Source organism: Nyctereutes procyonoides, unplaced genomic scaffold, assembly GCF_905146905.1.
Source record: "Nyctereutes procyonoides isolate TBG_1078 unplaced genomic scaffold, NYPRO_anot_genome, whole genome shotgun sequence".
NCBI lineage: Eukaryota > Metazoa > Chordata > Mammalia > Carnivora > Canidae > Nyctereutes > Nyctereutes procyonoides.
Window position 1 is genome coordinate 18,319,057 of NW_026575125.1, and position 72,089 is coordinate 18,391,145.

The window sequence follows — 72,089 nt, forward strand, 5'->3', positions numbered from 1 at the left end:
AAAGGTACTGCATCTGGAAAAATTTCTTTTTTTGCCCCAATACTGGCCATTTGCCCAGTTTTTTGTTGGGCTAAGCTACCATGCTCTCAACAACCTTATATAATGAAACAGATGCCTCTAGTTTCTTTCTGACTAAATTTAGTCTGTTTTCCTGTGTTCTCCTTTTTTTATAGATGCGACATACTTGCAGTGAATTACCTTTAATATACACTTACTGAAAGCACACATCCTCACAGCTGCAAACATTAAAATAAAATATATTCCATTACAGTTTCAGTGACATCTTCTTAGCAGTAGATCTTGTAAGTTCCATTTTCCAAGTAATACTACTTTTGATCACTTTCTCAATTCTTCAAATGAAATATTCATTGGTAATGAAATGTCTTAGTAAGGCAGGTTTAGGAGAGAAGAGGGAAAACAGATGCTGAACCATGATCTAAGAATATGGTAAAAAGGAAAAAATAAAACAGAAATGGGAAAAGATAGTATGAGTTTTTAATTAACCTATAAAAATGTTACTGATTTTCATCCCTTTTTTCCCCATTTTTTTTCTTGAAAGACTTTAGCCTCTCCTCCTTTCCATGCCACATGGAATCACACCATAGCAGGTTCTGCAAGTCCAACTGTTAGCAACCCTGGCCAAATAGAAGAATCACCTGGGAGCATTTAAAAATACTGACATCCACATTACACTCCTGGAAGTTATGATTTAACTGTTTTGTGGAGGGGCCCTGGCACAGCACATTTTAATCTTTCTGTATTTTAGAAATCACATGATTTTAGAGTAGAAACAGAATTAGAAATCAATGATACAACTCCTCTTATTTTGTAGATGAGGTAAAAAAAAAGGTCCAGAGAAAAGCAGTTACTGGCCCAAGCTCCTGTAGTTATTTGTGCTTGTGTTAAGGTGAGAGCTAAGGGTCTGAGTCCTCGTATATTCTCTTAGAACGGAGGCACCTGGGTGGTTTAGTGGTTGAGTGTCTGCCTTTTGGCTCAGGTCATGGTCCCGGGTTCCTGGGATCCAGTCCCGCATCAGGCTCCCTGCAGGGAGCCTCCTTCTCCCTCTGCCTATGTTTCTGCCTCTCTCTCTGTGCTCTCATGAATAAATAAAATCTTAAAAAAAATTCTCCTAGAACAGCACAGCACATTGCCTCTGCTGCTGTGTTTCCAAGCCATTGATTCAACCTACCTTTACTCTGACATGTTTCCTACCACTCCTACTCTTCCCAGTGTCCTTTGACTTTCTTTGTGGTATCTGTTTTGAACAGTCTTACATTATATGAGGCAGTTGCACTGATTAACCAGTTGAGGGTATTGTTAATAACTACCTTTGGGTGGCCAGTCTATAGAATATCACAAATGAGGAAGTATAGATTTGGTCAGAGCAGTGATTCTCAACTCCAGTTGTCCATCAGAATCATCTGGGGGATTTTTAAAAATATTGATGCCTGGGTTTCATCTACACTGAATCAGTATCTCTGTAGATTGGCCCTGGGCACTGGCATTTTTAAAAGTTCCTCAGGAGATTCTAATATGCAGTCAAATTTGAGAACCTCTGGAGCAGAGGAATATGTCAAAGAAAGCCTCAGATTATTAAATACTAGACGGTCAAGGGACATAAATAGCTATGCTGATTACATACATCCCCCTTGTCATTTCCTCCAGCTAATTTAATATGAATCTGCCACATTGGCTTTACCAAGGCCTCACAACTTAGGCAGTTGCCATGGTTACCAGAAATGCAAGGCCATGGTTGGGAATACAGAAAATCAATATTTTCTTCACAGCAAAATGTGAGTTATGCTGAACTTACAGAGTCAGTGACTTTTTTTTTCAGTAGCTTTGAGACTGCTTTATATTTGGTTTTCTTCTGGAGGTATTGTTGAGGCTCAGGGACCAAGCCTAGGAAATTATTTTTCTCTTTTAGAAGGTATTTTTTTTTTTAAGAAAAATACTTTAGACAGTGACATCACCAAGACGGTGACACACGGTGTTCCTGACTTTTCTTCCCTTCTCAAGGAGGAGGAGAAACTCTTCCTGGACAAGACATCACTGAGAGAATCCTAGAATATGGAGGTGAGGCTAAAAACACCCACATGCAACACGAAGACCAAAACAGACTGCATTAGAAGGGTAAAATGAACAGCTATATGTTGACTGCATGTCTGCCAACCCAGGCCAGTGTAGCAGCATGCAGAGATGTCTTCCCTGAGCCTCAGGTTCCTCCAGAGGAAAAAGAGAGCCCAAGGGTGATATCCAACTTTACCCCCAGCACTGTGAGGCACTTTGTGGAAGTCCCTACCCTGGTTATGCCCCATGGAGACTGCGGGGGAATCTATGGGGCTTGACTACTGGGAATCTCATCATGATGGAGAAGCAGGAAGAGGCTTACAACAACCAGATTTGGCCGGAGAACAGGCAAAGATGAGTAAAAGTGGGAACAGAAAAACAAAGTAGATACGATAGTTTGAACTCTTACCAGGTACGTATGATGTGCTAAATCACTTATAAGCATTATGTCTTTCAATCCTAAAATGACCCTAGAGGTAAGTGTTACTTGTCATTGTTTAGTTGGGAAGACTAATCCTCAGAGAAATCGACTTGCTCAAAGTTATTTGACTACGGAGAGGTAAACTGGATATTCGAGTCCTGGTCTGGCTACCAGCCAATACTGTGCTTTAAATCACTTCAATAATCTTCCTTTCTGATTGAGTTGTTGGCTGTTGAACTGGGGTCCCCATTATAACTGTGGGACCTTTTTATGTGTTACATGTGTTTTGCAGATGGAAGAAGTATGTGGTAGATGTCTTTAATTGACCAGGTTCTCCATTGTCTGCTTCCTATAATCATGCCCTTTGACATGTGACTTTGCAGCTCCTCCCCCTGAAGAGTTGAATTATTTCTTCACCCTTTGATTTTGGATTTAGTGATATGACTTGCTTTGGCCAATACAATGAGGAGGAAGTGATGCTGTGCCAGTTCCAATCCTAGGCCTTAAAGTTCCTTTTGTGCCTCTGCTGCTGTCATAAAGAAGCTATGCCCTGGCTTGTTCAAAAGTCTAAAGAAGTGTATGACAAACCTTTGGAGCCAATTTACAGACCTACAGTGTCAAGTAGAACTACCCTAGACACTATATCCTTAATCAGTCAAAATCCAGCTGACCTGTTGACTTTCGGACACGTGAGAGTACCCAGGTGAGTTCAGCAACTGCCCTGCCAAACAACTCACATGTGATTTGTGAGTGAACCTAGCTGGGGTCAGCAGAATTGTAGATTAAATGTTAATCAGATTCTAATTGTATATATACCACTGAGACATTGTGATTGGTTTTATACCCAATAGTTCATATTACAGGGTAAGTCAGAAAAGCCAAAGAGACCTTCATAGTCATAAGGTTGGTGTGTGGCTACAGAAGTGTGATTCTGAAATAGTCTATGGCCTGAAGGTGCAGAAATGGCCAATGGGCTTTCTCTTCTTTGTAAAGTTATCCCACACTGATGGGTTTCTGCTTCCACTGACTACCATTCTGAACAACCATTCATAATGTTTAGGGACTAGAGACCAAGAACAGTGGTAATTCTCAAGGGTGGGTGGGTAGCAAAGAAAGGTGAGATGGAAAAGAGCAATAGAGGGAGAAAGTTTTTATAATACATATGCCTAATATATCAGGATTGCTGAAGGGGAAGTGCTATGCATATTTTGTAAAATAAAATCACCCAACATACTTTGGTACTTCTGCTATGAGTTTTGAATTCAGAAAAGACTTTCAGAGCAATTTTAAACTCTTTTGTCAATGGCCCTTCTTTATTATTTGTTCTCATTTTCCACAGAAAAAATAATTCCATGATCACCAAGAATTGTAGGGAAACAAAATAAACAATTTGTAGCAGACCTCTTGTTGACAACATATAAGTCACTTATTAACTTTCCAAAAAAATGCCTAAGCTTTTGAAAATTATTTTTGAGTGTCTACATATTTTTGCAGTTTAGGAATCCAGCTACTCAAAAAATGAGGGAGTGACTAATTCATACTGGAACTTAAATACACATCTTACTACCTAGTTATTGGAAAATTATACATCAAAAATGTTGATGCAAATATGTACTGCTTCTCACTGTAAGGTGAACAAACAACCATTCCCAAGCTAAATTAATAGTGATGAAACTAAATTGACAGTATTTATAATTAAAATGCAGGATTGGAGTAATTGAAAGCCACAATCAGATGAAGACGACACTGATGATAAACTCACTGATTACAAATTGCCCTTTCTGGAATTTGGTGGCATTCCAACTCATATATATACTTAGCATGTGCAGCAGTCAGATTTACTAGTAGTTTATGAATGAAAATCCAGTAATATGCTAGAAAAAGTATATAATAATACTAGAAATATTGTACTAAAAATAATACTAGAAAAAATAAAGTTGAGTCTAGATTATTTTGTTATATAAAAGCAAGGATGCTTTCAAAAGTTCTAGGGTAGTATTAAAGGGGCTCCCAGTGGTCATGCTGTATCACTGGAACATGAAAATAAAAATAATTACATTCAGTAGTACTTCTGAGCATAAGATCTATAATCAACAGAGAAATTAATAGTAATAAGTATTATCCTAAGACTTTCTGCTGTACTGCATTGGCCATCTATTTGGAAAATATCTAGAGACTTCAAGATTCACCAGAAAGGATATCACTTCAATTGCATTGGATAGGGCCATACCAAGTTCTTCCAACCACTGACCGAAAGACAAAGTTTCATACTCTCTGGTCCTAAATCTTTGTTTCCCCTGTGAGATGCCTGCTACATGCACCAAGACCTTGCTTAAGTTTCAGCAATAAAATAAAATTGTATTTATTGCCTAGTGTTTTCTATTAACTTCAAATTGATCCTTTATTATGTTGACCTTGTAGATAAAAGTAAGATCATAGACAGAATTTTTCTTGCCTTCTAATGGAAACCAATCCATAGGAAAACCATGTTTCCTTGAACCTCCACCAAAATTACCACACAGAAGCCAATAGCCTGTAACAAGTTCCTTCTGATACCTGTTTTCTGAGATGCCTCATGGTTTTCATCTTCTATCAGCACATCTTCATGATGTACTGTCTTTCTTGTTAAAGTGAGCTAGTAAGCCCAATTCTGTTCAACTACAGGTATGGTCTTAATAGTCTTTGACTGGAAGGCACTGACATAAAAAATAAGGTTTGACCTGGATCACCTCAAAAAAAATATTAAATGTTACAGTTTTAAAGCACAAATTACAAGTATGTTCTGGTGAGAGAGAGAGATGAAATAATAACCACTAAAGTAATTAAACCTAAAAAGATCACCCTGATCATTACAACTGACTGTTCATCTTCCCAGATTTGCTAATATAATTAATATCTTTCAGATTCTGAGGTAAAATGATTTTGCCATTCCAAGCTGTAGGTAAATGTCAAAAAAAGACTAACGTCAAAATGATATAACTTTCTCTACTTGGCATTCATTATCCAAATGACTCAGAATATTGGGTTTGTGCCCTTAATAATCAGGGCTTTAAAAGAGAAGGTTCTTCAGTTGAAAAAAAATTATGCATATATTTCAAATAGCACAGAAGTTATCTGTGGTTTGATACCTACAGATACAACGTAGAGTCAAATTTTAAAAAAAGATGGTGTTTCAAAGCAACAATAGGAGCATGTCAAAATGTTCCTTTTGGGGAAAAAAATTAAAATGGAAACAAGTCTCTCTTTAATAAGAGAATTGGCTTTAATTAGAGAAATAAAAATAAAACTAATCTTTGTGACCTAAAATATAAAATATCAGTTATTCAGATGGGATCTGCAAATAACCATCATGTCAAGAAAGTTGAATTTATAACCTGGTGAACTAAAAAAATAGCTTTGAATAGGTATCTAAATCAGGATAAAGCAAATGCCTCATGTAAGATTAGAATGTACTCTGATATCTGTCTTAACTGACAAATTTCTTCGTTGAGCTTTCCTTCTCTTGTGTTTCCAAAAAAATTCTTTTGTTGTCAAATTGTTTTACAATATGTCTATCTTATCCATCTGACCTCAAATATGCAACATAGTGTAGATTTCACAGTAGGCACTAAATAAATAAATAAATAAATAAATAAATAAAATTAAATAATTTAAATTTTTACTGGTGGAGTCTACGAAACAGTTAAAGAATGAACACCAAACCTCCTCAAACTCTTCCAAAATATTGAGAAGGGAACACTTCCAAACTCATTCTCTGAGCCCAACATCATCTTGATACCAAAGCCAGAGAAGAATATTATAAGAAAACTGTAGGCCAATATCCCTGATGAATATAGATGAAAAACTCTTCAGTAGAATATTAGCAAACCAAATTCAAGAACACTTTAAAAGAATTATACACCATGACCAAGTGGGATTTATCCCTGGGATGCAAGGATAGTTCAACATAATGCAAATCAATAAATGTAATACATCATATCAATACAATGATAGATAAAAATCAAATGATCATTTCAATGAACATAAAAAAAGCATTTGCAAAATACAACATCCTCTCGTGATGAAATATCCTTGAGAAGATTGGGTATAGGAGGGTACATAATTCAACATAATAAAAGCCATATACAAGAAACCCATAGCTAACATCATACTTAATGGAGAAACACTGAAAGTTTTTCCTCTAAGACCAAGAACAAAACAAAGATGCCCATTTTCACTACTATTCAGTATAGTACTGGAATTCCTAGCTGGAGAAATTAGGCAGGACAAAGAAATAAAAGGCATCCAATTCAGAAAGGAAGAAATAAAATTGCTGCTATTTATGGATGTGATTTTATATATAGAAAATCCCAAAGTAAATAAAAAACTTTTGTAACTAATCAACAATTTTAGTAAAGTTGCAAGATTCAAAACCAATATACAGAAATCAGTTGTATTTTTTTTTCCAGAGAGAGAGAGAGAGAGAGAGAGAGCGCACACACATGAGTGGGGGGAGGGGCAGAGGGAGAGAGAGAATCTTAAGCAGGCTTCATACCCAGCATGGAGCCCGATGTGGGGCTCAAACTCACAACCCTGATCACAACCCTGATCATAACCTAGGTGAAATCAAGAGCTGGACACTTAACCGAATGAGCCACCCAGGCACCCCCAGAAATCAGGTTCATTCCTATGCACTCACCACAAACAATCTGAAAGAGAAATTAACAGTCTCATTTACAATTGCACCAAAAGGCTAAAATAGCTAGGAATAAACTTAGCCAAGAAGGTGAAAGACCTGTATACTGAAAATGATAAGACATTGGTGAAAGAAACTGAAGAGACAAATAAATGAAAATATATTCCATGATCGTGGATTAAAAGAATTAATACTGTTGAAATGTCCATACAACAAAGCAATCTAAAGATTCAATGCAACTCTGATCAAAATTCCAATGGTGCTTTTCACAGAAATGGAACAATCCTAAAATTTGTATTGAAGCACAAAAGACTCCAGAAAGCCAAAGCAATCCTGAGAAAGAACAACAAAGGTGGAGGCATCATGCTCCCTGATTTCAAACTATATCACAAATCTGAAGTAATCAAAACAGTATGGTAATGGCATAAAAACAGACACATAGATCAATGGAAGAGAATCAAGACCTGAGAAACCTAAGGATAACTGGTCAAGTAATATTTGCTAAAGGAGTCAAGAATACAAAATAAAGAAAAGATAGTCTCTTCAATAAATGGTGCTGGGAAAGTTGGATATTCACATATTCACATAACAATGAAACTAGATCCTTATCTTACACAACTCACAAAAATAAACTTGACATGGATTAAAAAATCTAAGACCTGAAAACATGAAAGTCCAAAAAGAAAACATAGGAACAAAGACATGGGACTTGGCAATGTTTCTGTAGATGTGACACCTAAAGCACAGCAACAAAATAAAAAATAAACCAGGAGGACTATATCAAATTAAAAAGTTTCTGCACAACAAAAGAAACAATCAACAAAGTATAAAAGAAAACCTGTGGAATGGGAAAAATATTTGAAAATCATCTGATATCAAAAATATATAGAGAACTCTGACAACTCAATAGTAAAAAATGCAATTAAAATGGGCAAACAATGTGAACAGATTTTTTCCCAAACCCATACAAATGGCCAATGCATACATGAAAAGATGCTCAACATCACTAGTCATCAGGGAAATGCAAATCAAAACCACAATGAGATATGGTCATTATCTGTTGGAATGACTATTATCAAAAAGAGGTAACAAATGCTAGTGAGGATGTGGAGAAAAGGGAACCCTTGTGCACTGTAGGGGATGTAAATTCGTTATAGTGATATGGAAAATGGTATGGAGGGTCTTCAAAAAACAGAACTACCATATGATCCAGCAATTCCACTTCTGGGAATATATCCAAAGGAAATGAACACACTCAAAAACATATTTACAGCCCCATGTTCATAGCAGCATTATATACTGTAGCCAAGAGATGGAAACAACCTATGTGTCTATGGATGAATGAATGAAGAATTTGTGGTGTATGTACCTAATGGAATATTATCAGCCACAAAAATGAGGAAATCCTGCCATTTGCAACAATATGGATGAACCTTAAGGGCATTATGCTAAGTGAAGTAAGTGAGAAAGACAAATACTGTATGATCTCACTTAGGTGAAATCGAAAACAAAAACCCAACAACCCTTGCCTTGAAACCTCATAGATGGAGAGAACAGATTGGCAGCTGTTAGAGGTGGGGTGGGAGGTGGGCAAAATGGGGAAAGGGAATCAAAAGGTACAAACTTCCAGTTATCAAATAAAGAGGTCATGGGGAAGTAATATACAGCAAGGTGTCTACAATTAATATTAGTATACCATGTATTTGAAACCTGTTAAAAGAGAGTAGATCTTAAAAGTCCTCATTAACAAGAAAAAAATTTTGTGACTATATATGGTGACAGATCTTAACTAGACTTATTGTGATGATCATTGTGCACTATATACAAATACCATATCAGTCTGTTAAACAATTGCAACAAGTACAATGTTATGTGTCAATTATACCTCAATAAAAAATTGAATTCTTCACTTATTTTTGAAAGTTTTAAAAAATTTAACATGGGATCCCCCAGGTGGCTCAGCGGTTTAGCATCTGCCTTCAGCCCAGGGCCTGATCCTCGAGACCCAGGATTGAGTCCCACGTCAGGCTCCCTGCATGGAACCTGCTTCTCCCTCTGCCTGTGTCTCTGTCTCTGTGTCTCTCATGAATAAATAAATAAGATCTTTTAAAAAAAAATAAAAAAAATAAAAAATTTAACACATGTAAATTATAATTACCTAAGTATTGTTTTACTTACCTTTCACAAGGGTTGCTATAGAGGATTTTCACTGTCATTTTGTTGTACATATTTACAATTTTTTTCATTCTGGTTTTCTTTTAATTCAGATATGGCTTAAGAGTGCATATTTTAGTTTCCAAATATGTGAGTCTTTTCTGTGATTATCTTTTTATTATAAATTTAAATTTAGGTGATTTATGTCAAACAATTTTTTGTTTTATGTAATTTTGGGGGGTAGAATATCTTTTTTAAAATATTTTATTTATTCATGAGAGACACAGAGATAGAGGCAGAGACACAGGCAGAAGGAGAAGCAGGCTTCATGCAGGGAGCCCGATGTGGGACTCAATCCTGGGACTCTGGGATCACACCCTGAGCCGAAGGCAGATGCTCAACCACTGAGCCACCCAGGCATCCCAATTTTGGGGGGGATAGAATTTCTAAGACCTCTTTTGGCTTCAAATGTTCAGTGTGTTTCAGAAATAATTTTGTAATAAATTTTAAAACTTGATAAAAATATACATTTACAGTCCATACAGGATATATATTTTAAGTTATGTTTTAAATATGTTTTAAGTTTTTGTTGAAATATTTGTGTTTATTCATTTTATTACCTTCAGCTGTCAGTTTCTGATACTTCTGTTCAATAATCTGATATGATTATAGATTTATTTCACTTCCTATTAAAAATTTGTGTTTCTAGTTGGGGTAGGAGGATATTAGCTCAATACCATGGTACTGAATCTGAACTAGATCATTTATTCTTTCAGGAGATACAGAAATAAAAACCTCATCAATCCCACAGAAACCATGAATTCCATTAAATAGAAAGAGGGAGCTTAGCATTTGATCCTGGACCCTGATTCTAACAGTTGAAAAGGATCTTACAAATGATTAGTTTTCCAGTTTCATGCTAACTGCTCTGGGTTAAATTACTGCTCCTTCAAATGAACAAGAGATTCAAACCTTGACTGACTGACTTATTTTATGAGGATATTGAAAGATATACTTTTCTTAGCAATTAAAAAAACTACTATTTTTTATTAATTTAAAAGAACTTTAAAGAAACTTTTAAATAAAAATACTTTTCTAAATCAGTAATAGAAACCAGAGAAGGAAGGAAAATAAAATAAGCTTATTTCAGAAATTTAGTTAAGGGGTGCCTGGATGGCCCAGTCAGTTAAGCATCTGCTGTTGTCTCAGGTCATGATCTCAGGGTCCTGGGATCCAGTGCAGTGTCAGGCTCCCTGCTCAGCGGGGAGTCTGCTTCTGTCTCTCCTTCTGTCCTCTGTCCTCTCACTCCCTCTCTCTCAAATAAATAAAATCTTATTTAAAAAAATAATGTTTAAAGAAAGAGATTTAGTTAAGATAGTAGTGGGAGGGAGAGAGCACAAGAAACAAACAAGAGTATGCCTAATGGTTCTAAGGTCCAAGTAAAATTCCTACTCCTATAAACAGGTCTCCTACAGCTACCTCTACTATACTGCAGCAAGAGAATTGATCTTCTGAATGACCCTAGTGAAAATCCTAAATGATTTGTTTTATTTCCTATACTCAACTTACTAAGGTGAGGAAATAAAATATTTCATTTTATTCCCAAAGACCTTCAACAATAAGAATTAAAGGGGGATTAGATTTAAAATTTCAATTAGTAGGAAAGTTAAATTAACCAAACCCTCCATTCTTGAGGTACTTTGGTTAATTGGGATTTTAACCCAGTAAATAAAATTCAGACTTCACTTTTACTGAGTAAGAAATTTCTCCTGTAGTGTAATTCAAAGCTTTGAATAAATGCTATTTAATTTTTTCAGACACATCTAATAAATAATAGCCATGAAGAATGCCTTTGCTTTATCTTTTTAACAAGTTATTTTGCCCAAGACAACCCCTGTATTTGATGTTCTGCTGGAAAACAAATATACATATACACATACATAATTTTTATTTCTACATATATCCAATACTCTCAAACCATACCCCGAAGTCAAAATGTAAAAGATTTTGTTGAAGAGTACTTAGCTTCAGCATTTGTATGTCATTCAAAACAGTATTTTGCAAAAGAAGTTTTTGCCACTGAAGAGAAGAATCAAAGAAATAATGACAAACACGAAATAAAATACTTTGTAGACAGAGGTGAAAATTGAAAAGTATTCTTATCGTTTACCTTCAAAAAGTGTTTTTCAAGTGCTTCCTTTCCAGAGCTACAGATGGTCTTTGCCATTTAGCATCCTCATTCCTACTAGAAGCAGCCAATTAATATTATATCCCTATACTTCTAATCAAGGCTGCCCTAATAGTGCTCTGTTGAATGAACTGTTGCTGATTAACTGAAAATTAGTCAGTGAAGCTAACGATTTTCTCTCCATACCCTGCGGGCCCATAAAACGTTCGCCTGAATTAAGGACAGTTAATTATGGTGTATGATTTGCCAGTACACTGAACTCACTGAGTCAGTGTGAGAAACCCAGTTTGGGGGTGGTTGACTTCATGCAGGATCGCAGATCTCCCTTTCAAGGTTTGCTGTTTTCCCTCTTAGCTCATGACTCTTCCAGGCATTTCCAGAAGATGGTGTCTGGCAGCTCTTTCACTCAGCTTACAAGAAAATCTCCCCAGTGCATCACGCAGAGAGGAACAAACAGGGAGCCTTTTGTCACTGTTAAATGTACTCTTTGGTAAGCAGCAGCGTTTCTGGGGGTTGACAGAGTATTATAATTTTTAAAAGCTTTTAAGATGCTGAAACACACTGTAATTGACACGGAGGTGATGTCTATGAGTATATGCCACCCAGGATGATGATGAAAAGATGTGAAGAAGATGGCCTTCTAGATTGCTGGTCCCTGAGCTCCCAAGAGCAGAAAGAGAAATTTGGGACAAGTTTTTGAGTAAGAGCACTAAGAAGAAACCCTGATTTACTAAGACAAAACAGTGGCTATTCAGTGAAATGTCAAAGAAAGAAGATGTGAGCATATTGATGGAGATACTGGAATTCATGTTCTCTTTCTTGAGCCCCCCAACTCTAAACTACAGTTTTAGACATGGTACTGTTGTAGAGCCATGTCATTTTGCTACTTGGGTAACTAAGCCCATTTAATAGAATTTAACACAGATCTGCCTTTTAATGTAAGGTGTGAGGATTGGCATACATAAAATGTTTCAGTTTTCTACCTATTTGTCATTTTTTCAAAATGAATGCTGCTGAGCATTTTCTACCACTACTCATGTGTGTGGTTAAGCAAGATGGAATTATAATTCATAAACATCTAAAACCAGGAGTGTTTTGTTAAAGGAACCTTGGTAGTCTTTCATTACTATTTACTGAACCTGCCTTTCCTGATACGAATGACCCTAGGGCCCTACGGAGGTGGTCTTCTCCCTTTAGTTCATCATCATGTACTAAAGAGACTCTCACAGGTAGTGCGTAATATTAGAACTTGTTCTGAGCTAAGGAATTAATATTAAATGAGAGTTCTCCAGTTAAAAAAAAAAAAAGATCAGTGGTGAGAGAAAAAAACTGACAAATGTTCAATTTTTTTCTTTCTTTTTAAAAGATTTCTTCAAGTGAGGAACATGGAAGCTGAGAACTGGTTGCAGGTGTGAGTCAACCAGAAATTAGGTGAGCCAAATAAATAATTTCAAGAACCCCTTCAACATAATGTCTTTAATGATATGCCAAGCTAATTACTGAGATTGTGTAATGAACAAGAGGCACTCAGGATTAAAAAACGAACAAGGGGTGGTGGAATGGGAGGCGGGGGGGGGGTTGGGGTGACTGGGTGATGGGCACTGAGGGTGGCACTTGACGGGATGAGCACTGGGTATTATGCTATATGTTGGCAAATTGGACTCCAATAAAAAACATACAAAAAATAAAATAAAAATAAAAATAATTATTAAAAAAAGTAGCAGAGAAATTTGCTGATATATTTGCTTCAGACTTTCCCAAGGTAGATTTTGCGAGGCATGAATGAATGGTTGAATAAACCAGGATTTCAGTCAGCCTAGCTTGGTTCAAATCCTCTCTTTGCCACCAATGATCTGTGCATTTTTTGTTGAGTCACAGATCTTCTCTGTGTCCGACGAAAGCATTGACCAAAACTTGTGAGGTCTGGTGTGGCTGAATCTACTTATTAATAAGCTGAGTGACAAAATACTTGGGCATCACTACTGTCTACTTTACCCTCTTGCCCCCACTATTCCAAGTTACAATTTTATACCCCATCCTTGTTCACAAATTAACGAATCCAGCATTAAATGATCAGGTGTCGTTTGTACCTCCAAAACTTCATGCATCTTTCTTTTTAGCAATTATTATGTGCCAGGAATTGACCTTTCTACAGCTAAATAAAATTAGTTTTGGCTAATAAGTTTTGGCCAATAAGTTTTAAAATCAGAGTTGAGGAAGAGAGAGAGGATGCTTCATTTCAGTCTTGCCCCTCTCTTGATCTCCTTCATGCAGTAAAAGCTGTCTGGATAGTAGCTTTAAGCTGAATCCATCCCTCTTTTCATACTTAGCAAGAATGGCTACAAATTGACTTTGGGAACCACCTGTGAAAATCACATAATCCCTTAAAAGTTCCTGCTATTTCAAATAAAAAGTCCGTTTGTATTACATTTTAGTACTGGTTATGATTCCTGGAAAAAGATGTAAAAAAGATGAAAAAGTTCAGCAGAGTGGCAACTAAAATGGTCCGGGGGCATCCATAGCCTATTGGAATCAAGAAAAAGTGCTCAAATTATCAGATCTATAGATTCCTCCACACTTTGAGTTTTTAAAGTGAGAATCTATAGCTGAAAATTACTTCTTAAAGAGGGTTTTCAAATCATATCATCTTTCAACAACTTTGACAAAGACATCAGGATAGGTATTACCTACATTTTACAGATAAAAAAAAATCAAGGTATGAGAGATTCTATGATTTGTCCAAATTCCAATGGTCACTGGTAACTGGAAGAGCCCAGCCTAGGAATCCAATCTCATAAGCCTTCTACTCTTCTAACTTGACTGAACTTACATATCCTCATTCAGTCTTGACAGAGAATCACCAGAATTCTCTTTCCTTATCTCTGCCTTGTCTCTAAATGTATTTTCCCTCTGACCTGGAATTGATGGTATATACTTCAGTCTCCTTATTGTCTTGTTTCTAATCATTTCACATGCTATATGCATATCTAGTATTAGTATATTTACTTTATTTGATTTTGAGATTGGGAGTCCTCAGAGAAAGAGGGATATTATTTTAAAGATTTTATTTATTTGAGAAACAGAGAGTGAGAACGAGTGGATACAGGGCTCGATCCCAGGACCTGGAGATCATGACCTGAGCCAAAGGCAAATGCTTAACTGACTGAGCCACCCAGGCATCCCCTAGAGATGGTTATTTTAACATGTTTTACTCAACAAAATTGTATGAAAACAAATCAAATAATCCTTTTGTTACTGGGCTAAGAAGATGCTAGAGAGGATTTAAGGGATGGATCAGAGATCAGCAAGCTATGGCCCATGTGACATTGTGGTGTCTCAAGCAATTTATGCTTGCTGCCTGTTTTTGTAAATAAAGTTTTAATGGAAGACAGACATGCTGATTCCTTGTGTATTGTCTATGTCTGCTTGTCCACTGCAATGGCAGAGTGGGGCAGTTATAATAGAGACTCAATGGCCTACAAAGCCCAAAATATTTACTACCTGGCCTTCTGCAGAAAAAAACTGGCCAACTCTAAGGCCCAGAGTGACTAGGAAAGTGACTAGGGAACAAGCAAAGTAAGGTAGCTTGTCCTCTGTTTCTTTCCAGGAATTAAATACCTACATGTTATTTCCAGAGAAAGATGATTTTTTGGTACTTAAGGGAGTAGAAGGTAGAGAGAGATGGAATTGCACGAGAATTTGACAAAATTACCCAGAGTACTTGAGAAAGGAAATTAACTTCAGGAGAGTTATTCTTCAATCAAGGGAATGAGAGAGAGAATTGCATGAGGTAAAGGTGTGAACTGGGGTGGGCCATCTAGAAGTGTTAGTGATATGCTGATTGGTATCCATTAGAATACATAATGAATTTACTAATGCCAATCAAAGTCTAAACTTAAAAAAAATCATGTAAATTATGTGAGTCTATTTATCTTTGCTTTTAGCAAGGAGAAAACTAGCAGACTTCTTTTATTACATTAGTAAACTCTGAATCTTGGGACAGATTCGGCTTAAGAAGAAGTTACTTTGTGATCATATGTTAGTACCAATTGCTGTGCACAAGCTCTTAAAAAAACAAACTTTTAATATCCCGTATTTTGAAATTTATGGAGGTGACTTTTCTCTTTCTTTGAAGATGATGAATGTGTGCCGACTGGCGCCGCTGTTTAATTATAGACGGCTAGCTGTGAGGAGCATGGAAATGATCTCAGCCATTTAAACCTCAAGGCAATCTCCTGATGTGACCAAAAAGGTGTGCATTTTATTTTATGTAGCTGCTTTACCTACTCACCCAGATTTCCATTGCACTTAGAAATTCCCAAGTGAAGTATCTATGATTATTTTGTAAAGGGCTTGAAATAATACTCCTGTCTTTCTCCTTCTTGCTCCCAGGAAATTTTTGCTTAAAGCTGCATTTGGGTGATAGTGCATGGGAAGCATTATGGTATGTGGGAAAGAGAACAGACTTTAGACTCAGGAACACTTGGAAGGCCCTTGGAAAGGTCACCATGTGTTCAGGGAACTGCAAATGCCTCACCACGTCTGGAATGTAGAGTGCATGTTGTGTGTGGACAGGGGCATGTCTACAGAGGTAGTTGGCAGCGAGAAAGTAAGAAGTGTGGTGTCTCATGCTAAGAAGAGGGGACAGTTGTCAAGGTAATATGGAACCCCTGAAGGGTTTTAAGGACAAGAATGTAACACAATCAAATTTACACTGTTGAAAAACACCATGGCAGCAGGGTAGATAATGGACTGGAATAGACAGAGGGTAGAGAGAGATCTGAAGGGCTGATGTAAGAAGTGAGGTTTTCAAGGACTGATGAGGTCTAAAGCTGGGAGGAGGTCTGGAAGGGTAGGAGACTAAACCGTCGAGGAGATATTTGTGTACCTTCACTGAAAGAACTTAATCTTAATAGACACAAGGGTGAAAGAAGGGTCAATATAGGAACTGAGTTAATTATAAGGGAATATAGCAGGAGAACAACAACGAATACCTATCTGACTTATTACGACATGCCCAGAATCGAGGCCTGCCAAGCAGAGTGTTCTTGTGATTTGAGTTAGACAATAGGAGAAGATAAAAAATAAAAGTAAAAAATCAAAATAAAACAAAGAAAAATTTGGGTGATATTGTCAGCTGATGGCAAGGGAGAGGACTCATCTGCAAAGATGACACATATGGTCACAAATACAGTTGCCAAGTACTAGCAAGAAAAACTGAGACAGCATTGTCTCTAAGGGCAGAAGTCTATTTCTAGATAACGTGGCCTATATGGAGCTTTCTTGTGTGAAGAGAGTACCTGCCTGGGCTCCCCAGAACAAAAACCCTCAGTTTAAGGTTTTAGCATACATTTAGGAGGTGATTACCAGCAGGGAGTGGAGAGGTGAGGAAAAAAGCATGGCTGCTCACACGAGGTGTGTTAACGAGAGGTTACTGCTATGGGCATCCGGGAACATGATCCTACTGAAGACCTCCAGGAGACCGTGGAGAGCATGCCTTAGCACTGTTCCATCTACGGGGCAGAGAAGGTGTTTATTCATCAGTTCCAGTTTATCGCTGGTTAAGGGGTTAACCGATGACAACTTCCTGGCCTTTACAGCCAGCCCTGAGCTTAAGCTAAGCATCCATCCATGGGCAGGAGAATCTCGGAAGCAGAGTTGGGAGCGCAGCAACTGTGGGTGCCAGAGGGCTAGGAGCCGGGTTCTGACAGCCTACTGCACACACACACCCAACTGTGGGCAGTAAACCCACTGTACCTGTGCCGTGAGCTTAAGAGGGTAAAACCTGGGATCCCTGGGTGGCGCAGCGGTTTGGCGCCTGCCTTTGGCCCAGGGCGCGATCCTGGAGACCCGGGATCGAATCCCACATCGGGCTTCCGGTGCATGGAGCCTGCTTCTCCCTCTGCCTGCGTCTCTGCCTCTCTCTCTCTCTCTCTCTCTGTGACTATCATAAATAAATAAAAAATTAAAAAAAAATTTAAAAAAAAAAAAAAAGAGGGTAAAACCTTTCTTAAAATCAAACAAACTACTTATTTCAATGGACAAGATCTGTACCTTTTGGAACCTCTTCCAGCATATAGATGACATACTGGGATTTAGAAGACTCAAACCTCAAGGCTGTCTCCAATGTACACTGAGGATTTATAACATGAATAAATGGTGATCCATGGTGATGTAATCTTTTGAGCAAGAGATGAAAGCACAGACATAGGTATGAAAACTAAAATGTGACCATTAAAATCGACTCGGATACATTTGGAAAGCGAACACACTCTATGCTCCAAAGCTATTACCATTTCCTAAAATGAAACGACTAGGATCTGTGATTTTTGCATAATGTAAGTATTTAATTGTTAAATTTGAAAAAAAAAAAGAAGGCAAAGAGACTTTCTGCACATGATGCGTAGAACACAGTACAGCAGCACTCCTGACTTTCTGTTACTGTGGAACTGGGTTTAAGAAGTTAAACAGGAATCTGACTTCAAAGAACAAAGTCAGGAAGAGTCATGTACAAAACAGGAAGTGCATTTCTTGTCGAAGAACCTGGCCATGGGAAATAGAGCTCGAAGGTCAATTTCTGAAAATGCGTTGATGGAGTTTTCTAATTTTAGCATTTTACTTTCTTTAGCTCCCCCAGTTCCCTCTTCAAATGCAAAGATACTAGAAATAGGTTACTAAAGAAGCCATCCTCTTTTTCTTCTGGTTTGAGGCACTTTGGGAGCCACAGGCTTTGGGGTGGCCATGGCCAAGCCCAAGAACCACACCACACACAGCCAGTCATGAATTCAGCACAGAAAGGGCATCAAGGAACCCTGGTCACAGAGATAGGAATCTCTTAAGGGGGTAGACTTCAAGTTCCTGAGCATGTTGCACTCCACCAGGAAGCACAACAAAGAGGGCCTGAAGGAGATACAGGCGAACGACACCAAGGCCATGCATGCACATCCCAAGGCTATCATTGCCCTTGTCAAGCCCAAGAATCTCAAGCCCCAGACCCCCAAGGGCGGCAGCTGCAAGACCAGTTGATTTGCCTACATCACTCACTTTAAGCTCAGGAAGCACGTTAAGCCAGAGCCTGCTGTTGCCAAGGGCCTCAGTCTCTGTTAACCAAAGGTCAAGGCCAAGGCTCAAACCAAGGCCTGGACTGAAGCTGTTACTCTGGCTCTACTTCCTGCTGTAGCTCAGCCTCTAGGAGGTGCCCAGGTTGCCACGAAGGCTCCCCTACACTGGAGCCGACGTGAGGATGGAAGGACTGGTGTGATCCCGAGGTTTCTGTTTGCATGGGGCTGGTGTTCTTCTATTGCTATTTGTATAAGTAAACCTGTGAACCTGTGGCAGGAGCTGTCCAAAAAAAAAAAAATAAGTCATTTAGACAATGAATTGCTATCTTGGAGATCTGGCTCTATTGTTCACTGGCTATGTAACTTTGGATAAATTACTTAACCTCAGTTTCCTTATTCAAAAATAAGGTCACAGTAATAGGACCTACTTCATAGGGAGGTTGTGAAGACTGGTCAATTAGCATATGTAAATTACCTAGAGCACCTGACATAGAATCCGGAACTACATACGTGTTAGTGAATGTTACTATTAAACAGATACATAGATCAATGGAACAGAATAGAGAACCCAGAAATGGGCCCTCAACTCTATGGTCAACTAATATTCGACAAAGCAGGAAAGACTCTCCACTGGAAAAGGGACAGTCTCTTCAATAAATGGTCCTGGGAAAATTGGACAGCCATGTGCAGAAGAATGAAACTAGACCACTGTCTTTCACCAGACACAAAGATAAACTCAAAATGGATGAAAGATCTAAATGTGAGACAAGCTTCCATCAAAATCCGAGAGAACACAGGCAAACACCCTTTTTGAACTTGGCCACAGCAACTTCTTGCAAGATACATCTATGAAGGCAAAAGAAACAAAAGCAAAAATGAATTATTGGGACTTCATCAAAATAAAAAGCTTCTGCACAGCAAAAGAAACAGTCCACAAAACTAAAAGACACCTAGAGAATGGGAGAAGCTATTTGCAAATGACCTATCAGATAAAGGGCTGGTATCCAAGATCTATACAGAACTTATTCAACTCAACAGCAAAGAAACAAACAATCCAATCATTAAATGGGCAAAAGACATGAACAGAAATTTCACCAAAGAAGACATAGACATGGCCAACAAGCACATGAGAATATGGTCAGCATCCCTTGCCATCAGGGAAATACAAATGAAAACCACAATGAGACACCAGTGAGAATGGGGAAAATTAACAAGGCAGGAAACAACACATGTTGGAGAGTCTGTGGAGAAAGGGGAACCGTCTTGCACTGTTGGTGGGAATGTGAACTGGTGCAGCCACTCTGGAAAACCGTGTGGAGGTTCCTCAAAGAGTTAAAAATAGATTTGCCCTACGACCCAGCAATTGCACTGCTGGGGATTTACCCCAAAGATACAGATGCAATGAAACGCTGGGACACCTGCACCCCGATCTTTCTAGCAGCCATGTCCACAACAGCCAAACTGTGGAAGGAGCCTCGGTGTCCATTGAAAGATGAATGGATAAAGAAGATGTGGTCTATGTATACAATGGAATATTCCTCAGCCATTAGAAATGACAAATACCCACCATTTGCTTCAACGTGGATGGAACTGGAGGGTATTATGCTGAGTGAAGTAAGTCAATCGGAGAAGGACGGACATTATATTGTCTCAAAAATAGTGAAAGGGATTAAAGGGGCAAGGAGAGAAAATGAGTGGGAAATATCAGTGAGGGTGACAGAACATGAGAGACACCTAACTCTGGGAAACGAACAAGGGGTGGTGGAAAGGGAGGTGGGTGGGGGGACAGGGTGACTGGGTGATGGGCACTGAGGGGGGCACTTGGCGGGATGAGCACTGGGTGTTATTCTATATGTTGGCAAATCGAACTCCAATAAAAAAAATATACAAAAAAACCCCACTCTTCTGGGCAAAGAGCAAACTGTCAGAGCTCATGGGATGTGACTGCCATAAATCACACAACAAGGGTAGCAGACTATTGTTTTTAATGATTCTGGACATCCAAAAGAATCGACATAGAAAAAGGATTCTTTGTCATTCCAGAGGCAAAAGGAGACCAACAGCAGAAGTTATGGTTCTGACACCAGGAAGGAGTTCTGGTCATTAGGGCGGTAAAACAATGAAATGGCTGGAGGTCATGCATTCACCCACACAGGACAGAGAGGGGACTGCGGTGGCTTAGTGATGCTGCAGAAGGAGTCTGTGCATCGCAGAGGAGGTGGACACAAATGACCTGGCCGGTGTTTCTAATCTCAAAAGTCCGTGATTTCACAATTTGTCTCTGAACTCTCTTTCTGATCTTCTATGTTACTATTTCCTCATCTGATTCCCCTGCCCTGGACACACAAGTCATTTCCTCCACATTGAATGCGATTTTCTTAACAAAAGAACACATTCTTTTTTCCTTTCCAAGTTTTTATTTAAATTCCAGGTAGTTAACATACAGTGTAATATTAGTTTCTGGAGTAGAGTTTAGTGATTCAGCACTTCCATACAACAGCCAGTGCTCATCACAAGTGCCCTCCTTGAGGCAAACATTTTAAAAGTATAAATCTTATCAAATGTTGTAGAGGTTATGGTGTATTAAAGCGTAATTTCTATGTATAATACAATGAGGACTTGCTTTTATCCTAGCCATGTTATGCTTGATCCTGAAATATTGAAATGCATATAAATGAAAGCTGAAACCACAACCCCCAACCCCACCCATACATACTCACCGGGAAAGGAATAAGTCAGTCTAGTGTGAGCTAACTTTGGTTCAAAGTAGCAGAAATACCTCTGATCTTTTGGATTTTTACCTTATATTACAGTTTACCCCTAAAAAGGCTTTACTTCAACATTAAAATTAAATAGGATAATGAAAGAGTGTCTTTATACAATGTTTCATCAAAAAGATATGTTCATACTTCCTCTCATGGAAAGGTTTCTAGAGGAAAGAAGGCAAGAAAAGGGTAGCGTCTAGCCATTAGTTGGTCCAAACGTCTTACTTATTTTTGGTCAGAAGCCTTTATTTAAATCAAAGCTTATCAGAAAATACACCATGAACGCTCAGAGCTGTTTTAATTGGGGAGGAGTGGGAGAAGACCCTGCCTGGAAGACCACCAGGGTAACGAGAGTGCTCGCTGCAGCTACGCCAATGAAGGAAACACCACCTTCCTGCTCTGAGAATCTGGACCCTCTTCCTGGGTGAGTGGCAGCAGGAGCTTGCTCTCAGAGACACTGAGAAGGGCAAATGTGAAGTTCTGTATGTTTATATGAGCTAAATAAGCATTTGAAACAGGCTCTGGATTAGAACATCATTGTCTGATAGGACTCGACAATCTATATTGGCTTCTCCGTGTGGGTTTAAAAGCCCCCCAAATTATGCCTTGCCATCTTGATTTCTTAGAAGTTATATAAAATCTTATAGCTTTTACCTTTTTCCAATTTTTTTTATTACACAGAACCTTAGATATTCCTGGGGGAAAAGTATTAGTGTTAAAATATGCACTTTACTATCAGAAGTAATAAAACACACCACAGATCTTTCCCTTTGTCCATAAAATTCTGAGGGGAAAACTTTTAGACCATGGAGGCTATAACGGAATAGTTCTACTGGGTGTAAATAATATAAAATTAAACAATGCTTAGGCAGAAGTATGTTGTTTTGAGATCACTGTCAGGTTACAATTTTTTTTTCTGTTATTTCAGAGTGAAAAAGAGGAGTTGCTATGGTTTCCTGCTCTGCTGAAACTGGGTTTTGTTTGGCCACATTAATATTTGTATAGTTATTTTTCCATTACTCGGGGAACACCATGAACACTCAGTGATAATTGCACAAGCTTTTTAAAACAATTATTTATTTATTTTTTAAAGAGCATCCATCTCCCCGACAGGTTTTATGAATTCACATATGTTCTTGGAAACTTTTTATGATGCATTAATAAATATGTTTGACAAAGCATATGTTTTCAGTATAATTGTTTAAATGTTCCTTTTCTATACCTCCTCTCATTTGCTTATGTAGATAACTCATGAAAAATAATTTAGATATGCACATGTTAAAATCTAAAACAAATGGAGTCCAGCCTTGAAAATTCTCTTAGCAGATGAAACCACTTTAGGCATACAAAGCTTCATCTACTTACTTTCAAAGACTAACTTGACTTGAGTCATTTCTTGCTTATGTACTGTTTCCCAAGGTTGACATGAGGCAACCACTGACCGACTACCTATCATTTAAGAAAATCCTAATACTATATCCAATCACCGTGGAGAGTAGACAGTCTGCTTTCTCATTACCTAAGCTGCTTCATAACATATACTCCCCAGCCTCATTCCAGGTTCTGGTTTGAGGTCTCATGGTTGCCAACTGTCTTACTGATATGTACACAATGAACTACTAACTCCTATTTCAATGGTTCAGTGGTTCTACTTCTGTGATTTCTCAATGGACATTTCATGGCATCAGCAGTGGGATCCAGGGAAGACCCCCAGTGACTCTGTGTGCCTGTTGGCACAGAGCCCACTGAGCCCACTGCTTTCTCACCAGCCCTGGAGTTTGAGGGTCAGCCTCTCTTGGAGCTGAGCTCTCTTCTCTTTGTGTTTCAAGCTTTCTAACTGTACCACGCATACTCCTTTAGATCTTTGTTTGTTGAAGCTTCTTGTTAGGTAACTCTGTTCTTTTCAAAAGGGAAGAACGCATACGATTTCCTGTGTTTTGGGGCACCCATTGGGAAACAAGGCCCCTTGTAGGCAAGATATCTGAGGGAACCTAAAGACACAGATACATTCCTAGTCAATGGACCAGAATCTGCTACCTTTTTGGAAATCGGGTGACCTCTTGGAATTGTAATGGCCACTCTAGGGAAACTTTAACGTAGGTAAGTCCACCTTCAGAGGCATCCTTAAGACAGAGGATTCTAAACCTCTTAGAGACAATGGAAGACATTCTCTGATTAGCATGCAGAAGCTTCTAGAAAACAAAAAGACTTCAAAAAATAGCTCTAAAAAGAACCTTACAGCATGCAAATAAAAAAAATCCTTAGTAAAACAGTTTGGCCATCTGAGCAGGTAACCTTAATTTAGTTCATCTACTAGAAACACAATTTCGATGTAACTATTCTTTTGAGTTTTGAGACATGGCTAAAATTTTTAAAACAAAATCTGTAAGATCTATGTTGGTATTTGTACGTTTATTATGTCTATGTCTGTATGTTGTTATAGATATGTGATATTTCTCTACCTCTGGATGGTATTGCCAGGATTAATTTGTAAAGAGCTCCATTTAATTGGCTTAAAGAAAATTAAGCATTTATAAAAAATCAAGTATACTCTCAGAAATATAGAAACACCAAATGCTTTTCAAGTTAAAATAGTCTGGGATAACCTTTGATAAGTGAAAGCTAGTTTAAGTTTGTTGGTTTAATAAAAGCAGGCATTTCTTAAAATTCGCCAACAAGAAAAATAACTTAAGATGATAGCTGTTTGATGTCCAATCCAAGCATAACTGTTGAAAGCCAGTATTTTAAACAAATGTAAATTAAATTTTATACTAAGTAAGTTAAACAAAAATAATGGATATTCATTGAATATCTAAATCATTTCCAAATAAGAGAAACATTAAATGCTAAGCATAAGTTTAGGTTTATCTACTTTTGGTGCTTTTTTTTTCCCAGAGAGTTATTTGGGTCTTTTAATAAATATGTCTTGAGCCATAATGAAAAATTTACCATGAGAAAGAATATACTTCTAGAAATTATGAAATATACTTATAAATTGCTGATCTACTACAGGATGTTAATAATAGGATGTTAAAAGACAGTTCACACTTGCCTGCTTTCTAATTTTCCCTGGAAAAACAAAGATTACTAGTAGTTAAAATTGATAATAAATATGTAAAAATGCAACTATTACAAATAATATGGATGAAAAAAGAAGACTGCATATGGAGCATAGGTAAGGAAAATAGAATGTGTTCTCTGGATGAGAAAAGGTATTAATGAGGGCAACCCCGGGTGGCTCAGTGGTTTAGCGCCACCTTCAGCCCAGGGCCTGATCCTGGAGACCCGGGATCGAGTCCCATGTCGGGCTCCCTGCATGGAGCCTGCTTCTCCCTCTGCCTGTGTCTCTGCCTCTCTCTCTGTATGTGTGTGTCTCTCATGAATAAATAAATAAAATCTTAAAAAAAAGAAAAAGAAAAGGTATTAATGACATGGGAGTGTTTTGTTAAAAGAAAAAAGAAAGTAAATTTATTCTACAGTAAAAATGATTGTTCCAGATTAGGAAAGGAAGAATATAGGGCAAAAGCTGGATGGATATAGAAAGTTATAGAACATTTGTAGAAAAGGAATCTTGAGAAATGAATTTTATGTGGTCAAGGCAAGATCAGAATGGATATAATTAAGTTTCAAAAATGAAGAATTTTAATATTAAAAGTGTGCTGAGGCAGAATTAGAATTTGGTTTTCTCTCTGCTGAAAGGGCAGTTTTGTTGTTGTTGTTGTTGTTTTTAAGATTACTGATCTGCGGGCAGCCTGGGTGACCTAGTGGTTTGGTGCCGCTTTTGGCCCAGGGCCTGATCCTGGGGACCTGGGATCGAGTCCCACGTCGGGCTCCCTGCAGGGAGCCTGGTTCTCCCTCTGCCTGTGTCTCTCTGTGTGTGTGTGTGTGTGTGTGTGTGTGTGATTTCACACACATACAATTCATGAATAAATAAATAAAATCATGTAAAAAAAGATTACTGATCTGCTCTAATAAGAAATTAGATGCAAAGTTTCTTTACTCTCATGTAATCTCCCTAGGAAGCAAAAATTCTTGTGGCTTATGAAAATATTTCCAGGGCTTCACATTGTCTTTATCAAGTCTTTAATTACTTAGAAAAATAATGGAGTCTCCTCTGTTAAAAGAGGTAAGGTTTTTTTTATAACTCTGTAACTTTGTGTATTTGCCTTTGAGATCTTTTGTCACTTTGGTTGAATGGATAACTCATTTGCGTAATATGTTTTGGTATGTGTATGTGAACTCTCAACAGATCTTTAACTATGGCTATGTTAAAGTCTTCCGCCACTCACAGTTACTGTTTTACCCTCGAGTCTTCTCTGAAAACACTGACAGTGAACTACAGACAAAAGTGCTTCACCTTTACACAGATCATGGAGAAGATTCTGACAAGTACTCTGAAGTGCAGGATCCTACTAACTTTAAGATCAAAACAGGGAACTGGGTAAAAATTTCTAAAACATTAATGGAAACCTGATTGATTAAAAAAGCTGCTAATCCAAGATGAAGCAAAACGAAAATTAATTAAGACTGAATCAACTGATGAGGATTATAATTTTCATGAGTTCATTTAAAACACTGCTAGTTCTGGGGCCCCTGGGTGGCTCAGTGATTGAGCATCTGCCTTTGGCTCAGGTCATGATCCTGGGGTCCTGTGGTCCTGGGATCCAGTCCCACATCGGGCTCCCTGCATGGAGCCTGCTTCTCCCTCTGCCTATGTCTCTGCCTCTCTCTCTCTCTCTCTGTGTGTCGCTCAGGAATAAATAAATACAATCTTTAAAAACAAATAAAAAATGGTAGTTCTTTAATGTTTTCTTTCCAGGTTGACAGTACTCCCCTTTTCTCCTCTCTGTTAAGCTATTAACTTACAGCAATTTGGTGAAGTGTATTTTTGCAACAAAGGGTGAAACATTTATCTGATTCTCCCTACATGATTTCCCCAGAATTCGTAAACTCTCTTATCAAATATTCTTATTTTTCATGATGATTTATGTGTTTGCACAAATTCAATAAGATTCTGTTCTCTGTGTAACAGGGCACAATTGGAGAAATCTGGAGCTTGGCTTCCTAGCCTTGAGAGGTTCTTGAAAGTCCGATCTAAGATTCCTCCTCTCCTAAGACAGGTTTGCCTCTCTCTTTTTCCCCTTCTTCTCTCATGTTTTGTTTCTTATATTCCACCTATTAAGAAAACTTAATTTAGCTGATTATCCAAGATTGACTTGACCTGGGTCATTTCTTGCTTATGCCTCTGGGAATCATAAGCAAATCATATGAGTGAAATCATATGGTATTTGTCTTTCTCTGACTTACTTCCCTTTGTGTTACACCCTCTAGCTCCATCCATGTCGTGGCAAATAGCAAGATCTCATTCTCTTTTTTATGGTAATTGTTTTTGAGATTTTGTTTTTGGCCTGTAGAAATTGGACTGGATCCTGGATTCTAGTTTCCTCCAGTATGTGGCTAGAATTCTCCAAGCTAATACAACCAATTTTCGCCCATTCTTATGACTTGGAATCAGTATGAAACTAAAGCTGCCCTCCTTCCCCAAGCCATAGAAGCTAAAGCTAGATGGCTTGGTATAAACTTCAGAGAAATCACCACAACAGCTCATGTGTGGACAATCTTCATACCTGTGGCTATGCGGCCACTCAGAAAGATCACTAGAGACATTCAAGCTGCAAACCAGGAAAATATGTCAGATTGCCACTGCTTGCCCTTGCTTCATCTGAAGATGCTTGGAACCCGACATCTAGAATATCAGAAAGGGAGACAGAACATGAAGACTCCTAACTCTGGGAAACGAGCTAGGGGTGGTGGAAGGGGAGGAGGGCGGGGGGTGGGGGTGGATGGGTGACGGGCACTGAGGTGGGCACTTGACGGGATGAGCACTGGGTGTTATTCTGTATGTTGGCAAATTGAACACCAATAAAAAATAAATTTATTATTAAAAAAAAGAAATCTTCTCAACTGGCTACTCTTCAAACTCAGAAACTGAATTTATTATAATTTGCTAAAACTATTAACCTTTGTTTTTCTTTTGTTTTCATAGAAATGCCTCTCATTAAATGACCTGATTGCTCATATCATATAGAGGCCTAATTTAGGTGAAAACTCACCTACAATGCCACCTCCTGAAATGAAATAACCTCCTTGTTCGCTCTGTTCTGAGTAATCGGGAAGATATGGAATTGATTAGTGCATCATATTGTGCCTCTGTAAATAACTTTTTAAAAATGACACGCATCTGAATTATTTAACTGGTTAAATCTTGGCTCCTGGGAATCTCTACTCTGGGAAATTTTTCAATCTTTGGCTACTGTTCTCCTTAGAGTCATATTAACCTCTCTAGTGCATTGTATACTTAATGCCTATCGGCCCCCACCCACATACCAAATGGTATCCATCAGGATAAGACAACTGGGTGAAATAAACAATAACCCCATAAATGATAAAGATGGTGACTACATAGCCCTCTGGCATGACATCTTAACTGGATGAAAACTCCATATGTGTGATTTTTCAGCCAGACTACATCAATAGTGGTAACTGAGAATAAGGCTATCCTGGTTGGTAATACTCTCAGCCTGCTGCGAGAATGACCAGAAGGGAGGATTTGTTAAAATCAGAAACAAATGGGGACTAGCCTTGAGACTTCTCTGAGCAGACAAAACCAGTGTAGTCATACAAACAAAGCTTAATTTAGCTTATTTTCCAAGATTAACTTGACCTGGGTCATTTCTTGCTTATGCCTCTGGGAATCATAAGCAAAATCTGAACTCTTCCCTAAGGTTGATATGAGATAAACAGTGGAGAATTCGTTGGTGGTTAAGAAAATTCCAATATTATAACCAATCACTATAAAGAATAAATAGTCAATGTCTTATTATATAAGGTGCTTTATAACAGTATACCCCTGGAGCCTCATTCCATGTTTTAGTTTGAGTGCTCCAGGTGTACAAACTGTCTTTCTGAAGCATGCACAATAAGCTTTTACTAATTACTACTTCAGTAGTTCGTGGGTTTGACTTCTGTTATTTTTGAGCTTTAACACATGGATGTAGTATGGTTCCAAGGATGTAAGGTGTATATTAGAACCTCTTCATTACCCAAGGATTACCTTGATGCCTCCATGCCTAACTCATAGGAAGGAAAGGGACCTTGTACAGAGATTTAGACCCTCTCTTTACTCATGGCTTGTACACAACCCACCATACTGTATGTAGACTGGGAGCCTACATAACAGAACTCCACAGGAAAAAATAGTTGGGTGCCATATTTGAAAACAAAAAACTCTACCATTTTATCTAAATGATTAATAAATGTAGTCCTTTCTTAAAATTTTAAAGGATTTTATTGTATTTATATAACAATAAAATCCTTTCCTACTTTGATCAAGACAAACATTGTTATTGATTGCATGAATTTACCTGAATAATCAAATCAACTACTACCAATACCAAATTCATTTTAATTTCTACAGAACATCATGCAAAGGATTATAGAGGATGAGATCACAGTGAAAAGATGTTTTACTCTTTCCTTCCCTCCTCACAGCATATTCTGCTTTAACGATATTTGTGAAGGAATAAGACAGTATATGGAATTTCTTTCTGGTATCAAGTGAGCTTTAAAAATATACACAACATATATATGATAAATAGATGTTGATTTTTAGTGGGTGTGTTCTAAAAATATAGTTTTTAAGTATATTTACATTTTTGTAATATATCCTGATAAAGAAGTAAAATATGCATATTGTAACAAAATATTTTGTCAAAACTTCAGTTAGTATATAGATTTCAATATAAATCATTCAAAAATCATGAGATAGAGATATTGTGCTCAGCTTACCAGAAAAAAAAGTATTCAAAATAGAAATGAGTAGGCCCTATAACTTCTATCCAATGGCTATGTCTATATGGTTGTCAAAACAAAAAAAACAAGGGCTAGAATGGAAACTGGTTCTTAATCATTATCTCTAGTTATAAGAAATTGGAACATTCAAATGATTTCCTCTTTTGGAAACCAAGCATTCAGAGTATCCCAATGGCTCAGAATGGGGGTGTACAGAGGAGAAAAGAGAAAGAAGAAAGCATTATTTTAAGATGATACATCAGTTCATAACTACACCCTGCACCCCATTATCCTAGCACTGTAACCAATGATTGTCTTCAGCCTTCTCCCTGCCACTGTTTCCATCAGTGCTTAATTTTAACAGATTTGCCTCACTGGGATGAAGTGGTAAGCAAGGAACACACTCAATCACTATGATGAATTAGGAGGTTTCCTAAAAAGGGTCCCAAAATCTCCCTTGTAGTGTAATGAATCCTGTGTGAGTGTATCTCACTTCGCAACACACACTGCAGTAATTTAACATGCTGCAAATAATCTCAACCTCATGTAATTTCCCCTTGGTTATTTAAATTGCCTCTACCTCATCACAAGGAATTGGAAAGGCTCTGAAGTCGGTATTTAAAATCTTAGCTATTCAATATATACAAAAATGTATTTTATAAAAATGAAAAAAAATGCATTTTAGCATGACCACAGTTATCTATGAGGCAGAAATGAGCATGGAAGGAGAAGAGTAGTTTTAGTTTTCTATTCCTACCCTTCTGTATTATTTGATTTTTATAATAAAAATATTTTATATAAGACAAAAATAATAAAATCTTAGCTATTCATAAATGTCTGCCATTTTAGGCTATTTGAAAGGGAAGCAAGGGCAATTCTGAACAACTCTTCAATTACAGGTTTGGTCAAACCAACAATAAATATAAAGAAATGGCTTTATCTGAGTAATTGATCCTTCCAATGCTTGGCCAACTGTGGTGTTCTTGAGATTACATCATTGACTGTCAGATCAAAAGTTATGGTAGGAGAAATCCTAGAACACTTTTGCCATTGGGTTTGCATTTACCTTCAAATACAAAACCATGGTGTATAGTTCCATACTTTTTATTGCTTTATAACTTTGGCTTTTGTCTCCTCGTTGGATGTGGACCAGGTACATTGGTATGGTTCCATAAAGCCTAATATTGGAAATGATTTAAAACCTCAAAGTCAATGTCACCTTACTCATCTCACCTGCCTAATGACTTCCTCCCTTTTCAAACTACCCAAAAAATATGTATTCACATCACTGGGAAGAAGAAGCTCTCCCTATATTTGCACAATGGGGTAATTTTTTGCCCTTCTAATTAACCAGCATGAGCCAAGTGTTTAAAAGGTTTCTTCTGAAACTGTGCCTTCAATTAACATTCACCATTTCTAAATTAATCATTGCTGACCTTAACATGCAGGATGTCTTAAAGACATGATTCAAATGGAAAAAAAAGATAATTCCATTCAGAGAAATCTACTAACTACCTGTGTTTTGCAAGTCTTTGATCATTGCTTTTCTCCTGTCACTGCATAAAGAGTCTTAGAATTTGGAACATATCTTTAGATAAAAGTCCTCATATCTTCAAATAAAGTCCTACAAATGACCTTGAACATGATTCCCATATCTCTCCAATTTCAAAATTAACAGTGACTCATTAACATCATACAGTGCAAAATACATACTATTCCATATATCTTATCTGAAATTTCCTGCAAGAAACAGGGGCACACTAAATTTCAGAATATTCTTATTACATTTTTAAAAAGACTTTATTTGCTTATTTGACAGAGAGAATAAGCAGGAGGAGCAGCAGGCAGAGGGAGAGGGAGAAGCAGGCTCCCCATCAACCAGGGAGCCCGATGCAGGGCTAGATCTCAGGACTCTGGGATCATGACCTGAGCTGAAGGCTGATGGCGAACTGAGTCACCAGGTACCAACCGCCCCCACATCTTTTAAAAGATTTTATTTAGTTATTTGACAGAGAGAGAGAGAGAGAGAGGGAGGGAGAGAGAGAGAGAGAGAGAGAGAGAGAGAGAGAGAGAAGCAAGGGGCTTATTACAATTTTTTAAAAATCAAATTATTGTAATTATTAAAGGAACCCAAATGTGGGTGGTTTATGTTGAAAATCAAAATAAGAAGTTCCCAATAGGAAGCATTTTCCAAGGATTCAGTGGAACTAATGTCTTCTTTAAGCAATCATAACTCTGGGGAACCTCAAAGATAGAATCTAGCCAAATCTTACAATGAGGAAGAAAAGCTTTTCTAACAGATAAAAAGGAACACTGTCTATGATATGTACAGCTAGGGACTTAAAGCATCATCTGTGAACTACCAATTTGTGAGGTGAATAACTTTATCATCTACAAAGCCCTACTACTCAACCTCTTCTTGCCCATGGCGCCAAAGGTAATGCTCTTCTAGGAGCAACTTAGCACTCCAGCATCAGACTTCTGATGCACAGGCTGGCTGTCAGGGTGAGCCATGTGGCTCACCTTGGAACTTTGATCCTGTATGTCTAACTCTGCTTCCTGAACACCCTTATTCTATGAATTGTGCTCCTGTCCTCAATGGAAGAAATTTGATTGTGTTCATTTTTTTTTGTCTCCCTATGTCAATGTGAATTCTGTGCTCCCTGTATTTTATTTTATGCTAATCTGATCCTAGAATTTAAAATTTTACTACCTGAGCTTGAGAGAACCAGCACTAAAATTCTAAAGTCCATCCAGTCCAATCTTCCCTCCCCTTTTTAATTTGACACCAAAAGCAACAAAAGTAAAAATTATTAAGTGGGACTATATCAAACTAAAAAGCTTCTGCGCAGTGAAAGAACCATCAACAAAATGAGAATGGGAGAAAATGTTTGCATATCATGTATCTGATAAGCAGTTAATATCCAAAACATAAAAAAAGAACTCATTCAACTCAATAGCAAAAAAAGAAAAAAAACAAAACAAAAAAAAACACAATTTGAAGATGTGAATAGACAGTTTTCCAAAAAAAGACATAGAGATGGATGGCCAACAGGTATATGAAAAGATGTTCTATGTCATCAATCATCAGGGAAATGCATATTAAAACCACAATAAGATACTGCCTTACACTTGTCAGAATGGCTATTATCAAAAAGACTAGAAATAACAAGTGTTGGTAAAGACATGGAGAAAAGGGAACCCTTGCATACTGTTGGTGGGAATATAAATTGGTAGAGCCACCATGGAAAACAGTGTGGAGGTTCCTCAAAAAATTAAACAAAGAACTACCATATGATCCAGCAATTCCAATTCTGTGTATTTATGCAAAGAAAATGAAAACACTAATTCAAAAAGATAGCTGCAGCCCATGTTCATTGCAGCATTATTTACAATAGCCAAGATATGAAATCGACCTAAAGTGTCCATCAATGGATGATGAATAGATAAATAATCTGGGGCATACAGAGAGAATATATTACTAGTCAGTCATAGAAAAAGAATGAAATCATGCCATTTGTGACAACACAGATGGATCATGAGGGTGTTACGCTAAGTAAAATAAGTCAGACAGAGAAAGACAAATACTGTCTGATCTGTCTCACATGTGGAACCTAAAACAAACAAACAAAAAACTAAGCTGACAGATATAGAGGACAGATTGATGGTTGCCAGAAGTGGGAGGTAGGAGAAATGGATCAATTGCTTTTGTTTTTGTTTTAGTTTAAGTAAATTGAATAAAAGGGGAGGGGGGAAAGCACATGCTCAATTAAAATAGTGCACCAGCACTAAAATGGTAAAGTCCATCTAGTTCAATCTATTTTTTTTTTAAACAGGTTAAAAGCGATGCCTGGGTGACTCAGCTGTTTAGCGCCTGTCTTTGGGCCAGGGAGTGATCCTGGAATCCCGGGATCAAGTCCCACATCGAGCTCCCTACATGGAGCCTGTTTCTCCCTCCGCCTGTGTCTGCCTCTCTCTCTCTCTCTCTCTCTGTGTGTCTCTCATGAATAAATAAATAAAATCTTTAAAAAAAATAAACAGGGAAAAAGTGTACCCTGGAGAATGTGTCTTTCCAAGGTCATATAGCCAGTCAGAGATAAATTTGGCATTTCTTACAGTGTAATTGTACATACTGGTGTCCCAGTTCTGCATTTGGACCTTCTCCCCTTGTTAATGAATTGTAATTGGCATCCGGATGACTCAATCCTGTTGTAGCTATTTAAAGGAAAGAAGGAAAGCTTTTCTCCATATCCTTCTTCATCCTTCTTATATACATTACTTACTCTAAAGAACATACCGGAGACTTAAAAATCACACAGTCCTGAAAGGGGTAAATGTAGACAAACTACATATGTGACAAGATCGTAGCAATATTCCTCTGCATAACCATCCATGGATACATTATTCAGAGGATATCAGGTGGACAGAAATTTCAGGGAGGACCAGCTTAGAGGGCCAGAGTGGTGGTGAACAGAACACACATTTTAATCCAGGGGGACTGCAGCTTGGAGGCAGGCTGCAACAATTAGCAAGATCTACTAAAGGAGGTGTAAAATATCACCATATTTCTTCATAAAAATACCACTGAAAAAGAATTAGTCAAAAAACCCACTATTTTTATAATGAAAGAATACATTTTCTTTTCTAATATGTCCTGGTTTAGAAAACCTACTGGATTTTCTCTCTTTTCACTGAAGATGAGAAAACTGTAACTTATCCTTGCTGACTGAACAAACTGTGAAACATTTTAGACAGTTGAGAGATAGGCCGTGAGTCATAGATTATAACTATCACTGCCAAGAACGCATCTGTAGTTCCTAGAGTTCTCAAAACTCTTGTTCTGACCCCCCCTACTCTACAGATTCCCCTAATATTCCATGTTACTTCTGCACTTAATAATCAGTATAGTTGTGGTAGATTAGGGGTTCTTTCCAGTACTTAGTCACTCCCCTTCCTACCTTACAGGAAGAATGTATTTCCATGCCCCACTGATACTGGACTTGGCCAGGTGATTCACTTTAGGTGATGCTGTACTGACACATCCGACTGTGTGCTACTTCACGACTGTGCCTTAGGAGGAATTGCTTGTTTTGCTCTCTTCTCTAGGAGCTTTGGGAGCCCCACTCCAGCTGAATCACAGAGAAATCAATTTGTAATATAAACCACTGAAATTGTGTGGTTGTTAGTAGCACTAGCTGACAGATACAATAGTTATTACATATGTTATTCAATTTGTTGCTTGGTAAATCTTTGCTAGTTTTCCATTTGTGTATGTTTTGCCTTTCCCAACCAGACTGGAAAGCATCGGTGCAACTTAATACATGTTCCTACCTTCTTTGGCACCCCCAAAAGGCACACCACGGAAACCGCTCAATTTATTCTAGCTTCAGGAACCACAGTTTTCCTTGTATGGCACAGTGGAGTAAGTCTTTACCGTACCACTGGTGGCTCTCAGCGACAAATGTTGTCTTTCAGCAGCAATCTCAGAATGTTTTAAAAGCACAGACGCTAAGCAACTCAACAGGATAATCAGCAGAAATGAGCAAGTGGAGAATCCTTCCTATGGGGGCTCTGCTGACATTTTAAGACACTTTTCCATTCATGATAGAACAACTTTCGCACATAAGTGAAAAGGCCATTTTTCTCAAGGCAAAATAGCTGATTTTAGTAGCACAGGGCCTGAGAAACCCTTTACAGAGAGACTACTATTTTCCCGTTGGATTTCTCCATGAGTCTGGTATTTAGAACTACCCCCAAGGCTAAGAACTGATATATTTACTATTACTATCCGCAAAGGGCACAGAACAAGCAGGAGAAGCTGCAAGGTGACCTTTACTTGTGCTCAGACTGCAGCCTTTCCCACACATTTACAGTAAGACACACACTCCTGGAATTTATTCTGTCCTCCCTGAGGTAGGAAGGTCAAGGATCTAGGACAAAGCTGAAGGAAACTAAGGGTGTGACGGGAGAAGGTGGGACCAGGGAGCAGGTGAAGTGGGATGGCAATGACAAATAGGTGTGCTCCTTAGGTCACAGCAGGTAGGGGACTATCTAACACTGCATGAGGTCCCCGCCTGAAACAGGGTTTTCCCACCCCCTCTTGAATCTGAACTGAAGTTTCTATTTACACTTAATTTGCAATACCTGAGCAAAAAAAAAAAAAATTGGGGAGAAACAATCTACGATTAAGTACTTTGACAGACAACCTCATCCTTGGCTGTTCCACTGTATGTCAATCCAAAACATAAGGCAAGAACAATATACCAACGTATACGTCTCATATATGTCACACACGCTGTGAGTATTAGCAAAAACTAGCCTGGTAGTTTACCCAGGTACGTTTTCTTTGTTTATCGGATGAAGAAATGGTTTTAACATTACCAAGTAACACCAATTCTACTATGGATTGATAAGAATTTAAAGCATTCAGGATCATTTAAAAAATGTATTAAGGGAGAAAGTAAAGAAATCTCAGCAACTCCCAAATTGGATCTATCAGTGGCAGCAGATGAGTGCTGAGCTCGTCTATTGAAAAGATTTAATTACATCTTTCTTACCTTGAATGTCTGAAGCAATTTGACAGACCGCTTAAAGCAACGGCTGTCTAAAGAAGAAACTCCTCCTGTGGCTGGCGAAGTGAGTCCCCCCCTAACAGTAAGACTTATTAATAGCAAATTAATGATTGTCAAATCTGCGGTTCCGTGATGGCAAAGCTCTGTTGGAACTTACCATGTCCTGTGTGCATGACATTTTTAGCTTTAAATGTCTGCCTGTTCTGTTCCTTGAAATCTTGACATGTAAAATCTTGATATGTCATCATGGGAGCACTGCAACCTGCTTAAAGCGGGAAGGAAGATTGAGAAAATAACCTGTTCCTGGTTTTGGTGCCATTCCCAACTTACCCAACGTTAGTAGGATGCTTTTCTTTTGCAAAGGAACTAAACAAACTAGCACAGATTCTCCAGGGCTGGAAACAAAAATAAGAACCCTAAGAAATTTAGGTGACTGAAAGGTAACGTTGCAATTTAAGAAAGAAATGAAAACCTCCAGTATCCCACAGCACTTTAGTTCTTGGCTTTTCATCATCATTTAGTATGCCTACCTCGAGACACTGTTAAAAGTAGGAATGTTTCGGGATATTTTGCAGGCTGTCAGGAAAATACCTGCCTGTTGACAGGTGGTCGCAAAGTTTGTACAAGATGGTTTGGGAACTTGTGTACTCTTCCTACATTCCTATTGTTCTTGAAACACGGACTCTTTGCCTTGTCCTTCCTCCCATGGGCACTTGGAATCAGTTTGTTGAAATGAGAGGCAGTTTCTTTTCCATTCAAGTGTGTTCAAGCCTAGGAGTGAGGGGAAGTCTGAAGAATGTTTGTGGCTAGGCTGGAAATCAATGGAAAACGTGTTATGGTTTTACAACAAATCAAGTAGCACAGATTTGCTTTGTGTTCGGGAGTTAATCTACACTCTCTAAAAATGCTCCACAAGCCCGTTAAAGCAAATGAAGGAAAAGACTTTGCTGGAACCCCCTAGAGAGAATATAGTGCTATGTCACACAGCTCTCACAAATGAGTGGGAGAGATCGTCTTAAACCTTAAACCGTGTGTTTAAAACACATGCCAATTGCTCTGATTCTTGCCATTAACAACTTCAGAATTAGCTTCCAGATGGTAATCTCCATAGAGCAGTGACTTTTATGTGGGGAACCCGGGGAAGAAAAGCTTTTTAATTATTTTTTCTTTTGCAGCTGAACACAAGTGAACTAGGAGCCTCAGCACCATATAGAAGCTACTATATCATTGAAGTGTTTGGTGTTAATAATTCAGAGAAAGTGATAAACAGCCAAGGGTTTAAGAGAGGCTGGAAATAAACTTTTAAAGTATAAAAGCTGAAAGCTAAAGGTTTGAAAATTTCCTTGGCGATTTAAAAATTCATATAAACCAGTAGTTTCAAATCAACATTTTGTTGTCCAGATTCTAATGCCTCCATTTTTCTGCCTAATTCCAAACAGTGGTCCTGGAAATAAAACTGGAATAGGCCCCAAATATTAGAAATTGAGATAGAAAAATAATGTGGTTGCTTATTTTGAAGCTGAGGTAACAGATAATCCCTAAAGTGGTAGTCATTTGTTTTTACATTTACCCCAAAATCCTAACAGTGAGGACTGCTGCATTTCTCCCCACTCTTGTAAGTGGTTCGGTGTTTACATCACAATATGATTCCGCCCAGAAATAACGGAGAAGGGAAAGTTCACAAAAAGGACTATGATAGCCAGAAAGAAATGCCCTGTTACCTTTCAATAGTGGAAGAGAGGTAAGACAGATAATCCCAACTACAGAGTGATCCCCAAGTCATTTTTACTTGGCTTTGAAGTATACTGCTGACTGCTAAGTTATCTATTTCCTTTTTAGTGGTATTTCTTTGGGACCAATATTAACATGGGGGCTACTCAATGGTGCTCAGGTCGGAAAACTTGAAGGCGTCACTGTGGGGAACCAAACAGCTCAGAAGGCAGGGAAAGGAGGGACAGGAATTAAATATCTGCTGTCACTATCCCCAGGGTCAGAAAATCCATGCAAAAATACTTAGAAGTCAACTCTTTTAAACTATATGCCCCAGTATGACTCATTAAGTGAGTATCTCCCCCCATCTCCTAACTATGAAGGAATGTGGCTTTCTGTGACTAAGAAAATGAATTCTAGGAGAGATTTTCATCCTAATAATGGCTAGGAAGCAGAACAATCTTATCTCAGAAAAATCCAGGGCTTTAGATGACAGTGCTTGGAATTCAGGTACCTACCATAAGCTTAATGGAAGACATTTCCTTGGAGAGAGTCCTTCCTTGATGACTGGTGAAAACGGAAATAAGCCCATTTCACCTGCCTTCTCAAATAATGGCGTGTTAAGACTTATGTTTAAGTTAATTTTATTCCTCTTTAAGAGTTCCACAAGTCTGTCATCACACTCAGAAGGGCTCCAGTTTCGAAATATCTAAAACTGAAATCACCTCTCACTAGAGACTTCTCTTTCTCCATCTCTTTCACTTCTATTTTTACTTTTTCGTGGAGAGTTAGAGTTCTCTTCAAACATCTCTTCCCACTTCAACCAGATGAAGGCCTGGCTGTGAGCATGTCCTTGACAAGAGCATCACCTCTTTCCCATGACCAGTGCAATAAAGTACAAACTCTACCAGAGGCTTTCCACTGATCTGGCCCAACCAACCTCTCTGTTGTCATCTCTGGCCTCCTACTGAATTCTATTACTCAAGACTAGGTTATTCTAAATGCTACTGTTAATATTCCCAGAGCGTGTCTCACTCTTTACGTTAACATGCTAAAAAGTATTGTCTCCTTACTGCCTTTCCAGTAGAGACTGACCTCTCAGCCTCAGCCCTTGAGGTCTTATCAATTCTAGGATTGTGCCACCCTACAACGGGGGGTTTTTAGTAAATAGTAACTCTGAACATGGAAATCGAGGGCCCGGAGGAAACCACTGTAGGACACAGGTGACCTCAACAGTGAGAAGGAAAAAGCAGACTGCAGGACTGGGGAGCCTGCTGGAACTGACACTGCAAATATTTTCACGCGTGTATCTAATACATTGTGATAAAGACGTTTTTACCCTGAGCAAACCAAGGCTGGGAAAGTTTAAGTAACTCCCCCAAAGTTACAGAGCTTCTAAGTGTCAGAGGCAAGTTTCAATCCAGAGCTCATTTATTTGGAATGCAAACAGCTGCCTTCTAGTATTTATTTCCACATTAAATGTTCCTTCCATCATTAATCCTACTTACATTTCCAGGTCCAGACAAAATTCACAAAGATTTATTTGAATTGCACCAAAATATATGATCATTTATTACTTGGAGAACTATCCGCCAAGATGGAAATGTCCTACATCTTTGTTGTCCAGTATGGTAGCCACTGGCCACATATAGCTACTGAGCACTTGAAATGTGGCTAGTGAGACTGAGGAGTGGAATTTTAAAATATACTTAAATTAGGGCACCTGCTGGCTGAGTCGGTTGAGCATCCGACTCTTGGTTTTAGCTCAGGACACGATCTCAGGGTCATGGGATTGAGCCCCACATTGGGCTCTGTGCTCAGTCTCGAGTCTGCTTGAGATTCTCTCTCTCCCTCTCCCTCTGCCCCTTACCCGCTTGTGCGTGTGTGGGCACATACACTTTCCCTCTCTCCAAATAAGTAAATAAAATCTTAAATTCAGATATTATTACATTAACTAGCCACATGTGGCTACTGGATCTGTAGCTCCAGCTCTCTGCTATTCAAAAGTGGTTAGCCAGCACTGGCATCACCTGGGAGCTTATTAAATATGTTACATCTCAGGCCCTGCCTCAGACCTGGTAAATCAGAATGTCTAACAAGCTCTCCATGTGATTTATCGGCACATTAAAATATGATAAACACTGCTCCAGAACGTTTATGAGCAATCATTATGGAATTTTTTTAAAATCACATTTTGTATCAAGTTTTATGATACAGGCGCCTGGAAGGCAGGAAATACCCTATTCTGAGAGCTAAGTGTTGAATGGAATATGGCATGTCTACTTAAAGAATCTACCTGGTATTTCTTCCGGCCATGCCTTCCTGCTTGCTGGGGAAGTGAGGATACTTTTGGTTACCCTCCCTCCAATGTGGCCAAGCCCTCAGGTCACCTGTCTATCTGCATACTTGGTTATGGGCTCCTCTGGACTCGCAGATGGCCTCTGAGCTAAGAAAAACAGAGCCTTTTCAGCCACCGTATGATCCTTGCACTATAGACCCCGTGAAATCCATTGCCCAAATACCATCTGTCCTTCCAAGGTTCTGGATGTCTTCTAGACTTCATCCTGCCTCACCACCAGCTCTAGAGTCTCATATAGGACTCTGCCTGTGTGCTTGCGAAGCCAACTTGGGGGTGTTGGCGTGCCCTGTCCTGATTATAGCCTGAGAAATCTAGGTCCCCTTTGGCCACCATCACTGCCTCACACTGGGGGCCTTAGGGCCCTTCTGGGTGGCTTCCTGGTACCAGCCTGCTGTAGTCCTTGGGTTCCATACTCCTTCAGGCCCCACTAGCCTTTTGGCTTGCTGGACAACCAAGGGAACTCTCAAGCACCTTTCATGCATGGCACTGGTGCCTCAGGAATCCTTTATTCACTAACATCCTTTATTCACTAACTGCCCTCCCTCTGAGATCCTTTGGGCTCCAAGCCGGCCCTCATGCCAGGGAAGGGTGGCTACTTTGGCTCATCATATTATTGCCCTGGTCCACCGGCAGAAGCTGTCCAGGCACCAGCCGGAACACGTGCTATGGTTCTGGATTGTTCTTCTGGTCACTGGCTTTCCCTTTGCAGTGGAACAGACAACGCTTTAGATCATCTCCCATGTGAGCACTGGGAGCCTATTTGTCGCTACTCTGCTTGCCTTTCTGGGGTTGTTTGGTCCACAAGGTAGCTTAGTGCTGTAAAACCATGGCCCCTTTTGCTCACTGTAGTCTCCTCACAGTGGTACATGGGTGGTACCTTCTGGGCACACATGCTAGACTTCCAGTAATCCCTAAGGCCTTTAACTTCCCCCTTGCTGGGGAAATGAAAAAACCTGTCATCCACTTTTCCTCCAGTGCCTAACCACCTGGTGGATACTTTAGGCCATAAGCCTGCTGGTGTTCTGGGGAAACATGGCTCTTTCTCTGCACTGTAATACCTTGACAATGGTGCCTCATGTAACTTGACTGGCATTAGCTCACCCTACAGCTAGGGTTCCAATATACTTCAGCTTGCCAGCCTTCCACTTTGTTGGGGAACCAAAGGCCCATTTAGTCACCTTCCCTAAAGGTGGTACAAATGATTCTTGGGATGAGCTATATGGTCCTGAGCTAATCCACTCACTGAGGTTCCAGGGATCCGTTCATTCACAAATTTGTCTATGTGCTGGGGAGCTATGGCTATTGTAGGCTACCACAGTATCCTCTCACTGGTGCTTCCAAAGAACCATCTGGGTTCCATCCCATCCTTGTGCTATCATAATGGTGGTCCTGCAGCCCACCCTTCCTCCCCCTGCAAGGAAAAAGAATGAATTTTAAGGCTCCTTTACTATATCACACTGGTTCTCTGAGAGCCCATCTGGTCACTAGCTTGCCCAGGCCCAGGGATTTCTGAGATCTTTTGGGCTACAAGCCTGCCTTTGGTTATGTCCTTTACTTGGGACATACCTGGGGCCACTATCTGGGCGCTAACCCATCCCCACGTGCTGTTGTTCCTTATGTCCTTCAGGCCGAGAGCCTTCCCCACTGCTGGGGAACTGAGATCACTCTGTGCTAGCTTACCTGCAGTGCAGCGATGCGCTGCATGCCTACCTGCTTACTGGTTTGCACTCTGTGCTTCTGAAGATCTTTTGGACCACAAACCTGTCCCTGTGCTAAAGAAGTGTGACTCCTTGTGCTTACCATCTTATCCTCATCCCAGTCACTTGGAGAACCTTCTAGATAATAGCCTGAAGAAGTGTCATGGTCCTGTTTCCTTCCGGCCATCAGCATGCCCCTTAGCTGCAGAAGGGAGGGCACTTGAGGTCACCTGCCTGTAAAGCAATGACACTGCAGGGGCCCATGTGATCACTAGCCTGCCCACATCCTGGTGTTCCTGGAATCCTGCTTTCATGCTGGGAAACTAGGTCTCCTTTCACTCACCATAGTTTTCTCAAGGCAGTGCACTGGTCACACCTTCCAGGCTTCTGGTGGTCCTCAAGCCATCACCTTCCCCCTTAATGTGAAAACAGAAAAGCTTTTGTTCTCCTTCCCTTCGCCACACTGATGCCCTGCAGGCCTATGAGGTACCAGGCTACCTATGTGTTGTGGTTGTGGGGATACTTTAGGCCACGTGCCCGCTGGTGTTCTGGGTTAACACGGCTCTTCTTGTCCACCACGGATCCTTAAGAATGATGCCTTGTGCAAGTCTCCCCATGCTAGCCTGCCCCAGCACTGGGTTCCCATGTACTTCAGGCTGTCAGCCTTCCACTCTGCTACAGGACCAAGAGCACTTTCAGCCACCTGCCCTGCAGTGCACGGATTCCTTGTGAGTCTGGAGCAGGGAGAAACATCTAGTCACCAGCCTATCTACCACCTGAGCTTTCAAGGATCCCGATACCCACACACTTCCGCATATGCTGAGAAAATGTGACTCCTATTGGCCACCACCCTGTACTCATATTGGGGCCTCCAGAGAACCACTGCCTGCAAGCATGCTAGGGTTTCTTTAGTGCTTACACTTATCAGCTTTCTCGCTCTCTGGAAAAACTGCTGAATTTTTGGCCACCTGTCCAACTCCTTGCTGATGCTTGGTAGGATGGGGGTGAGGGGCATCAAGTTACTAGCCTGCTCTTCTCCAGGGATTCCTTGGGCCACAGGCCTGCCCATGTGCTGGAGAACTGTGGTGCCTCTCACCCAGAGTCTTACTTATCCTTGCATCAGTCCCCCTGCACAACCTTCTGACCACCAGCCTCCCATGTACTATTTCAAGTTGTCCTTCCAGCCTTTCCCCTCACTGGTGATCACTTTTGGCTGCCTTCCCTGCAGCGCAAAGATGCCCTGAGAACCCATGTGGCTACCAGCCTACCTGCCCTCTGGGTTTTCTAGGATACTTTGGGTCACAAGACTGGCAGTTTGATACAAAGTGTAGTTTGTTCTGACTGTGATTGTATCCTCACCCTGATGCTTTTGGGAAAAACTTCCTTGCACCAGTTTGGAGACATACTGTCTTTATGGTGGTTCTGGGCTTGCCTTTTGCTGCGGAACCCAGAGCCCATTAGGTCTTCTTTTCTAGCTGATATCCTGGGGACTCATTTGGTCACTAGCCTGTCCATTCCTGGGATTCCTGAGATCCTTAGGGACACAAAGACCACCTGCATGCTGGGGAACTGTGGCTCCTTTTGTTTACATCATTTCTTCCTGATGGTACCCTAGATGGACCCTCAAAACACCTGCCTTCCTGCTTCCTGGGAAACCAAAGTTACTTTGGATCACCTTCCCTTCGATGCTGTGTTGTTTCAGTGACCCTTCAGTATTCTCACCTGCCCTGTAGCACGTGCTATGGTTCCTGTGTTCCTTTCAGCCATCAGGCTTTCACATATTATATGATTCCATTTATAGTCAAGTCCATAATAAGCAAATCTGTACAAGGAGAAAATGGAATAGTGATTGCTAAGGGACGAGGGAATGGAGGAATGTGAAGGTAAAGAGTTAAGAGGTGATAGAAGTGTTCTGGAATTGGATTGTGGTGATGGGTGCCAACATAGTGAATAGCCCAAAAAACCCACTCAACTGTACAGTTTAAAATGGTTAAAATGGGGGATCCCCCAACAACACATTAAGAAAATTATTCACCATGACCAAGTAGGATTTATCCCCGGGACACAAGGCTGGTTCAACACTCATAAAACAATCAATGTGATTCATCATATCAGCAAGAGAAAAGCCAAGAACCATATGATCCTCTCATTAGATGCAGAGAAAGCATTTGACAAAATACAGCATCCATTCCTGATCAAAACTCTTCAGAGTGTAGGGATAGAGGGAACTTTCCTCGACATCTTAAAAGCCATCTACGAAAAGCCCACAGCAAATATCATTCTCAATGGGGAAGCACTGGGAGCCTTGCCCCTAAGATCAGGAACCAGACAGGGATGTCCACTCTCACCACTGCTATTCAACATAGTATTGGAAGTCCTAGCCTCAGCAATCAGACAACAAAAAGACATTAAAGGCATTCAAATTGGCAAAGAAGAAGTCAAACTCTCCCTCTTCGCCGATGACATGATACTCTACATAGAAAACCCAAAAGCCTCCACCCCAAGATTGCTAGAACTCATACAGCAATTTGGTAGCATGGGAGGATACAAAATCAATGCCCAGAAATCAATGGCATTTCTATACACTAACAATGAGACTGAAGAAAGAGAAATTAAGGAGTCAATCCCATTTACAATTGCACCCAAAAGCATAAGATACCTAGGAATAAACCTAACCAAAGAGGTAAAGGATCTATACCCTAAAAACTATAGAACACTTCTGAAAGAAATTGAGGAAGACACAAAGAGATGGAAAAATATTCCATGCTCATGGATTGGCAGAATTAATATTGTGAAAATTCAATGTTACCCAGGGCAATTTACACGTTTAATGCAATCCCTATCAAAATACCATGGACTTTCTTCAGAGAGTTAGAAAAAATTATTTTAAGATTTGTGTGGAATCAGAAAAGACCCCGAATAGCTGGGGGCATCACAATGCCAGATTTCAGGTTGTACTACAAAGCTGTGGTCATCAAGACAGTGTGGTACTGGCACAAAAACAGACACATAGACCAATGGAACAGAATAGAGAACCCAGAAGTGGACCCTGAACTTTATGGTCAACTAATATTCGACAAAGCAGGAAAGACTATCCGCTGGAAGAAAGACAGTCTCTTCAATAAATGGTGCTGGGAAAATTGGACATCCACATGCAGAAGAATGAAACTGGACCACTCTCTTGCACCATACACAAAGATAAACTCAAAATGGATGAAAGATCTAAATGTGAGACAAGATTCCATCAAAATCCTAGAGGAGAACACAGGCAACACCCTTTTTGAACTTGGCCACAGTAACTTCTTGCAAGATACATCCACGAAAGCAAAAGAAACAAAAGCAAAAATGAACTATTGGGACTTCATCAAGATAAGAAGCTTTTGCACAGCAAAAGAAACAGTCAACAAAACTAAAAGACAACCTACAGAATGGGAGAAGATATTTGCAAATGACATATCAGATAAAGGGCTAGTATCCAAGATCTATAAAGAACTTATTAAACTCAACACCCAAGAAACAAACAATCCAATCATGAAATGGGCAAAAGACATGAACAGAAATCTCACAGAGGAAGACACAGACATGGCCAACATGCACATGAGAAAATGCTCTGCATCACTTGCCATCAGGGAAATACAAATCAAAACCACAATGAGATACCACCTCACACCAGTGAGAATGGGGAAAATTAACAAGGCAGGAAACAACAAATGTTGGAGAGGATGCAGAGAAAAGGGAACCCTCTTACACTGTTGGTGGGAATATGAACTGGTGCAGCCTCTCTGGAAAACTGTGTGGAGGTTCCTCAAAGAGTTACAAATAGACCTGCCCTACGGACCCAGCAATTGCACTGTTAGGGATTTACCCCAAAGATTCAGATGCAATGAAACGCCGGGACACCTGCACCCCGATGTTTCTAGCAGCAATGTCCACAATAGCCAAACTGTGGAAGGAGCCTCGGTGTCCATCGAAAGATGAATGGATAAAGAAGATGTGGTTTATGTATACAATGGAATATTACTCAGCCATTAGAAACAACAAATACCCACCATTTGCTTCAACGTGGATGGAACTGGAGGGTATTATGCTGAGTGAAGTAAGTCAATCGGAGAAAGACAAGCAGTGTATGTTCTCATTCATTTGGGGAATATGAATAATAGTGAAAGGGAATAGAAGGGAAGGGAGAAGAAATGTGTGGGAAATATCAGAAAGGGAGACAGAACATAAAGACTCCTAACTCTGGGAAACGAACTGGGGGTGGTGGAAGGGGAGGAGGGCGGGGGGTGGGGGTGAGTGGGTGACGGGCACTGAGGGGGACACTTGACGGGATGAGCACTGGGTGTTATTCTGTATGTTGGTAAATCGAACACCAATAAAAATTAATTTATTAAAAAAATGGGGGATCCCTGGGTGGCTCAGTGGTTTAGCGCCTGCCTTTGGGCCCAGGGCATGATCCTGGGGCCCTGGGATTGAGTCCTGTGTCGGGCTCCCTGCATGGAGCTGGCTCCTCCCTCTGCCTGTGTCTCTGCCTCTCTCTCTGTGTGTCTCTCATGAATAAATAAATCTTAAAAAAAATAGTTAAAATGGTGAATTTGAATTGAACACCAATAAAAAATAAATTTATTATTAAAAAAATGGTGAATTTGGTTAATGTGGATTTTTATTTTAATAAAACAAAAGCTCAGAAATTCTTTGTTTTAAATAGCTCCCTACATGATTTTAGTAGAGTACAATGCTAAGTGAAATAAGTCAGAGAAAGACAAACACCATATGATTTCATTCATATGTGGAATCTAAGAAACAAAACAAATGAGCAAAGGGAAAAAAATGAGAGAGGCAAACCAAGAAATAGACTATTAACTCTAGAGAACACACTGATGGGCACTAGAGGGGGGCGGGTGGGAGGGGTTACACAGGTGATGGGGATGAAGGTGGGCACTTGTCATGATGAGCACCGGGTGATGTATGGAAGTGCTGAATTACTATAATATATACCTGAAACTAAAGTTACACCATATGTTTACTAACTGTAATTCAAATAAAAACTTAAAAAAATAGCTTCCTATATGATTTCAATGGAGATGTTCCATAGACTAGTGCCTGAGAGTGAGTAAAAACGTGTAGATCCTAGAATAATTGCTTCAAATTTATTTTCTAAAAATAAAGGTTGCTACTTACCAAGGGCAAACAAGTCACTTTTTCACAGATGTGGGTGAAACATAATGATTTTTCTCAAGATCATTCTGAAATTCCTTTTTAAGAGGATTTTATAGGATTGAACTCCATATGGTGTCAGTGATCCCTGTGGAAGGGCATGCAGTACAGTCCACTGGCGCTCTCCCAGTGACTACCTAGTAAAGCAATATTGGCTGAGCACTCTTTGTAGAACTAAAATCAATCCCACTGTAGTTTCTTGCCTGATGAGAAACTAAATGAAGCACTCATGAAATAGAGCAGAAGAAAGCCCAAAGAAAAACAGGGTTAATGAATACCTTTGCAAATCCTCTTCTACAACCGGGGTTAGGCCTGTGAGCAACAACTCTTCCAAAAGTGCTCATTCTGAGAGATGACTTCAAAGTCACAGCTGTAATCAGATAATGAGATCATGCAACTGAAGTTCCCACGGTTTATGTCAACAAAGGCGATGTTATCTCTGCAACTTCAATTGCCAAAGAAACTACATTTGGGTTATAATGAAAAATTCCTGAAGTTTCAGTATAAAAAAAAATGGACACAAACGATACACTTGCTTAAAGTTACAGCACAGAAAATAATATTTTTTCCTTATTTTATTTCATTTGAAAGGACAAAAAAATTGCCCTCCAATTGCTGCCATACTGTATCTCACACACCATTTTGTTGATCATTAGTACCTACCTATCATGGCCCAGTTTTTCTCTTAATTTATTCAGGTTATTTATAAAATGCTTAATGTGACCTCAGCCCTGAGGATATGAAGACAACGGCAAAACAACACAACACAACACAACACAACTAAAAACCACAATTCCTGTTTCCAATAACTGCCACAGAGTAATAGGAAAGAATGGAAGATGATGGTAAAGTAAGAGATAGGACTGTTTTATTTTTCACTTTTAGAGCAATTTCCAATAGAGTTGTTTTTGGTTTGGAGAAGTTAGTTTAAAAATTTATATTTTAAACTCTAGGAAACAAACTGAGGATTGCTAGAGGGGAGGTGGGTAGGGGGATGGGGCAACTGGGTGATGAGTATTAAAGAGGGCATATGACCTGAAGAGCACTGGGTGTTATTGGCAACTGATAAATTATTGAAGTCTACACATCTGAAACTAATGATGTACTATATGTTAGCCAGTGGAATTTAAATAATAAAAAGATTAAAATGTATATATATGTATATTTTTTAAAGATTTTATTTATTCATGAGAGACACACACACACACACAGAGAGAGAGAGAGAGAGAGAGAGAGGCAAGGACACAGGCAGAGGGAGAAGCAGACTCCATGCAGGGAGCCCGACGTGGGACTCGATTCCAGGACTCCAGGATAATGCCCTGGGCCAAAGGCAGGCGCTAAACCTCTGAGCCACCCAGGGATCCCCTAAACTGTATATTTTAAAATTTCAACAATCTCTTGACACTGCTTCCCACTCTACCCAGCTTAGGCAGGTCCATGTGGGGATTGCAGAAAGGAGTACTAAAAGTGGATTTAATGCCCTCCCCCCCCCCTTTTTTTGGCTGTAGGGGTAGAAGGTTGCTGAAAACAGCAAACTGTTTTCAATGACTTTACCTAAATTTCTCATTTTATTTTTTACTTTTTTAAAGATCTTATTTCTTTACTCATGAGAGACACACAGAGAGAGGCAGAGACATAGGCAGAGAGAGAAGCAGGCTCCCGAGGGAGCCTCATTCAGGACTCGATCCCAGGACTCTGGGATCATGACCTGAGCCAAAGGCAGATGCTCAACCACTGAGCTACCCAGGTGTCCCTAAATTTCCAGCCACAGTTCCACTAAACACCAGAATCGTAAGGAATGTGTATCTACCAGCCACAGTTCCACTAAACACCAGAATCGTAAGGAATGCAATCTCTTACACCTATGGGTACGAAAAATGCTACCAAAAAATCCCTCACAAAACTTGTCCTTTGCTGTTTAACAAGGCCATCACCCATTTTTTCTTATGGATTTTTCTCCCTCAAGACTGGTTGTGGAGTACCAGGAGGTTCTCTGCTTCTTTACAGAAAATACCTAAAACCAATGATGCACATTACTTGCACCTTTAAAAAGATATAAACACAGAGACTCTAACAATGCAATACAAAAATAACCACTACAGCAAAGCAGAACTTATCTCAGAAATGCAGAAATGATAAAACATAAGGACATGTATTAATATAATTATGTTGATAATACAATGGTTGCAGAAATGCATTTGCTAAAATTGAACATTGAAAGGTATTTTTAAGGAAATGGAAGATTTTTCCATTTATATATATAATTAATAGTCCTTATCATAAACCTGCCATCATTACAGTTAATAACAGATCTCTAGAGGAAGACCTTGTAAATTCAAGAACAACAATAAGAAATACGTGTTCCCTGTTTTGATAAAGTAGCATTTTGGAAATTTTTATTAATGTAGTGAGTCATATAAAAGAAATAGGAGTAAAAGAATAGTATGCAAAATTACTTTGAGATGATTTGATTATATTCCTAGAAATCCAAGGCATTCAGCTAAAAATAACAATCTCTAGTCTTAATGAAAGCTTAATCAAGGTAACAATATTTGATAAATACCCAGAAGTCAATAATACTCTGTAACTTCATAATAGAGAGGTAAAAGATAATTTTATAAAGATCTGTTCAGGGATCCCTGGGTGGCGCAGCGGTTTGGCGCCTGCCTTTGGCCCAGGGCGCGATCCTGGAGACCCGGGATCGAATCCCACGTCGGGCTCCCGGTGCATGGAGCCTGCTTCTCCCTCTGCCTGTGTCTCTGCCTCTCTCTCTCTGTGACTATCATAAGTAAATAAAAAAAAAATTTAAAGATCTGTTCAATAGAAATATATTGCCCTTAAAAGCAATAAAAGGAATAAACTTAAGAAATAATGTGTAGAAAATGAATAGGCAAAACCACAAAATTTCATCAGTACATTGAAAAGAGGACCCGAATAAATAAAAAATTATGACATATTACCAGGTGGAAAGATTATTTTCTTATTGTTCTGTCCAAGTTAGGTTTTAGAAGATCTGGAATTCAATTCTTAATCTCAAATGGTATTTTTACAGAATTTGACAATTTTATTCTAGAGTTCAACATTTAGAAATATGAATCTTCTCAAAGGGATGCAGAGCTCCGAAAATGGTAACTACATGGGTAAATATAGAAGGTCTAAAAATTTAAATCACAATTTACATTTTTATTTAAATCTTTTCAAAAGATAGTTAACTGTTTTTCATAGAATTGCCATATAACCCAGCAACTCTATTTCTAGGCATATACCCCAAAGAAATGAAAGCAGGAACTCAATGGAAATTTGTATACCAATGTTCACAGCAGCATTGTTCATAATAGCAAAAAGATAGAAACCGTCTAAAACATCCATTGTCAGGTGAATGGATAAATAACATATGGTACATACATATAATGGAATATCATTCAGCTTTAAAAAAGAGATTCTGATCTATGCTATAACCTGGATGAACCATGCAAATAATATGTTAATAAATTAAGCCAGACAAAAAAGGACAAATACTGTATAATTGCTCTTATATGGGGAATCTAGAATAGTTAAATTCATAGAGATGGAAAGTAGTATAGCGGTTACCAGGGGCTAGGGAGTAGAGAAATGGGAAATTATTGTTTAGTGGGCACAGGGCTTCAGTTTGGGATGATGAAAAGTATCTGGAGATAGACAGTGATGATTATTCACAACAACGTGAGTGTATTTAATACCGCTGAACTGTACACTTAAAAGTGGTTAAGATGGCAAATTTGATGTTATGCTTATTTTACAAAAATAAAATAGATAAGGGGCACCTGGGTGGCTCAGTTAGTTAAGTGTCTGTCTTCTGCTCGGGGCATGATCTCAGGGTCCTGGAGTGGAGCCCTCGAGTCAGGCTCTCCACTCAGCGGGGAGTCTGCTTCTGCCCCTGCCCCTCCCCTGCTTGTGCTCGCTCTCACTCTCCCTCTCTATGTCAAATAAGTAAATAAAATCTTTTTAAAAATAAATAAAATAAAAATAATTAACTGTTTTATAAATAATAAAAATATATTATGGAAACACACACGCGCACGCGCGCACGCGCGCACACACACACACACACACACACACACACTGATCTGGAGGGGAGAAATATACATATACCATGGGAAGGTTTCTAAACAGTAGGTAAGGTCATGTACAGTTATAGGTATGTGTTATACAGTTAAAAGTAGAAGGAAATATATTAAAGTTCTGTACTATAAACCCTAAAGCAATCACTAAAATAAGTAGCCAAACTGTGGAAGGAGCCTCGGTGTCCATCGAAAGATGAATGGATAAGGAAGATGTGGTCTATGTATACAATGGAATATTCCTCAGCCATTAGAAACTACAAATGCCCACCATTGGCTTCAATGTGGATGGAACCGGAGGGTATTATGCTGAGTGAAGCAAGTCAATCAGAGAAGGACAAACATTATATGGTCTCATTCATTTGGGGAATATAAAAAATAGTGAAAGGGAATAAAGGAGAAAGGAGAGAGAAAATGAGTGGGAAATATCAGAGAGGATGACGGAACATGAGAGACACCTAACTCTCGGAAATGAACAAGGGGAGTTGGAAAGGGAGGTGGGTGGGAGGATGGGGTGACTGGGTGATGGGCACTGAGGGGGGCACTTGATGGGATGAGCACTGGGTGTTATGCTATATGTTGGCATATAGAACTCAATAAAAATTATATATATAAAAAAAGAAAACAGAGTTATAAACTAATAATCTAACAAAGGAGATAAAATAAAAACTATTTTAATCCAAAAGAAAGCAGAAAAAGAGAACAAAGAAGAGTTTGGACAAATAGAAAACAAATAGCAAGGTGAAAGACTTCAACCTAACCTTAAAATAATTATTGTAAATATGAAAAGCTCTAATTAATTGTCCCAATTAAAAGTTACAGATTGTTAGAGTACATAACAATGCAAAAGTCTTAAGAAACATACTGTAAATAGATTAACACTAAAAGAATGAAAAAGTATTCCACATTAACACTACCCAAATACAACTTGAGCCCCTATATTAAAGTAGAAAATTTCAGAGGAAAGAATATTACCAAGGAAAAAGAAGACAATTTCATAATGATAACAGGGTCAATTCATCAAGGGAACACTGTTATCCTACACTTTTAAACACAGATAGCAAGTAAGCACATGAAGATATATTCAGCACCATTAACTATCAGGGAAATGTATATTAAAACCACAACGAGATACCATTACACACCCACTAGGAATGGCTGAAAGACCAATCATACCACATGTTAGTGAGGCTGTGGGAGAACCGTAACTTTTATCGACTGCTGGTGGGAATAGGACGTGAGAAAAGAGATGTGGCAACAGTTTCACAATTTCTTACAAAAATTAAACACACCCCGATGGTATGATTTAGCCATTCCACTCTTAGATATTTACCTGAGAGAAATGAAGGCATAGGTGTACACAAAGACTTGTACATGAATGTTCATAGCAGCGTTACAGCGTTACTTGTAATAGCCAAAGACATGAAAGGAAGCAAATGTCCAGTGACAGAAGAATGGATAAACAACCTGGGGTATATCCATCCAGTGGAATGCTAGTCAGCAATAAAATGAGTGAATTATTACCTACCATTTACATCGACGTGGATGGAGCTAGAGGGTGTTATGCTGAGCGAAATTAGTCAATTGGAGAAAGACAATTATCATATGGTCTCACTCATATGTGGAATATAAGAAATAGTGAAAGGGACCATAAGGGAAAGGAGGAAAACTGAGTGGGGAAAAATTAGAGAGGAAGACAAACCATGAGAGACTCCTAACTCTGGGAAACAAACAAAGTATTTCAGAAGGGGAGGTGGGTAGAGGGATGGGGTAACCAGGTGACAGGCATTAAGGAGGGCACATGATGGGATGAGCACTGGGTGTTATACTCTATGTTGGCAAATTGAAGTTAAATTAAAAAATAAAAGCAAAAAAAAAATGAATGAACTATGAGTACACAATAGGACATAGATGAATTCCAAAATACTTGTGCTGAGTGAAATAAGCCAGACCAAAACGATATAATCTGTACAATTCCATTTATACGGAATTATAAAAAAATTCAGTCTAATCTCTAGTGGCCAGGAGTTACCTGGGAATGGGAATAAAGGAGTATGAGGGACAAGACAGGGAGAGTACAAAGTGGGTACAAGAAAACTTGTGGAGGAAAAAAAAAAAAGAAAACTTGTGGAGGGTGATGTATATATTATTTTGATTATGGAAGTGATACATTTCAAGTATGTGCCATTTAGTGTATGTCAACTATAACTCAATAAAGCAATTAAAATATATAGAACATATTGTATATAAATTTATATATAACCAAAAAGTCATTTTATGTCTTTAAGAAAGGAAGAGCAAAGATAATACATAAAATTGGGATAATTCTTTAGCAAATGGACAATAAAAAGAACATATACACCACATTAAATATAAATGAAAAGTTTTATATAAATAAGCTGCTAATAAAAAGAACAAAATCAAATTGTATTGATCATTTGCCAAAACCTGTGCAGAGGATGCTAACTTTCTAAGTACAGGAGAAAAAGAAAAACCTACAAAGAAAAAGATGGTCAAATAATTCTGTATATTCTGTAGAAAATAAAATAAAAAGCCACCTGGGAAAAATATTTGTAGCAAAAATGCCTGAGGGTAAACATCTCTAATCTCTAAAGGGCCCAAACAAATAGGCCAATTCTAAGATCAACAAATAATAGGAAAAAGATGTGAACAGATAATGCACAAAAGAGAAAATTCAACAAGTGAATGTTCAATTAAAAAAGTGATAACATTTTTCATCCACTTAATTAGTAAAGCCTTAAAAATGAATGCTGGTAAGTACATGTTAAATCTGATATCCTTCTATATTACTGCTGCTTTGAATACTAGTATAAACTTTATAAGCTATCACAGTTTTAGTTTTTAAGAACTCTAAAACTATTCAAATCCTTTGGTATAGTAATTTTCCTTCTGGAACTTTAGCCTAAGGAAATAATCCAAATTCTGGAGTAGTCTTATCCAGTAAGATATTTTTCAAATAACAATGAAAATTAAAAACTCTAAATAGCTAAAACAGGAGACCTGCTAATTAAATCAAAGTATAACTGCTCAATGGAATATTTTACAGGCATTATTAAATAAAACACAGACATTATACAGCAAAATGGAAAAGACCTATAATGCTAGGTTCAAAAGCATGATATTAAACTTTATGCACTCTATGGTTAAAATAACGTAAATATTTTAATGCACCAAGTGCAAAAGGTAAATATAAAGCTATTAACAGTAGATGGGTCAGTGATTTATTTTCCTATTTTTAACTGTAATGTTCTCATTCTATTTTTATAGTGAAAAACTGAAAACAATTTATGACAAACTATTTTACAGTAAGTATTAAGATATAAATGCCAAGAATCTTTGAAAAACATTTATGGGCAAGCAGCTCTTTAAACCTGAGAGCTCTTGGTGTGTAAGGTGAGCATTTTGGGGTTAATTTTCTGGAACTCATTTTCTTCCTGGGAACACTGATCTCTAAATCTCTGATTTTATGATTCTCAGAGCTTCATCAATACTAATTAAGTTAAGCTGGGTTTTCACTGATTTTCTTTGTCTATTTGTAAACTACAAAATGCTAAACCAATCAGTTTATACAAACTAATCCAACTGATCAATTCAGTGAAAAAAAAAATCAAAGTGCTAATTATGCATTATATTGTTTCAAAGAAAGCTAAATGGGTCTTGTTTTTAAAAGGGATTCTTTCACAGTTTGGTTAAACCTTGAGGTGAGGTACAGGGATGGATAAAGATCTTGCTGTTCCTAAAAGGTTAAACGTGAACTCGAGAGTTCTCAGAGCCACACTTCATTGCAAATCACGGATTACTAATCCTACAATAACTCTGGATGGCTCCGTCGCAAAGAATTACTAGATTTTTGCTCAGGGTGGCTTTTTTTGATCATCCTTTCCCTAACAGCCAACCCCCTGCTGTATACCATACCTCATAATCCTGTTTTTTCATAGTACTTATTACCATATGAAATTATTTTATCAATTTGTTCACTCTTTAATTTACCTTTATTCAAAGGTCTCACCTGTCTTATTGGCTGAAATATCCTATGGGTCTAACACACTGCATGGTACATAGAAAGTATTCAATTAATAATTGTGGAATAAATAAGTAAATGTTTTTGACACCAATAATGATAAGAACTAGCCATAACAGAGCTGAGACCTTTCATCCAGGACAAGATGAAGGTTAGGGAAGACTCACTCAAGGCCAGAGTTGGGACCAAGGAAGGAAGAAGCACAATGAAATGAAGTACTCTCAATCCTCATTAAGGAGAATAGTTGGCACCAGGGTTTTCAACAAGATGGTCTTGTGCATAATGGGAAACCCATACTACTCTGAGGTTAAGGATCAGAATGAGGAGGTAAGGCAATGGATCATCCTAATTCTTGGGCTCATTTTGGAGGCTCTCAAGAATCACCAAAACTTAGAGGTAAGGTTTGGCATCTCCCCTCCAACTTGGTAGTATAAGAAAGTCTCAGACCAAATGATGCTACACGCACAGACATTTATTAATAAGCAGACAAGAAGAACCATATAATGCCAAACTAAAGAAATCCCAGAAGTCTGTCCTTTCTGGTGCTTCCATAGTATTGAATCAATTGTTCATCTGAGAAAAATACAATATTGCAGTGGTAGGACTGCACCATCTACTTTAAAGAGGAGATAGGAATATTCCAGAATAACAACTGGGTTCTAGGTTTAGGGCTAAATATGTGTCACAATTAGTGGTAAATGTGAAGGGCTTGTTAGATTTGAATTCTTTACTCAAAGGTGGGTAGTGTCTTTAAAGCATTTTAGCCAATAAATACATCTTAAATAACAGCAAGTGCACCCATGACAGCCTATTTCTAACATCTTGGTCTAATTAGCAAGCTATAAATTTCACCAATGAAAGTCTCTTTCTACCAGTAATTATGTTAATTAGAAAATCTTCTAGTGTTGATGGGAGATAAAGATAGTTAAGACATTTGTAGCAGCCATCCCTGGAATGGCCTTTCTTAGGGTTACCTCACCATTCCTGGGATGTGGAATTCTGATGAGGATTACTGATTGCTCTTAAGGGTAGAATAAAACTGACACATTTGTATCATGTAAGGCTATGCTGAAGCATTTGAAAGAAAAAAATTACAGATGTCATAAATGGTATCTCTGTTCATCATCCAGAGGTCCTCAGCCGGAGAGCTAGAGGTATAATGGGGAGGTATACTGCAGAAAATACTGAAACATCTGTGGCCCAGAACCAAGCAGGAATTCAAGGCAGGCAAGAATCTCAAGTCAGGGCAGAAAGCTAACCCAGGTAACTGAACAATCCATAAAGGAAGCACAAATAGGAGTAGATTGTACCAGAAAAGGACAAACAGGACAGATGTAAAGACATTAAATGGAGAGCAACACGGGTAAGCAGGACTTAGTTCTTGGGGCACAAAATCTTCACTCTAATCCTGGTACTTGAGAGCACAAGGAGTCCTGAAGTCAGAAATTGTGTGAAACCATGATTTAATTATAAGTCCTGCTGCCTTATGGGAGAAATGAAGAGAGATGATAAGGGCCGAAGTTCCTTGAGCTGGTATGTAGGTATACAGGAATACACTCTTATCTGTAGTCTGTGTTACCAGTCATATTTCATTGCAAATCTTTTTCTTTATAATCCTGTATACTATATTTTATGAATTTAAAAACATTCTGAGATGTATCCACAGGCTGCCAAAGGATTTCATAGCATATAAATTGTTAAGCAATCCTGCATGTGTGTGTGGGGGGGGGTGGGTGGGTGGGGGGTTGAAAGACCTTTATGAGGACTCAGAAGTGGAGTGAAGCTAAACCTGTGGGTAGGGTAGTAGGGATGGTCATCATCAGAACAGCCATCTCCGTGGTTCAGGGAGAACTGATGCACGTTTTGGGGGATGAGGCAAGGGCCAGCTGTGACATTTATATTCAAATGAAATCAAGTAAAATTGAATCATAAAAAGGGAAAAGCTGCCACAAAAGGCTAACGTCCATGAATGGCAGTGTATGAAAGAGGGTGGATGGGCAGCCCAGGTGGATCAGCAGTTTAGCGCTGCCTTCAGCCCAGGGCCTGATCCGGGAGACCTGGGATCGAGTCCCATGTCGGGCTCCCTGCATGGAGCCTGCTTCTCTCTCTGCCTGTGTCTCTGCCTCTCTCATGAATGGATAAATAAAATCTTTAAAAAAAAAAAGAGGGTGGAGTGTGTGTGTGTGTGTGGTGTGTGTGTGTGTCTGTGTCTCACCTAACAAAGCAGTGCATCTTTTAGAGTCTGCATCCCCAAACTGTGTCTCAGAAGCCAACCCACAGACATAGATTCAAGTGCAAGTAGTTTACTGAGGGTGTGATCTCAGGAGGGAGACTCAGTAGAGGGGGAGGGAAGTGAAACAAACAATGGAACCCTAACAGAAAGTTGTGTTATCACCACTGTAGGCAACTGTAGTTTTAATCTCACTAGGGACCCTGGGACTCAGAGCAGAGCAACACCTCAGAGACATCCCAACTGAGGGACAAGGACATTAAGATATTTACATACCAAGTTCTGTCAGAACTGGTCAAAGGCTATCCTTATAGGGAGGCATTTCGTTCTGGGCATTTCTGGCTTCATGTATGTATGTATGGCGGAGTAAAAGTGTCGAGGAGCTTAAGGCCAGACAAAGCCCAAATGCAGAGAGAGGCAGACACCAGCGGTTGGCAGGATGGTAAGGGCTGAGGGGATATTGGTGTGGTGGTTGTGGGAGATGGGGGTTGTCCTACCATTTTTGATGAGTAACAGTTCCAATTAACTTTACTTAGCAGGGTATCTAAAGTCAGACTAAAGGGGAATTCTGGCTTTGTATGCTTTCTCTCCTTGTTTCGGCTATCTTAACCATTACTGATGACTGCGGCCCTCCTTTGTGGCCAAGAGAAAGCAGAGGTGGAGAGCCACAAATTTCTTCTCCAAAATAATTTTTAGAGTTCTCAGATTCTGAGCAGTAGATCCTTGGCTGTACCAGAAGTAAACACTGGAGCTGTACCCAAAGACTGCAGCACTATTTGTCTTCAATACCAGTGGGGGTATGGTGTGAGTGGAATTAATTGAAGGTTGAACATATAAGGCACTTAGAGAGCCACCTCTCACCAGTCCGAGGAGGGAGAGTCTTCTGTTCAGCTCAAAGCTCATACTGTTCTCTGTCCTCTTGGATGACTCAGGAGAATGGATCTTTTCAAAGGCATTAAAGGAGGCTGTAAAAAGAAAAATGGTTTTAAAAGCATGATGAAATTAAAAAGAAAACAAAACTCCTGGCATCTGTGCCCTGAAACATTATCCAACTCCTATAATAAGTGCAAGCACAGCCTTTCATTTGGGAGTGCTTGTGGTCCTGGCATTCTTCCCTCCCTGAAACTAGAGAGAACCATACCTATACCCAGGTCACTGAATAATAAAGTTAATGTTGCTACTACCAACACTGATTTTGCCCTGACCACAAAAAGTTGCGAGAAAGAGCCAGATTTCTGTGAGAAGCCCCAAAGACTTTGTATTTCAGAAGGTAAAGAGAATTTTCTTTGAATGACACTTTACTATTATTCCTTATACTTCTCTTTTCTGGATGCATATATGAAGCCTGGAAAATATTTTAATGCTGTAATTATAGGGGGCTAGTCTGTGCCAAATGGAATATGAGAAGCCTTTTGCTGCGGGGTTGGGCCACCAAAGCTTTTTTTTTTTTTTTAAGATTTTATTTATTTATCCATGAGAGGCACGCAGAGAGAGGCAAAGACACAGGCAGAGGGAGAAGCAGGCTCCATGCAGGAAACCTGATGTGGGACTCAATCCCAGGACTCTGGGATCATGCCCCGAGCCAAAGGCAGACGCTCAACCACGGAGCCACCCAGGTGTCCCGACCAAAGTTTTAATCAGGTCAGAAGAGAAGGGATTAATCCTTGCTAATCTAAAAATTGGGTCTTGGAGTTGATTTTTAAATTTAAGACAATTTTTTTTGGTCTTCAAGAGTACCCACAAAAGTCTTTTGAACATCCTGTGGGCTCAGAAGTCGGGTTTCTTGTGAATGTGTGTGTCTAAATGCTTCTATCGACCTCTTTCCACTCAAGAATCACTAGAAAGAACACCTTAATCATAAATGGCAGTGATGATTCACAGATACCAGTGGAGTGTTTTTTGCTAAGTAATTGAAAATATTTTTATAGTGATTGCTGAATCTCTTTCATATCTAGAGTTTGGAGTTTGCCTGTTATTATTCCACAACCTAATGTATCTCTGCAGGGAAATACCTAGTATTTTAATAGCCTCTTTAGTTTTAAATGATAATGAGAAGACTTGCCTTTTTGGAGGAACAAAAGTCACTGACCATTTACTGGGAATTAGGAAGGCTTCAATTATCTGGGTGGTGATGCTCAAATGGGGAAAGGATAGGAGATCTATTTCATCCACAATGGCCTCTGATAATGTCCAACTAATATCTAGATATCTGTCTGGTGGGGAAACAGAGTATTTCACAGTATTTTTGGCTTTTTAATTTTTGTTGTGGTTTTTATTTGGGTCTGCTACTGAATACATATACACATGGATTTGACTCAAATGAGAAGATGGCTCAACCTGGTCGTGGAGAAGGCACTTGGAAACAGAGTAAGTTTGCTCACCTGTAAAATGCTGGCTTCTGTGAGGTCCTTTCCTCAATTACAGCCAGTGTTCCATCTATATTATGTACCTTTGCACCTATGTCCTTGTAGATAAGCTAGTCAGAGGGAAAGGGAAGCTCTGAGTAAGAGGAAGAAAAAGGAAACTAGAAATGAGGAATATTTCAATCCTTTCTTCTGGGAAGAGTTTTCTTAGCTTAATTCTAATTTCCCATAAAAAGAGGATGCTAGTCTACTTGATTATTTCTTGTACACCTAAGAGGACTGTACGAACATTGTTTCTTGGGCTCATAAAGGAAAATGAAGAGGAAAATGTCTCTATTCCTATCTCATTTCCCTCAACAACTGAAACATTTCCTCTAGGATTCTAGACCAGCATATGAATGGGAGGTTGAGAGGAAGATGTATTTGGAGTGGGATACCTTATATCCTCAAAAAGCAGAGTGCCAGACATTGAAGACAAATTGCCAGTGTACTTACTGCATCAGTGTGGTAATGATTCAGTTGGTTGGGGCCAACACATTCTTCTTCTATCAGACTAGAGAAATACTTTTGATTTTAGGACTACTGTTAAATGGTTTTCTTTTTTATTAACTCTATATGTCAGAAGGTGCTATGTAAAGGCCTTTAAATTAGGTGTACAAAAACACAGATGCTCCATTAACATAGATTTCTTACAAGTAAAATTTTACTGGGTATAAGCCTACAGATTGTTTTTTGAAAATGTTACATAAATGGAATTGGCCAAAGTTGAGAGTTGCTCACTACTTCAACAACAGAGAAAGTATTAGTCAACTTTTATCATATTCTCAGAACTCCCAGAGAAATGTAATTTTAAATATTGGGTCCTTAATGAAGATCAAGTTATTCAATATTAAAACTCAACACAGTGGCAAACAGCACTCCATTAAGGTTTTAAAACTGTCAGCCTGGATTCTTTTTAATTTGAATTGTTTTCTTTCAGTAGGTTAGCTATGTAATAAGCAAAAAAAAAAAAAAAAAAACCTCAACATTAATATTCGCTCAATCTGATGCCTCTGATGTAGCCAGATGCTAGCAGAGTTAGAATCTCTGTAGAACTGAATACTCTCTGAATTAAGAAAACCATCCATAATGAGTCTAGCTACATTGCAGATAAAATGTAACCCCATCTTACTTGGCCTTAGCATTTACAGGAAAATTCATTAAATTACCTCCAGAAAGAAAGGCAAAAGGGCACATTTCTCTACAGTGATGGAAATCATAGATTTTTTTAAATTGAGGTTCTAAGAGCCGGGGATGGATGGTATCCCACTTTCTAAATGTCTATACATTGGAGACAGGATTGATAGTCTTATTAGTCTGTCCTTTGTGTACTTAAAACATCCCAAGTCTCTGGTGTTAAAAGATTTATACATCATTTTATATTTATAACTCATTTCTATTCATTACTCTTCAGGGTAGCTGCAAGAAGGTTGTTCTCGTACTGGCCCTAGGTTTTAGAGAGGACAACAACTACTGAGAGATTATGTGATGGGATGAAAGCTTGCAAGTGGCAGCAGTAGAATTATAGTGAACTGAGTTTTTATTGTCTCTTAGAATATGTGATCAGAAGTCAAAGAGATGCTTTGGAGATTCAGAGTATTTTGCTCAGATAAGATAAATTCCCCCAAACCTAAGGGAGGTAGCTAGCACCTTACCTCCTACTGCTAGATCCTTACAAATCTCCTTGGAACTATGTGTTGCAGCTAGTAAATTAGGGGAGTAAGTAGAGATCAAATAGATAGAGGGAGATGGTTGTTATTCATCAATCCTGAACTTTCTCTCCATGTCATCATTCTTGCACACTGTATATTTAAAGATGCAAAGAAGATGCCGACATAATAATATAATGTTAAGAGTTATCCATCAGGAAACAAAATGTAACCGTAAAATTTTCATCCCTTCTCAAGTAAGAGGGAAAAAAGTGGGTACTACATTATACTGATTATCCTAAAACTAACTATGCTGGAAATTTCAAAGAACAGGAAAGTTCACCACCACCATTTCGTTGTGTAAGAATGGCTTTGCTCCCATGTATGTGCTTTTGGGAGTAATACACCATGAAATTGTCTTAGCATTGTCTCTAAAAATATTTTTTCTAAGTATACTGTTCTGTGAAGTTTAAAAAAAACATAATTGTGGTAAAATACATATAACATAAAATTTACTACCTGAACTATTTTTAAGTGTACAGCGTGGTACTGTCAACTAAATTCATAGTGTCGTGCAACCAATCTTCAGAACTCTTCATCTCGTAAAACTGACTCTATATCCATTAAACAATATTTCCCTAGTCCTCTCTGCCCTCAGTTTCTGACAACTACCAACCTATTTGCTGTATCTATTAATTTGACTGTTCATATTCATGTTGTAACGTGTCAGAAATTCCTTTCTTTTTAAGGCTGAATAATAATAAATTGTATATTTATACCACATTTTGTTTACCTATTCATTCACATTCTGACCATTGGGTTGCTTCTACCTTTTTAGTAATACTGTTCTGAAGAAGGGTATACAAATATCTTTTTGAAAATCTATTTTCAATTATTTTGGGTAAATACTCAGAGGTAGAATTGCTGAATCGTATGGTAATTCTATTTTCAATTTTCTGAGAAAGTGCCATACTGTTTTCCATAGTGGCTGTACCATTTTACATTCCTACTAATAGTGCACAAGGGCTTCAATTTTTCCACATCCTCACCCATATTTGTTATTTGCTATTCTTGTTTTACATATATATATATATATATATATATATATATATATATATATATATAGTAGCCACCCTAATGGATGTGAGGTGGTATCGCACTGTGGTTTTGATTCGCATTTCCCTAATTATTAGTGATACAGAACATCTTTTCATGTGCTTGTTTTTATATATCCTCTTTAAGGAAATGCCTATTCTAGTCCTTTGTTTTAAAATCAGATTAGTTTTGTTGTTGTTGAGTTGAATTCTGGGAAGTTTTGTGGTAAAAGGAACCCATGGCCAAACAGTTTAGGAAATGCCAGCTGTTTTATCACCTTCTTGAAGATTTGCAGTGTGTCTATATCATATTAAAGGCTCTGAGAATTACTACAGTAAGGAAAAATGCTGTGTAACAGAGTATTTTCCATACATAACTACGGTGGAACCATTTTACACTGAACACTTAGTCTCATCTTCAGCCAGTGGGTAGCCACTGAATGCAATTTGTAAAAAGCTCTTTTACATTTTAAAAAAACCCAACAGTTAATAAAGAAACATATCCATGTAAGAAGGAATGCTTTTGCAGTAGGCTTCATCATGCTGTGTCTCCCACCTAGACAAGCTTTTCTCTTACATCACTTTGCAAATATTTATTGAGTGCTGACTCAGTGCTGGGGATATAAAAAAACATTAGTTATATCTACTTCTTCAATAATCTCTAGGGGGAGATAAATAATTATAATAGAATTTTGTAAAGATGCTGTGATAATGTGAGACATATTACCTTAGGTTATTTGGTCGCAAGGAACAGAAAGCAAATCAAATTAGCTTTAGTGAAAGAAAGTGTTATGAGGATACAGAAGCGTATCATGAAACTCAAGGGCAGGAATGCAGCCAGCTTGGGAAACACCTGGAAGGTCCAGGACTCTATTTGTCTTTTCTTTTTTCTAAGGGTCTGTATAAATCTTCTATGCACAATTTTCTTTTTATATATAACACCCACAAAGCTTTTTACTTCACATGTTATGGCTGTAAACAATTTCAGAGAATTTTTTTTTCAGTTACAATTCTAAGTTCCAAGGAAAGAAAGTGACTAACTCAGCATGTGTCAAATATCTATACATGGTTCAGTCAACTGTGGCCAGTGGGATGAAGTCACAGATCAAAACATGGCTGCTGTGTACCCAACAAACTTTTCAACTTCATCTCTTTTCACTTCTTCCATACATCCGGTGTCCTAGTGATACCAGTAATGATTGTCTATTGAAGAAACTCAAAATAATTAAACATTTGCTATTGATAAGGTAATTCTGGATAAACATTCAAAGTCATATCTACAAGTCAGCAGTAACTAACTACAACATGTTAATGGAAAGTACAATCCATTCACACTACTAATAAAAAGACAATTTAGATAAAGATTATTCTTTAGAAGGATGTGCAAGACTAAATATTTTAAAATTTAAATGACAAGCCATTGATCTTGGCCAAAATATCGGAATTGGGCTTTCGTAGAAGCTGAATTCTAAAACTCAGATACTGCCATTCTCTATGACTTTCCCGTTACACCAACTTGGGTAAAAAGTGAGAGTATTCATTGAAGTGAACCACCTAGCCTCAATGAAACAGATAGCAGATACCTGCTGATTTATGCTGTCATCTGCCTCTATATATGTTAGCGACTTGAGCTAATTGTTGAGGTAATGAATAAGTAAGAGAGGATTTAGGCAATTTCAGGAAAGACAGATTAGCTCCCAGGAGCCAGAGAACAATAAATCAAAGTGGAATTCAGGTCTGAGAAGTTGGCAGAGAGCAAATTTATCGCATTCATAAAATATTTTAGTTAAGTAATACTCACCTGAAGTTCTGTCTTTTCCTAATCTGCAATATGAGAGGGCATTTGTAGATTCAGAAAGGGAAATTTGGGGAAACAATGTTTTACATTATTTCATAGGGAAGTGTCTTCATCTTATGGGTTGGATAAAATTTATTCTATCAATGAGTTCACAAAAATACTGTATTTTTACTGTAGGCATTAGATAGTTTTAACTTAGGTAACAAAAATCCTAAGTTGGTTATCCTGTTCTTTAAACACGTTATATTACTTTGGTTGCTAAAATCTATGCTTTTCACACTCACATAACTTTTTCCCTTCAAATAGTTCAAATTCATGAGCTTAGATACTCCTGTTTTTCTCTTCTTTCCTGTGAAGATTTAACTCTTTCGCCCTGTGAAGGCCTTATTTTTCAAGATGCTGATTTCTTGAGGGATACAGTTACTTGAATCTTTGGTGCTTAAGGTTTTATTACATTTCTTACCGCAAGCATTGGAAAATTACCATTTCTGAATTGTCATTAAGTGGAAATCGCTCACTGTTTGCCTTGTATTACTTAGACTCAATTATTTGGGAAAGTAGAGAGTAAAAGTAATTTCAGTAAGAAACCAAGTGACTTATTTTCCCCCTTTTATTTTAACTTGAGTATATAAAGTAACTATGATTAAAGTTGTAACAGCAGAAGTATATAGATTATTAAAACTCTCCAGCTTGATAATTTTAAAAGGGAAGTGTATCTGTGATATCAGCAAATTTCTTTTTTTAAAAAATATTTCCTTATTTTATTTTTTATTTGAGAAAGAGGGAGAAAGAGGGCACAAGCGTGTGTGTGCCTGTGAGCCAGGGCAGTGCAGCAGGGGAGGGAGAGGGACAAGCAAATTCTGTGCTGAGCACAGAGCCCTATGGGGGCTTGTTCTCATAACAGAGAGGCCATGACCTGAGCCCCCATCAAGAGTCAGCCTGCTTAACCGACCGAACCACCTAGGTGTCCCATCATTACATTTCTTGAAGACATTTTATATTAAAACAGATTCATTCATTTCCTGATTCATTTGACAAATTAACCTATTAATCAATTTCCAGCTTTGAGGATTTTCCATCCATACTTTTTTTTTCAGATTTTATTTACTTATTCATGAGAGACACACAGAGAGAGGCAGAGACATAGGCAGAGGGAGAAGCAGGCTCCATGCAGGGAGCCTGATGTGGGACTCGATCCCAGGACTCCAGGTTCATGCCCTGAGCCAAAGGCAGATGCTCAACCACTGAGCCACCCAGGCATCCCCCATCCATGCTTTAAATGAGGGGTCAGCAAACTATGGCCTACAGGTCAAATCCAGACAATTCCTTGTTTTTGTAAATAAAGTTTTAATGGGACATCATCACACTCATTCATTTATGTATTGCCTCTGGATGTTTTGACACTACCGAGTTGATTAGTTACAACAGAGACCATATGGCCTGCAAGGCTGGAAATATTTACTATATAGCCGTTGACAGAAAGACTTTGCAGGGAATTCCAGTTTTAGCTCCAAAATGTAAAGATCTTGAAGTTGTCAGGCCTGTCCTTCTAACTCATGTCCTTTCAGCTGAGCAAATTGAAAGTCTACAACTCCTCAAGGACTCATCATAGAATTAAGGTCACAGGAAAACTACCATCCTCTAATCTGTAGAGAGAACTGAATGCAGACAGTCACTGTCAAAATTTGCTAACCAGGGACAGAATCTACTAGGGCCATTAACTGGTAGGAACTCTTAAATGGTAATCATCACTAATTGCTGGAGCCTAAGTATGGATTAGCATGAGAGTAAGAAAATCCTGGGGACTTAGAGAACCCCCACAATTTCATGGAACTTACTTCCAGAAACATCACCAGTGTGAAATGCTGAAAAAGCTGCCCTTGAGGCTCTGGTAGAGGGACCAGAAAAGTAACCATTGTGAAAATATGCCCGGAGTGTTTTATATAACAAAGGCCTTGTCCTAGAAAGGGGAAGAACATTCTCTTTATTCTAGCTACCTCTAGCCTTTCTGTCTCACTTAAGGAGGGTGAGCTAAAAAATCCTGTGAAGGTCACCATCTAGGGATACAGGTGCAAGAAAAGGCTAAGATTTAATCATAAAGTAAGAGCATGCTTCTCCTTCCTCACCCCTTATCACCAAATAGGAATCTAGTATAATAACAGTGAATGAAACTGAATGAGCTGCAAGACACAGACGCTAAGATGGAGTACTCAGAGAAGCCTCAAGTCTGCAAGAGAGACAAAGACAAAAACACAAGAGGAATTTGAATCCTCTGGCCCCTACAAGTGCAGCAAACAATAAACACAGCCCAATTCCTAACCTGATTAACATTAAAAAAACACATTAAAGACCTATTTCCCTCAGTTTGTATCCCTCAATAAATCCTATCCAACTTTCAACAAAAAATTAAAAGACATAAATTCATGAAAAAAATGTTCTGAAGAGACTAGGAAAGTATCAGAGACACAGATAGAACAGATGTTGGAATTATCTGATAGGGAAATTAAAATTGGACTAATATTTTAAGGTTTCTAACGAAAAAAGTAGACAAAAGGCAGGAACATGGGTAATGCAAGCGGAAAGATGGAAACTGTAAGAAAAAAAATCAAAAGAAAATACTAGAAATTTTAAGAAAGTTCTGTCAAAAACACTTTTCATTTTCGGCCAAAACCACACTTTAACAATTTAAAAAGAATTAATATAATGCTCTGGGTTGTATTACTCAGACCACGATGGACTTGAGTTAGAAATCAATAACAAAAAGACAGCTGGAAAATACCCAAACATTAGGAAATTAAACACGTACTTCTCAATACTACAAAGGTCAAAGGAGACTCAAGAGAAATTAAAAACTATTTTGAACTAAATCAAAATGAAAACACAACAAAATTTCTGGGATGCAGCAAAAGCAATACTTGAGGGAAATTTATAGCACAAAATCCACGTGTTAGTAAATAAGAAAGATCTAAAATCAGTAATCTAAGCATCTAGTTTAGAAAACTTGAGAAAGAGGGCAATTTAAGCCTAAAGCAAGAAGAAATAATAAAAATCAGAGCAGAAATAAAAGAAACGGAAAACAGGTAAACAATAGAAATCAATGAAACCAAAAGATGGTTCTTAGAAAATATGAAAAATATTGATAAACCTCTCTAGGTTGACCAAGAAAAAAAGTGAAAAGCCAATAAATTACCAATCTTAGAAATGAAAGGGGGATCTTTACTACTAATACCATGGACATTAAAAGGATGATAAAGGAATAACACAAACAACTCTATGCCCCCAAATGTGATAACTTAGATAAAACAAAACAATCCTTTGAAATACATAAATTTCAAAAATTCACGCAAAGAGAAATAGATGATCTGAATAGGCATATGTCTTCTAAAGAAATTGAACCAATAATTACTACTGTTTCCTCCCCATCCCCACAAAAAAAAAAACAAAAAACAAAACAAAACAAAACAAAAAAAAAAAACAGGCTCAGATGGTTTCACTTGTCAATTCTACCAAATATTTAAGGAAGAAATGATAGTGTTTCTCCACAATCTCTTCCAGGAAATAGATGTAGAGGAAACACCTTCCAATTCATTTTGAGGTCAGCATGACTCTAATACCAAAACCAGATAACATTTTAAGAAAAGAAAAACTACAGACTTTCTCTCATAGAAGATGGAAGTATATACCAAAATCCTCAAAATAATATTGCACAATGTTATTGCACAACAGGAACTTACACCATGACCAAATGAGATTTATTCTGTGTGAAAGTAGTTCAATATTTTTAAAAAATGTAATATACCATATCAACAGAATAATCTCTAATTAGAGCTGGGCATATCAGTAATGAACTCATGTTCAGGTTAATATAGATACAGATGATATAGACAGAAATAATTATAGGTATGTGCATATATGCACATTGGGACACATGCATATATTTCCTTATCCATCAGCTGAGAAAGCAGAGAAGCAATGATTCCTCAATAGTAATTGAGCACATCTAGTAGCACCCAGCTCCTGGTTTCTAATACCAATGTCCAATAAAAGAACCAGGGCTCCTTAGAGAAATGGTTGATTCTAGAACTTGGGCAGGTAAAATAGAAGTTAAGGCTGGAACACTTATTAGTGCCAGAAAGTAAACAAGTGCTCAAGGGAAAAAAAAAAAAAAAAGCAACCCACTGTGATTGGGATATGTCAGGGGAAACAGAAGCCAATTGAAAGAAGCTTCAAATAACCAAAGTTGAAACAAACTGAGCAAACAACTAACTAATCAAATATTGGATAATAGCCCAAAATATAAATATCTGTAAGTCCACAGTGATTTTATTTTTTAAAATTATTTTTATTGGAGTTCAATTTGCCAACATATAGCATATCACCCAGTACTCATCCCGTCAACTGCCCCCCTCAGTGCCCATCACCCAGCGACCCCATCCCCCCACCTGCCTCCCCCTCCACTTCCCCTTGTTCGTTCCCCAGAGTTAGGTGTCTCTCCTGTTCTGTCACCTTCACTGGTATTTCCCACTCATTTTCTCTCCTTTCCCCTTTATTCCCTTTCACTATTTTTATATTCCCCAAATGAATGAGACCATATAATGTTTGTCCTTCTCCGACTGACTTACTTCACTCAGCATAATACCCTCCAGTTCCATCCACTTCGAAGCAAATGGTGGGTATTCGTCATTTTTAATGGCTGAGGAATATTCCATTGTATACATAGACCACTGCTTCTTTATCCATTCATCTTTCGATGGACACAGAGGCTCCTTCCATAGTTTGGCTATTGTGGACATTGCTGCTAGAAACATTGGGGTGCAGTGTCCCAGCGTTTCACTGCATCTGTATCTTTGGGGTAAATCCCCAGCGGTGCAATTGCTGGGTCGTAGGGCAGGTCTATTTTTAACTCTTTGAGGAACGTCCACACAGTTTTCCAGAGTGGCTGCACCAGTTCACATTCCCACCAACAGTGCAGGAGGGTTCCTCTTTTTCCACATCCTCTCCAACATTTGTTGTTTCCTGTCTTGTTCATTTTCACCATTCTCACTGGTGTCTCATTGTGGTTTTCATTTGTATTTCCCTGATGGCCGGGGATGCGGAGCATTTTCTCATGTGCTTGTTGGCCATGTGTACGTCTTCTTTTGTGAAATTTCTGTTCATGTCTTTTGCCCATTTCATGATTGGATTGCTTGTTTCTTGGGTGTTGATTTTAATAGGTTCTCTGTAGATCTTGGATACTAGCCCTTTATCTGATAGGTCATTTGCAAATATCTTCTCCCATTCTGTAGGTTGTCTTTTAGTTTTGTGGACTGTTTCCTTTGCTGTGCAGAAGCTTTTTATCTTGATGAAGTCCCAATAGTTCATTTTTGCTTTTGTTTCCCTTGCCTTCATAGATGAATCTTGCAAGAAGTTGCTGTGGCCAAGTTCAAAAAGGGTGTTGCCTGTGTTCTCCTCTAGGATTTTGATGGATTCTTGGTCCACAGTGATTTTAAACACACACACACACACACACACACACACACACACATTAAGTGAATGACTGAATAAATAACTAAAGGGAAGAGACAAATTTCCTATGCCGAAGAATTCCAAATAATTCATGCAGATATTCCAGCATCGATTTATGTAGCAATACTCCTAACTCTATAAGTGTGGACTGCATGTGGTGACTTCCTTCCAAAAATTGTGGTAGAGAAAATATAGAAAGAAAGGAAGGAAACTTTAGAGTGGAGACAAACACCACCTCAGTCAAGTAAGTCATCAAGATCAACATCAACAGTGGTAAGTCATAGTGATATATATTGTAGCCATATTATGTGAGGAAAATAGCATTTTGTCTCTGTGATCTTCCTTTCAAAAACCTGTAAACCCACTCTAATCATAAAAAATCTAATCAATCCCAACCGAGAAACATTGTAAAGAAATCTGATTATTAATCCTCAAAGTCATCAAGGTCATCAAAAACAAGGGAATCTGAGGAAGTATCTCACAAGGAAATATGATGACCAAATGTAAGGTGGTATCCTGGATGGGATCCTGGAGCACAGAAAGGACATTAGGCACAAATCAAAGAAATCTGAATAAATTACAGACTTTAATAAGAAAGATCAGAAATGGTTCATGAACTATAACAACTATAACAAGTGTACATATAATGTATCTGTTAATAATAGGAGAAACTGGCTGTGGGGCATATGGGAAATCTCTATTCTATTCATAATTTCCTGTAAATCTAAAATTGTTCATAATTCTAAAATTGTTCTAAAATATCAAGTTAAAAGAAAAGCTTTCCTGACCTTACTTTAAGTGAAAGAAAAATGGAAATGACTGCTTTGTGGGAGGGTAAAAAAAAGTGGATTTGCTAAAGGAAGATAACAAGATGGTTTCAGATGATTCCAAACAAGTTAATAGTAAGTTTAGGTCCTAATTCTTCTTTGTGCAAAATTAATTACCTTTTGGAATGGGAAGATAGCATATTGCGTGGCCCAGGAAACTGGAAAGAAATACACAAAATATTGTGATGTTCAACCCCAAAACAGCTACTTGCACATATTTGATGGGGATTCACTACACATATCCTTTACTTTTAAAAATGCCATTTAAATTCTCAACTTTTATTATATTTAAAGAAGTATTTGTTTATAGAAATGAATTGCCAAGAAATGGAATTAAATGCGAGGGAGCCCTTCTGATAAAAGGCAAAACGTGGAAAAAAATTCATTCCTTTTTTTGAAACAACCCCACAGAGTTAATTCCTTCATGGAGCTGAAGGCTTTTGCTTTGAAATTCATTTTATTGACCTAAAGCTTAAACTGCAGGGTGACTCAAGGATAATTGACAGGAGGAAAAGAACATCATGCTACCATTGTCCATGTATGCCCTCAGTCATTCCCTTGTTAAAAGATGCATTATGTAAATGTACCCTCCACTGAATTTTGCTAGCATTTTCTTGTTGTTGTTCCTGGTAAAATATAACCCCTGTTCGTCAAGGAGGAGGGATAAAATCCACCCTTTCAAAGGTTTCAGTGATTATGTCCCTACACTGCAATTTCTGCCTGAAATTCAAGCCCACATAAAAGGTTCCGAAACCTAAAGGTAGTTTTACTGTGTATCCGATTTACGGGTATAATGTGGGTTTAGAAGAAATAAAGCATATTTAGAAGCAGGAAATAGGTATAATTAGACTCTGAAACATGCTTCTTTAGCAAAGTTTTCTTCCAAAGTTACCTTGTAGCTGCAAAATCAATCATTGTCACACCAGCCAAAGAAATGATCAATTACCCATTCCGATGTGTCTATGTCAACCAAAACATAAAAATCACAGATAAAGATTCGTGAGGAGTTGAAAGTAGCAGCAGCATGTTAGGCTATTCATTAATCAGCATCCAGGTTACTCTAATTAAATACTGTGCAAATTAGAGGGAAAGCAGTGGTCTCGAACCTTTGACGGAGTGGCCATCAAGTATTTCTCAAGGAAACAGATTATTCCTATTAACTGTTCTCATAAAGCACACCAGAATGCATTGCTGCTAGAAGAAATAAAAAGTAGTGGGCTTTTATGAAAAACAGACACAAATGTCGAATAAATTATAAATAGCTATGGTTTACCTTCAAGCTGATAGTTAGCCATGCTTTAATGTCAGCCTTTACTAATGGGAGCCCCTGAAAATTTGAATCTGTTTTAAGGCCATAAAGAGAAACTAATTAATACAAAGGGACACATAAGAACTAATTTGAAAAAAAATGCAGTATGTCCTTGGGTTTTGGAGATAAAAGATTAGCTTTTAGTTCTCTATTTGCAGTGTGTTTTAGTAGCATTAAGAGAAAAAAAAGGAATCTTGTTTTACAGTCTTAAAATCTCTCATATGTGTCCTTTTCAGTATCAAAGTAATTCCAAGAGAAAGTAACTTGAGTGAAATAAAGTTGATGGCCCTGATCTTAACTGATTTTTAACCTGTCTGCATTACATTAAATACCACGTTAAATAAGAAAAATTCAACCAAGCAAATTTCAAAGGTCTAATTGGCTTTATTAAATGAC